This window comes from Tachyglossus aculeatus, chromosome 1 (assembly GCF_015852505.1).
Source record: "Tachyglossus aculeatus isolate mTacAcu1 chromosome 1, mTacAcu1.pri, whole genome shotgun sequence".
NCBI lineage: Eukaryota > Metazoa > Chordata > Mammalia > Monotremata > Tachyglossidae > Tachyglossus > Tachyglossus aculeatus.
In genome coordinates, this window is record NC_052066.1 from 67,393,180 (window position 1) to 67,464,310 (window position 71,131).

A 71,131-nucleotide genomic window follows, 5' to 3' on the forward strand; every position below is an offset into this window, starting at 1 on the left:
ATCTCTCTACTAAGAACACACTCGCCAGGTTCCCTAAGCACCTCCTCCCCGGCTAAACCTAGCTGACTTTCCTCTGGGCTGATCTTCCTCTACTTCTTGGCTTCCCTTACCGCTGTTGATCGTTCCCTCCTCCTGGAAAATAAGTCTCTCTGGCCTTTGTTTTACCCCCCTGGTTTTATTCCTACCATTTCTTCTCCGTCTTCTTTGCTGACTCTACATCCTCCCCTCCACTTTGAATGGCGGGTGCCCCAGAACATTCTGCTCTGTGCCTTCTGCTCTCCTTACTACCCTCATTCTCTCGAGGAGATTAGCCACTCACTGGAGAAGCAGCGTGGCTCAGTGGAAAGAGGCTGGGCTTGGGAGTCAGAGGTCGTGGGTTCTAATCCCGGCTCTGCCACTTGTCGGCTGTGTGACTTAGGGCAAGTCACTTCACTTCTCTGAGCCTCAGTTCCCTCCTCTGAAAAATGGAGATGAAGACTGTGAACCCCATGTGGGGCAACCTGATCACCTTGTATCTACCCCAGTGCTTAGAACAGTGCTCGGCACATAGTGCTTAATAAATACCATTACTATTATTATTATTATTATTATTACCTGGCTTCAGCCATCATCGCTTTACAGATGACTCCCACATCTACCTCACAGCTCTGACCTCTCACTTCGTTTATGATCTCATAGCTCTTCCTTCCTACCTCCAAGACATATCAAGACTGTGAGCCCGCTGTTGGGTAGGGACCGTCTCTATATGTCGCCAACTTGTACTTCCCAAGCGCTTAGTACAGTACCCTGCACAGAGTAAGCGCTCAATAAATATGATTGAATGAATGAATGAATATCTCCACATGGATGACCAACACTTGAAAATTGTCTTCTCTCCTAAACTTTCTCTTCCTCCTAACAAGCAGTTAGTGAGAAGCCACATGGCCTGGAGGAAAGACCCCAGGCCTGGAAGTCAGAAGGTCATGGGTTCTAATCCTGGCTCTGCCACTTGCCTGCTGTGTGACCTTGGGCAAGTCACTTCACTGCTCTGTGCCTGTTACCTCATCTGTAAAATGGGAATTAAGAGTGTGAGCCTCAAGTGGGACATGGTTGGTGTCCAACCCAATTAGCTCGTACTTACCCCAGCATTTAGTATAGTGCCTGCACATAGTAAGTGCTTAACAAAAAATGTTAAAAAAAAATCAAGCAACTGTTCATTAGTATTTGTTGAACACCTATTCTAGACTTTTCTAGACTGTGAGCCCGTTGTTGGGTAGGGACCATCTCTGTTGCCGATTTGTACTTCCCAAGCACTTAGTACTGTGCTCTGCACACAGTAAGCGCTCAATAAATACGATTGAATGAATGAATGAATAAATGAATTGCATGCCGAGCACTATTCTAAATACATAGGTTGTGAGTGAGTAGCCTCCTCCCTTCACACCACTGAGGGACAGGGTCCAGGTGTAACTGCCACCTATGTATTCTCCCCCAGTGCTTAGTACAGTGGTCAGCACACAGTAAGCACTAAATAAATAATAATTATGGTACTAGTTAAGCGCTTACTATGTGCCAAGCACTGTTCTAAACTCTGGGGTAGATACAGGGTAATCAGGTTGTCCCACGTGGGGCTCACACTTTTAATCCCCATTTTGCAGAAGAGGTAACTCAGGCCCAGAGAAGTTAAGTGACTTGCCCAAGGTCACACAGCAGACAAGTGGCGGAGGCAGGATTAGAACCCACGTCCTCTGACTCCCGAGCCCGTGGTCTTTCCACTAAGCCACGCTGCTTCTCAATTACTGCTACTACTAAAATAGTTGGAGTAAGCTTATTGCAGGCAAGGAACACGTTCACCAACATTGTTATATTGTACTCTCCCAAGCGCTTAGTATAATGCTGTGCACACAGTAAGTGCCCAGTAAATGTCATTGATTGATTGACTGATAATATTATCCACACCCTCCAGAAACTTACAAAGAGGACAGCTAAAAAAGAAATGAGAGAGGAGGAATGATTGAATGAAAAGATGGATGCATGAAGGAGTATGTGTTTAAACAGCAGAGAATGTAGTTCAATAGATTCAGGAGTGCTACGGGTGGGGTGATTGAGAGTGCATTAATGTGGAGGTGGTAATTGGAGGCCATGACTTTCCCAATTTTCTCATCACGTTGTAAAAGCCAGTGACAGTCTCTCTGTTCCAGAAGCTTGCAACCTTGGTGTCATCTTGGACTCTTCTCCCTTTTACCTCCCACGAGTCGTTTGTCTTGAAATCTTGCCAGTTCTTCCTCTATAATATTTCAAGGATCTACCCACTTCTCTCCACCCCAAAAAACAACACCCTAGTTCCAAATTTCACCTCCCTGCTGGATTACTGCAACGGCCTGCATGTTGGCTTACCTGTCTCAAACTTCTCTCATTCATTCATTCGATCGTATTTATTGAGCGCTTACTGTGTGCAGAGCACTGTACTAAGCGCTTGGAAACTACAAGTTGGGAACATGTCCTACTCTGTCCTTCGCTCTCCTTGACCCCTCCACTCTGGCTTCCACCCCCTTCACTCCCTGGAAACTGCCCTCTCAAAGGCCACCAAAGATTTCCTCCTTGCCAAATCCGACAGCCTCTACTCCATCCTAATCCTCCTCGACCTCTCAGCTGCCTTTGACACTGTGGACCACCCCCTTGTCCTAGAAACATTCCTGGCATTGTCCTCGTGGTTCTCCTCCTGTCTCTCTATCTGCTCCTTCTCAGGCTTTTGTGGGCTCCTCATTTGCCCCCCACCCTCTAACTGTGAGAGTCCCTCAAAGCTCACTTCTGGGCCCTTCGTATTTTTCATCTTCACTCTCTTGGAGAACTCATTAACTCCCTTGGCTTGAACTATAATAATGTTGGTATTTGTTAAGTGCTTACTATGTGCCAACACTGTTCTAAGAGCTGGGGGGGATACAAAGTAATCAAGGTTGTCCCACTTGGGGCTCATAGTCTTAATCCCCATTTTACAGATTCGTTCAATCATATTGCAGATGAGGGAACTGAGGCACAGAGAAGTTAAGTGACTTCCCATCTCTATGTGGATGAGCCCCAAATCCACCTCTCCAGCCCTGACCTCTCTCTTTCATTACATTCTCACATTTCCTCTTGCCTTCGGGTCAGCTCTACTTTGTTGCCTGTTTACTTGTTTTGCTATCTGTGAGCCCATTGTGGGCAGGGATTGTCTCTCTTTGTTGCTGAATTGTACTTTTCAAGAACTTAGCACAGTGCTCTGCACACAGTAAGCGCTCAATAAATACAATTGACTGAATAAATGAATGAATGAATGAATGAATGTCCCACAGATACCTCAAAGTTAACACGTCCAAAATGGAACTACTTATCTTCCAAAACCCAAGTCCTGTCCTCCCGTGACTTTCCAATCACTGTAGACAGCACTACCATTCTTCCTATTTCACAAGCCCGAAACCATGGCATTATCCTCTGCTCATCTCTTTAGATTCAACCCACGTATTCAATCCTGTGAGTTCTACTTTCACCACATCATTAAAATCTGCTCTGGAGCCAAACTGCTACTATGCTGATCCAAGTTTAGGATAAATCCTACCCCGCCTTGACTACTGCATAAGTCTCCTTGCTGACCTCCTTGCCTCCTCTGTCTCCCCGCTCCAGTCCATGCTTCACTCTACTGCCCGGGTCTTTTTTCTGAAAAACTGTGAGCCCGCTGTTGGGTAGGGACCGTCTCTATATGTTGCCAACTTGTACTTCCCAAGCGCTTAGTACAGTGCTCTGCACACAGTAAGCGCTCAATAAATACGATTGAATGAATGAATGAATGAATGAAATTCAGTCCATGTCTCCCCACTCCTCAAGATCAATAATAATAATAATTACGGTACTTGTTAAGCGCTACGTGCCAGGCACTGTACTGAGCACAGGAATAGACACAAGCAAATCAGGTTGGACACAGTCCCTGTCCCAGTCTCAATCCCCATTTTACAGATGAGGTAACTGAGGCCCAGAGGAGTGAAGTGACTTGCCCAAGGTCACACAGCAGACAAGTGGGGGAGCCGGGATTAGAACCCATGACCTCCTGACCCCCAGGCCCATGCTTTTTCCACCACAATGCATGCTGGTTACCTCCAGTGGTTGCCCATCGGCCTCCACATCAAAGAGAAACTCATTATCACTGGCTTTAAATCACTCAAACGGCATGCTCCCTCATCTTTCCACACTAATTTCCAACTACAATCCAACACTCTCACTTAACTAGTGCCTGATGGCCTTGCGTCTACCCTGGCGCTTAGAACAGTGCTTGGCAAGTAATAATAATAATATTATTATTGCATTATTCTCAGGAGACTGAGCCCCCTCCTCTCTCTCCTCCTCCTCCCCCTCCCCATCCCCCCGCCTTACCTCCTTCCCCTCCCCATAGCACCTGTATATATGTTTGTACAGATTTATTACTCTATGTATTTATTTTATTTATTTTATTTGTACATATTTATTCTATTTATTTTATTTTGTTAATGTGTTTTGTTTTGTTCTCACCTGTATATATGCATGTATGTATGTTTGTACATATTTATTACTCTATTTATTTATTTATTTTACTTGTACATATCTATTCTATTTATTTTATTTTGTTAATATGTTTTGTTTTGTTCTCTGTCTTCCCCTTCTAATCTGTGAGCCCACTGTTGGGTAGGGACCGTCTCTATATGTTGCCAACTTGTACTTCCCAAGCACTTAGTACAGTGTTTTGCACACAGTAAGCGCTCAATAAATACGATTGATTGATTGATTGATTCTCTGTCTCCCCCTTCTAGACTGTGAGCCCACTGTTGGGTAGGGACCATCGCTATATGTTGCCAACTTGTACTTCCCAAGCGCTTAGTACAGTGTTCTGCACACAGTAAGTGCTCAATAAATACGATTGAATGAATGAATGAATGAATGAATTGTAACTCCATCAGCAGGTCATGGGTTCTAATCCCGGCAAGTCACTTCACTTCTCTATGCCTCAGTTACCTCATCTGCAAAATGGGGATTAAGACTGTAAGTCCCATGTGGGACAACCTAACTACCTTGTATCTACCCCAGCGCTTAGAACGGTGCCTGGCACATAGTAAGCGCTTAACAAATACCATAATTTTAATTATCTTGTCTACATTGCTGCTGACCTTCATTCATTCATTCAAATGTATTTATTGAGTGCTTACTGTGTGCAGAGCACTGTACTAAGCGCTTGACCTTTTACTCAAGTCCTGCAACTCCCCCCCCTTTTCATATTCATCAGACCATCATTCTCTCCACCTTCAAAGTCATATTAAAACCCCATCTCCTCCTACCTAAGCCCTCATTTCCCCTACTCTCTTACACTTGGGTCTGTAACCTTTATTCAACCACCCTCAGCCCACAGCACTTGTGTCTCTATCTCTAATTGATTTTAATAATAATAAATAATAATAAATAATGATGGTATTTATTAAGCGCTTACTATGTGCAAAGCACTGTTCTAAGCGCTGGGGGGATACAATGTGATCAAGTTGTCCCACATGGGGCTCACAGTCTTAATCCCCATTTTTACAGATGAGGTAACTGAGGCTCAGAGAAGTTAAGTGACTTGCCCAAGGTCACACAGCAGACTTGTGGGGGATCCGGGATTCGAACCCATGACCTCTGACTCCAAAGCCTGAGCTCTTTCCACTGAGCCACCTGCTTCTCATTTTAATGTCTGTCTCCCCTTATCATCATCATCATCAATCGTATTTATTGAGCGCTTACTATGTGCAGAGCACTGTACTAAGCGCTTGGGAACTACAAATTGGCAACATATAGAGACAGTCCCTACCCAACAGTGGGCTCACAGTCTAAAAGGGGGAGACAGAGAACAAAACCAAACATACTAACAAAATAAAATAAATAGAATAGATATGTACAAATAAAATAAATAAATAAATAAATAGAGTAATAAATATGTTCAAACATATATACATATATACAGGTGCTGTGGGGAAGGGAAGGAGGTAAGATGGGGGGATGGAGAGGGGGACGAGGGGGAGAGGAAGGAAGGGGCTCAGTGTGGGAAGGCCTCCTGGAGGAGGTGAGCTCTCAGCAGGGCCTTGAAGGGAGGAAGAGAGCTAGCTTGGCGGATGGGCAGAGGTAGGGCATTCCAGGCCCGGGGAAGGACGTGGGCCGGGGGTCGATGGCGGGACAGGCGAGAACGAGGTACGGTGAGGAGGTTAGCAGCGGAGGAGAGGAGGGTGCGGGCTGGGCTGGAGAAGGACAGAAGGGAGGGGAGGTAGGAGGGGGCGAGGTGATGGACAGCCTTGAAGCCCAGGGAAAGGAGTTTCTGCCTGATGCGCAGATTGATCGGTAGCCACTGGAGATTTTTGAGGAGGGGAGTGATATGCCCAGAGCGTTTCTGGACAAAGATAATCCGGGCAGCAGCATGAAGTATGGATTGAAGTGGAGAGAGACACGAGGATGGGAGATCAGAGAGAAGGCTGATGCAGTAGTCCAGACAGGATAGGATGAGAGCTTGAATGAGCAGGGTAGCGGTTGGGATGGAGAGGAAAGGGCGGATCTTGGCAATGCTGTGGAGCTGAAACCGGCAGGTTTTGGTGACGGCTTGGATGTGAGGGGTGAATGAGAGAGCGGAGTCGAGGATGACACCAAGTTTGCGGGCTTGTGAGACGGGAAGGATGGTAGTGCCGTCAACAGAGATGGGAAAGTCAGGGAGAGGGCAAAGTTTGGGAGGGAAGACAAGGAGTTTAGTCTTCGACATGTTGAACTTTAGGTGGCGGGCAGACATCCAAATGGAGTTGTCCCGAAGGCAGGAGGAGATGTGAGCCTGGAGAGAGGGGGAGAGAGCAGGGGCAGAGATGTAGATCTGGGTGTTATCAGCGTAGAGATGATAGTTGAAGCCGTGGGAGCGAATGAGGTCACCAAGGGAGTGCGTGTAGATCGAGAACAGAAGGGGACCAAACACTGAGCCTTGGGGAACTCCCACAGTAAGAGGATGGGAGGGGGAGGAGGAGCCTGCAAAAGAGACTGAGAATGAACGACCGGAGAGGTAAGAGGAGAACCAGGAGAGGACGGAGTCTGTGAAGCCAAGGTCAGATAGCGTGTTGAGAAGAAGGGGGTGGTCCACAGTGTCAAAGGCAGCTGAGAGGTCGAGGAGGATTAGGACAGAGAAGTAAAGTGACTTGCCCAAAGTCACACAGCCATCAAGTGGCAGAGCTGGGACTAGAACCCACGACCTCTGACTGCCAAGCCCGGGCTCTTTCCACTGAGCCACACTGTAAGCACTTAACAAATTAGAGAAGCAGCGTAGCTCAGTGGAAAGAGCCCGGGCTTTGGAGTCAGAGGCCATGGGTTCTAATCCCAGTTCTGCCACTTGTCATCTGTGTGACTTTGGGCAAGTTACTTAACTTCTCTGTGCCTCAGTTGCCTCATGTGTAAAAACGGGGATTAAAGACTGTGAGCCCCACGTGGGACAACCTGATTACCTTGGATCTCCCCCAGTGCTTAGAACAGTGCTTGGAACATAGTAAGTGCTTAACAAATATAATCATTATTATTCACAAATACAATTATTATTATTATTATTATTATTATCATTATTATTATTATTATTATTATCATTATTATTATTATCCACCCCAGTCCTTAAAATAGTGTGTGGCACCTAGTAAGCCCTTGGCAAATACAATTTTTTTCTAGTCTTTAGTACAATGGTTTGCACAGAATAAATGCTTAATAGACTCACCCTCCGCTCTCTCGTCTAAGACCCACCCCTTCCTCAACTCAATCCCCCTCTTTGTGTCTCCTCAGCGATACCAAGTTCATCCGTTCCGAGTTTCTAATCTTCAGAGTTGAAGCATCAACCCATGTAATGCCCTTATACCCCCTAGACCCCCTAGATAAGTAATAGACCCAGTACGGACAGAAAAGGAAGTCACCTCACAGGGAAGAAACCAGTTGTTAGGAAACGGAGACCAAGGCGAGTAGAGAGGGGAAACTACCGCAGTGCCTGTCCTGATGCCAGGAACCCGGTAAGTGCTCAAGAACTTTGCATGCCACAATCAGGACTAATTTCATCATCATCATCATCAATCATATTTATTGAGCGCTTACTGTGTGCAGAGCACTGTACTAAGTGCTTGGGAAGTACAAGTTGACAACATATAGAGACAGTCCCAACCCAACAGTGGGCTCACAGTCTAAAAGAATTTAGACTGTCCGTGAATTTCGGATAGTCAGAGAGGAAATGAGTTGACTTAAGGCACCAGGCGGTAAGGGGTACCAGACAGCTCCTCTCTGATGACTGCACCCTCGTCCTCTTCAAATATGGCCACACCACTGCTTTAAAGATGAAGACAGGATTAGAAGCTACCTGTTAGTGGGGCATAAGTCAGGGTATCAGTGCCAAGCTGCCCAGGCTACTTTGGCATGGGTGAAGGTGGTATAATAATAATAATAATAGTATTTGTTAAGCACTTACTATGTGCAAAGCACTGGGGAGGTTACAAGGTGATCAGGTTGTCCCACGGGGGGCTCACGGTTTTAAGCCCCATTTTACAGATGAGGTAACTGAGGCCCAGAGAAGTGACTTGCCCAAAGTCACACTGCTGACAGTTGGCAGAGCCGGGATTTGAACCCACGACCTCTGACTCCAAAGCCCGGGCTCTTTCCACTGAGCCACGCTGCTTCTCTGTGGCTGGGTTCGGGGTGGCAATGACTTACCTCTGCAAAATGTAACATATGATGTCATTGTACGTTGTGTGAACATGCAGCGTAACATGATGGTATCATGCAGAATATGGAGGGACAGCTGTTTTGGTCCTGCCTCAGAGTGGAAGAATCATCATCAACGTATTTATTGAGTGCTTACTGTGTGCAGAGCACTGTACTAAGCGCTTAAAAATTTTATCTCAGCATTCTTAGGTGATCTATTCTAGACCCTCCTAGGTATTTACAATTTTTTTTTTAAAACTCTCATACCAGAGAAGGGATTAGAACCCAGACTCCAGCCTTTCAAGGCTGTTACTTTCCCTCTGAGCCACCACAGGCCTCAATAATAATAATGGTATGTATTAAGCGCTTACTATGTGCAAAGCACTGTTCTAAGTGCTGGGGAGGTTACAAGGTGATCAGGTTGTCCCACGGGGGGCTCACAGTCTTCATCCTCATTTTACAGATGAGGTAACTGAGGCCCAGAGAAGTGAAGTGGCTTGCCCAAAGTCACACAGCTGACAATTGGCGGAGCCAGGACTTGAACCCATGACCTCTGACTCCAAAGCCCGAGCTCTTTCCACTGAGCCACGCTTTTGGACTCTGACCATAATTGTTGGGATAGAAGCGCTCCCATCGTCCGACTTTTCCATCTCACCTTGGCACTGCTGTAGCTCTCTAGGTGGAGGAGAGGGCACAGAACAAAGCCGAGACTTGCCCGGTGTCCATCCGTTCTCAGAGGAAGCTATGCCCAAGGGGTGCCCTTTCTAGCACCTAGATAACCCTCTCTGGACTCTCCACCTCACTCTCAAATTTCTGAAGCATCTCTTTCGGAAGCCCAGTTGGCATGGCCGACACCCAAGCTCTAGTCCTTTATGTCCAGGATGAACCATGGTGGTCCCAGAGCTCGGAGAGTCCCCAGGAACAAGAGTCGGATAGCTCCGCAGTGCCAGGGGCAGCAGAAGATAGCAACGAGCAGAAAAATAATAAATAATAATGACGGTATTTGTTAAGCGCTTACTAGGTGCAAAGCACTGTTCTAAGCGCTGGGGGGATAGAGGGTGATCAGGTTGTCCCACCTGGGGCTCACAGTCTTAATCCCCACTTTACAGATGAGGGAACTGAGGCCCAGAGAAGTGAAGTGACTTGCCCAAAGTCACACAGCAGACATGTGGATTTGAACCCATGAGTACAATATATTATGCGTTCAAATATACACTGTGGGTTCAAACCCACAATATATATGGGTTCAAATCCCGGCTCTGCCAATAGCCAGCTGTGTGACTTTGGGCAAGTCACTTAACTTCTCTGGGCCTCAGTTCCTTCATCTGTAAAATGGGGATTAAGACTGTGAGCCCCCCGTGGGACAACCTGATCGCCTTGTAACCTCCCCAGCGCTTAGAACAGTGCTTTGCACATAGTAAGTGCTTAATAAATGCTATTATAAAAATATATTAAATGGATTTTTGGAACAGGGAGATGGAATAGGGGCTTGCTCTTAACTGTTCTTTCTCAGCATTCAGTCTGGGCCCAGACAGGCTTGGCCAAAGAACATTAGATGGGGGGGATTCCTCGCTCATCTTGGGTCAGACCCCCACGATTTTAACATTTTTTTTAACAGTATTTGTTAAGCACTCACTGTGTGCCAGGCACTGAACTAAGCACCGGGATAGATACAAGTTAATCAGGTTGGACACAATCCATGTCCCACATGGGGCTCACGGTCTTAATCCTATTTTAAAGATGACGGAACGGAGGCACAGAGAAGTGAAGCGACTTGCCCAAGGTTGTATGGCAGACAAGTGGTGGAGCTGGGATTAGAACCCAGGGCCTTCCGAGTCCCAGGCCCTTGCTCTATCCAGTCAGTCAGTCAGTGGTATTTATTGAGCGGTTTACTATGTGCAGAGTACTATACTAAGCGCTTGGAAAAGTACAAATATAACAGATAACAGACATAATCCCTGCCCACAAGGAGCTAGCCTCTAGACCACACTGCTACAGTACAGCTCCCCAGATCCCTGCTCCTCTGTCTACTGGGAAGAATTCCCCAAAGCAACGTGGCTCAGTAAGAAAGAGCTCGGGCTTTGGAGTCAGAGGTCTGTGGTATTTGTTAAGCGCTTTCTATGTGCCAACTACTATACTAAGCCCTAGGGTAGCTACAAGATAATCGGATCTGCTACAATCCCTGTCCCACATCGGGTTTACAGACTAAGGGGGTGGGAGAACAGGTATTTAATCCCCATTATCAGATGCATAAATTGAGCCCCAGAGAAGGGGAATGACTTGCCCGAGTTCACGCAGAGGCAAGGGGTGGAACCAAGAATAATGATAATAATAATAATTGTGGTGTTTGTTAAGCGCTTACTATGTGCCAGGCACTGTACTGAGCGCTGAGGTGGATACGAGCAAATTGAGTTGGACACAGTCCCTATCCCAAAGGGGCCTCACAGTCTCACAGATGAGGTAGCTGAGACCCAGAGAAGTAAAGTGGAAGCGGTGTGGCTCAGTGGAAAGACCATGGGCTTGGAAGTCGGAGGTCATGGGTTCTACTCCCAGCTCCGCCACTTGTCAGCTGTGTGACTCTGGGCAAGTCGCTCAACTTCTCTGTGCCTCAGTTACCCCATCTGTAAAACTGGGATTAAGACTGTGAGCCCCATGTGGGACAACCTGATTACCTTGTAATAATAATAATAATAATAATAATAATAATGTTGGTATTTGTTAAGCACTTACTGTGTGCCAAGCACTGTTCTAAGAGCTGGTGTAGATACAAGGTTATCAGATTGTCCCACGTGGGGCTCACAGTCTTCATCCCCATTTACAGATGAGGTAACTGAGGCGCAGAGAAGTTAAGTGACCTGCCCAAGATCACACAGCAGACAGGTGGGGGAGCCGGAATTCGAACCCATGACCTCTGACTCCCAAGCCCGGGCTCTTTCCACTAAGCCACGCTGTATCTACCTCAGCGCTTAGAATACTGCTGGGCAAATACCATCACAAGCACAAGAATAGTGCTTGGCAAATGCCATCTGCATCACAGTAAGCGCTTAACAAATACCATCATTACTAAAGTGACTTGCTCAGGGTCACACAGCGGGCGAGAAGCAGAGTGGCTCAATGGAAAGAGCCCGGGCTTTGGAGTGAGAGGTCATGGGTTCGAATTCCGGCTCCCCCACCTGTCTGCTGTGTGTCCTTGGGCTAGTCACTTAACTTCTCGGAGCCCCAATTACCTCATCTGTAAAATGGGGATGAAGACTGTGAGCCCCACTTGGGACAAACTGATCACCTTGTATCCCCCCCCAGCACTTAGAACAGTGCTTTGCACCTAGTAAGCGCTTAACAAATACCATTATTAAGGGGCAGAGCCAGGATTAGAACCCATGACCTTCTGATTGCCAGGTCCTCTCAGGCCCTCGCTCTTTCCAATAGCCACGCTGCCTCCCAGGAGGGCAGCGGGGTCCACCCCCGCCCCAGACATGACCGTACCAAAGTGATCCAGCACAAATCCCATCTGCAGCATCCATTAGCTCTCCTAAAGGCATCAGGATCTGGTTTTCACATCCGGCCGGGTGCCTGAGTTTTTCCATGAGAGCGGGGAAAACAAGTCGGTCTGAGGGGAGCCTGTCGTCAAGGCGGCCCGCACCACAACACTTGCTGCCCCGGCAGGCCGGCTTGGCTCACCTGTCCGAACCGCCGCCGTGGCTGGAGAAGCCGAGCAGGGGATGTGCTGCCAGGAGAACTCGAGCGGCTGAGTCACACGGACGCTCGGACCTAAGCTGAGGGCCGGGGGTTTAGTGGATGAGGCCGGAGAAGTCCAGGCGAAATTGCAATGGACGAGGACAGAGACACTCAAACCGGCAGCAGACACTCAGAGGAAGCTGCAATGGCCGAAGAGCGGTGAAGCAGCTGGAAAACAGACAGGCCTCTACCTTAATTGCTCCCCCTCAGTGAGCCTCCGAGGGCGGATCAACCAAGCGGGGGCTGTGAGTCTTTTAGACTGTGAGCCCACTGTTGGGTAGGGACTGTCTCTATATGTTGCCAATTTGTACTTCCCAAGCGCTTAGTACAGTGCTCTGCACATAGTAAGCGCTCAATAAATACGATTGATGATGATGATGTGAGGTTCCAATTCCTCTCTGCCTCCCCCTTCCCCTCAACCCTTCCTCTTCCTCCCTCCACATCCTCATTCTTCCTCCAGCCTCCTCTCCTCCCACCCCTTTCCCCTCACCCCTTATTTCTTTAATGGTGTTTGTTAATAATAACTGTGGTGTTTGTTACGTGTTTACTACGTGTCAGGCGCTGTGCTAAGCGCTGGGATGGATACGGGCAAATCGGGTTGGACACAGCCCCTGTCCGAGTCTCAGTCCCCAGTTTCCAGATGAGGTAACCGAGGCATAGGCAAGTGAAGTGACTTGCCTAAGGTCGCACAGCAGACAAGTGGCAGAGCAAGGATTAAGCGCTTAGTACAGTGCTCTGCACATAGTAAGCGCTTAATAAATACGATTGATGATGATTAGAACCCAAGACCTTCTGAGTCCCAGCCCCATTCTCTATCCACCTACACCAGAGCTGTCTCCCCTCCTCTAGACTGTGAGCCTGTTGTGGGCAGGATTTTCTCTCTTTAGTGCTGTATTGAGAAGCAGCGTGGCTCAGTGGACAGAGCAAGGGCTTTGGAGTCAGAGGTCATGGGTTCAAATCCCGGCTCTGCCAATTGTCAGCTGTGTGACTTTGGGCAAGTCACTTAACCTCTCTGGGCCTCAGTGACCTCATCTGGAAAATGGGGATTAAGACTGCGAGCCCCCCGTGGGACAACCTGATCACCCTGTAACCTCCCCAGTGCTTAGAACAGTGCTTTGCACATAGTAAGTGTTTAGTAAATGCCATCATTATTATTATTATTATACTTTTCAAGTGCTTAGTTCAGGGCTCGGCACACAGTAAGTGCTCAATAAATATGATTGAATGAATTAATATATGTCAAGCACTGTTCTAAGTGCTTAGGTTAGATCTGACAGAACTGGACCCACATGGGGCTCAGAGCCCAAGCAGGAGGGAGAACAGGGATTGAATCCCCATTTTGCCGTTGAGGAAACTGAAGCACAGAGAAATGACTAGTCCAAGTTCATACAGCAGACAAGTCATGGAGGCAGAATTAGAATCCAGATCCTCGGGCACTTTGGCCTATGTTCTTCCCACTAGGCCACGCTGCTTCCCTTGTCTCACTGCTCAGCTTTTTTCTCCCAACCATCTCCTCACCTTCATCCCCGTCCCGCTCCAGCCCCATCGCACGACCGCTGGGGAGGATGGCTTCGACAATTGGCGGGAGGGAGGCGGGTGGGTGGGGGAGAGAACCCGCCCAGCAGCCGTGGCTCAGTGGAAAGAGAACAGGCTTGGGAGTCAGAGGTCATGGGTTCTAATTCTGTCTCTGCCCCTTGTTGGCTGTGTGACTTTGGGCAAGTCACATCCCTTCTCTGGGCCTCAGTTACCCCATCTGTCAAATGGGGATTAAGACCTTCTAGACTGTGAGCCCGTTGGCTCAGTGGAAAGAGAACAGGCTTGGGAGTCAGAGGTCATGGGTTCTAATTCTGTCCCTGCCCCTTGTTGGCTGTGTGACTTTGGGCAAGTCACATCCCTTCTCTGGGCCTCAGTTACCCCATCTGTCAAATGGGGATTAAGACCTTCTAGACTGTGAGCCCGTTGTTGGGTAGGGACCGTCTCTATCTGTTGCCGACTTGTACTTCCCAACCACTTAGTACAGTGCTGTGGACACAGTAAGTGCTGAATGAATGACTGTGAGCCCCACCTTATATCCCCCCAGTGCTTAGAACAGTGCTTTACACATAGTAAGCGCTTAACAAACACCATCATCATTATCATTATTCATTCATTCATTCAATCGTATTTATTGAGCGCTTACTGTGTGCAGAGCACTGTACTAAGCGCTTGGGAAGTACAAGTTGGCATCTGCTGATTAGCCCACAAGAGGGGTTTCGCCGGGAGACAAGTCTTTGCCCCCTCCTTGGCCGGGCCCTGGCCCTATCTTGGCCTGCCCGGCCTGGGCCTTCCGCTGCCCGCGGGGAATGCGGAGGGAGGGTGGGTCACGCGTGGGAGAGAAATGGGAGTGTGGGAGGGATGAAGTGACCAGATTTTTGGAGCGGGGTGGGACCAAAGAGGCCTGTGGGACCGGCACAGACAGAGAGCAGAACGTGGGCATAAACCCACTGGACTCTACACACAGTAAGCGCTCAATAAATACGATTGAATGAATGAATGAATAATAATGATGGTATTTGTTAAGCGCTTACTAGGTGCAAAGCACTGTTCTAAGCGCTGGGGAGGTTACAAGGTGATCAGGTTGTCCCATGGGGGGCTCACAGTTTTAGTCCCCGTTTTACAGATGAGGTAACTGAGGCCCAGAGAAGTGAAGTGACCTGCCCAAAGTCACACAGCCGACAGTTGGCGGAGTTAGGATTTGAACCCATGACCTCGGACTCCAAAGCCCGGGCTCTTTCCACTGAACCATGCTGCACACATATATAGACGCATGTGCGACCACACAAATATCCACCCATCAGAACCTAGACACATTCATTCATTCATTCAATCGTAATAATAATAATAATAATAATAATAATAATGGCATTTATTAAGCGCTTACTAGGTGCAAAGCACTGTTCTAAGCACTGGGGAGGTTACAAGGTGATCAGGTTGTCCCATGGGGGGCTCACAGTTTTAGTCCCCATTTTACAGATGAGGGAACTGAGGCCCAGAGAAGTGAAGTGACTTGCCCAAAGTCACACAGCCGACAATTGGCGGAGTCGGGATTTGAGCCCATGACCTCTGAGTCCTAAGCCCGGGCTCTTTCCACTGAACCACGCTGCACACACATATAGACGCTTGCGCAACCACACAAATATCCACCCATCAGAACCTAGACAGATTAATTCATTCATTCAATCGTAATAATAATAATAATAATAATAATAATAATGGCATTTATTAAGCGCTTACTAGGTGCAAAGCACTGTTCCAAGCACTGAGGAGTTTACAAGGTGATCAGGTTGTCCCACGGGGGGCTCACACTTTTAATCCCCATTTTACAGATGAGGGAACTGAGGCCCAGAGAAGTGAAGTGGCTTGCCCAAAGTCACACAGCCAACAGTTGGTGGAGTCGGGATTTGAGCCCATAACCTCGGACTCCAAAGCGCGGGCTCTTTCCACTGAAGCACGCTGCACACACATATAGATGCATGCGTGACTGCACAAATATCCACCCACCAGAACCTAGACACATTCATTCATTCAATCGTAATAATAATAATAATAATAATAATGGCATTTATTAAGCGCTTACTATGTGCAAAGCACTGTTCTAAGCTCTGGAGGGGTGACAAGGTGATCAGGTTGTCCCACGGGGGGCTCACAGTCTTACTCCCCATTTTACAGATGAGGTAACTGAGGCACAGAGAAGTTGAGTGACTTGCCCAAAGTCACACAGCTGACAATTGGCAGAGCCGGGATTTGAACCCATGACCTCTGACTCCAAAACCCGTGCTCTTTCCACTGAGCCACACTGCTTCTCCTATTTACTGAGCACTTACTGTGTGCAGAGCACTGTACTAAGCGTTTGGGAAGTACAAGTCGGCAACATATAGAGACGGTCCCTACCCAACAACGGGCTCACAGTCTAGGAGGGGGAGACGCAACAAAACAAAACATATGGACAAGTGACAAGTCATCAGAATAAGTAGAGATAAAGCCAGATGCGCATCATTAACAAAATAGAATAGTGAATATGTAAAAGTAAAATAGAGTAATAAATCTGTGCAAACATATATACAGATGCTGTGGGAAGGGGAAGGAGGTAGGGCAGGGGGGATGGGATAACAAAATACTAATATTTTGTTAGTATGTTTGGTTTTTAGACTGTGAGCCCACTGTTGGGTAGGGACCGTCTCTATATGTTGCCAGCTTGTACTTCCCAAGTGCTTAGTACAGTGCTGTGCACACAGTAAGCACTCAATAAATATGATTGATTGATTGATTGATTGATTGATGAGAGGAAAAAGGGGGCTCAGTCTGGGAAGGCCTCCTGGAGGAGGGGAGCGCTCACACACTACATACTACAAAAGGATTTTGCAACTAATTTACTTGTAGCCACTGGCATTTTGTTCATTACTTGTTACAGTTACTCAGCGCTTAGAACAGTGCTTTGAACATAGTAAGCGCTTAACAAATACCATTATTATTATTATTATCATTATTATTATTATTATTTTGTGTCTTAGGGTGCTATTCTTTTGCCCACAGGCTGTGGACACTGTACCTTCTACTGTGGCAATCAATAAAATTTTCTCTGCTCTTTGGCCCCAACACACACTCCAGAACCTAGACATACCATTCGTACTGCCCCAACACACACACACGCACACATACACACCCAGAATACAGACGCATCACTCATACTGCCCCAACACACACACCCAGACACACCCCAGAACCTAGACACATAGATTTATCACTCTGTTTATTTTACTCGTACATATTTACTATTCTATTTATTTTGTTAACAATGTGCATTTAGCTTTATTTCTATTTATTCAGGCGACTTGACACCTGTCCACATGTTTTGTTTTGTTGTCTGTCGCCCCCTTCTAGACTGTGAGAACGCTGTTGGGTAGGGACCGTCTCTAGATGTTGCCAACTTGGACTTCTCAAGTGCTTAGTACAGTGCTCTGCGCACAGTAAGTGCTCAATAAATATGATTGATTGATTGATTGATTGAATGAATGAATGAATAATAATAATAATGATGGCATTTATTTTGTTTTGTTGTCTGTCTCCCCCTTCTAGACTGTGAGCCCACTGTTGGGTAGGGATCATCTCTCTACGTTGCCAACTTGTACTTCCCAAGTGCTTAGTCCAGTGCTCTGCACACAGTAAGCGCTCAATAAATATGATTGAATGAATGAGTGAATGAATCATTCATACTGCCCATAAATACACACACACCAGAACCTAGGCATACCATTAATATTTCCCCAACACACACTCACACATATACACACACATACACACACACACCCAGAACCTAGAAACATAGTTCATACTGCCCAAAAACACACACACACACACCCCTACGCATCCCAGAACCTAGACACATCATTCATACTGCCCATACACACACACACATCAGAACCTAGACATACCATTCATACTTCCCCAACACACACACACACACACACACACACACACACACACACAACCTAGACACATCATTTGTACTGCCCCGAAACACATCCACACATCCACACATCCACACACTGGAACCTAGATACATCTTTCATACTGTCCCTTCACACACACATGCACACACACACCCCACAATCCAGACACACCATTCATACTGCCCCAACACACACACACATGAGAACCTAGACCCACCATTCACACTGCCCCAACACACACACACACCCATACGCATCCCAGAACCTAGACACATCATTCATACTGCCCATACACACACATCAGACCCTAGACATACCATTCATACTTCCCCAACACACACACACACATACACACACACCCCAGAACCTAGACACATCATTCGTACTGCCCCGAAACACATCCACACATCCACACACTGGAACCTAGATACATCTTTCATACTGTCCCTTCACACACACACGCACACACACACCCCACAATCCAGACACACCATTCATACTGCCCCAACACACACACACACAAGAACCTAGACCCACCATTCATACTGCCCCAACACACACACACACACCCATACGCATCCCAGAACCTAGACACATCATTCATACTGCCCATACACACACACACACCAGAACCTAGACATACCATTCATATTTCCCCAACACACACACACACAAACACACCAGAACCTAGACACATCATTCGTACTGCCCCGAAACACATCCACACATCCACACACAGGAACCTAGATACATCTTTCATAGGGAAGCAGCATGGCTCAGTGGAAAGAGCCCGGGCTTTGGAGTCAGGGGTCATGGGTTCGAGTGCCGGTTCTGCCATTTGTCAGCTGTGTGACGTTGGGTAAGTCACTTCACTTCTCTGGGCCTCCATTCCCCCATCTGTAAAATGGGGATGAAGACTGTGAGCCCCCTGTGGGACAACTTGATATCCTTGTAACCTCCCCAGCGCTTAGAATAGTGCTTTGCACATAGTAAGCGCTTAATAAAATGCCATTATTATTATTATAATACTGTCCCTTCACACACACATGCACACACACACACCCCACAATCCAGACACATCATTCATACTGCCCCACCACACACACACAGGAGAACCTAGACACACCATTCATACTGCCCCACCACACACATACACACACACACCCAGAACCTAGAAACACCATTCAAACAGCCCCAACACATGCACAAAAACACACACACATGCGCACCCACGTGCGCGCGCGCGCGCACACACACACACACACACACACACACACACACACTGGAACCAAGATACACCATTCATACTGCAGTGTGGCTCAATGGAAAGAGCACAGGCTTGGGAGTCAGAGGTCATGGGTTCAAATCCCGGCTCTGCCAATTGTCAGCTGTGTGACTTTGGGCAAGTCACTTGACTTCTCTGTGCCTCAGTTACCTCATCTGTAAAATAGGGATTAAGACTGTGAGCCACACGTGGGACAACCTGATTACCTTGTCCTCCCCAGCGCTTAGAACAGTGCTGTGCACATAGTAAGCGCTTAACAAATACCATCATTATTATTATTATTATTATTACATACACACTAACACACACACCTGAACTTAGACACATCATTCATATGGCCCCACCATACACCCACACAAACACATATGCACACACACACACACACACATACACACACACTATCCAGGCCCTCCCCCACAATCCTGCCCAGCCCAGAGCCCTGGGGCTGGACAAGCCTGCCGACCTCCCCAGGGTGGGTGGGGTCAAGGACTCCAAAAGGGCTGCCTGTTACTCTGCTCAGCTTGGCTTTTTTAAATAATAATAATAATAATAATAATAATAATAATAATAATAATAATGTTGGTATTTCTTAAGTGCTTACTATGTGCCAAGCACTGTTCTTAGCACTGGGGTAGACACAGGGTAATCAGGTTTTCCCACATGGGGCTCACAGTTTTAATCCCCATTTTCCAGCTGAGGTAACTGAGGCCCAGAGAAGTGAAGTGACTTGCCCAAAGTCACCCAGCAGATAAGCGGCAGAGCTGGGATTAGAACCCATGACCTCTGACTCTCAATCAATCAATCGTATTTATTGAGTGCTTCCTGTGTGCAGAGCACTGTGCTAAGCGCTTGGGAAGTACAAGTTGGCAACATATAGAGACAGTCCCCACCCAACAGTGGGCTCACAGTCTAGAAGGGGGAGACAGAGAACAAAACCAAACATACTAACAAAATAAAATCAATTGCAAAATAAAATAAATAGACAAAATAAAAGCCCGGGCTCTTTCCACTGAGCCACACTGCTTCAGTAATGGTAATTGTTAAGTGCTTACTCTGTACCAGGCACTGTACTCTGCTGTTGTTTCTCTGCTTGCACTTAACACTTAGCAGTCTTTTAGACTGTGAGCCCACTGTTGGGTAGGGACTGTCTCTATAGGTTGCCAACTTGTACTTCCCAAGCGCTTAGTACAGTGCTCTGCACACAGTAAGCACTCAATAAATACGATTGATTGATTGATTGATTGCTTGAGCCTGAGCAGCCCTGGGTTCTCACTCTCCCTGCCACCCCCTGCCCCTCTCAGCCCAAAGTGAGACATTTGGCAGTCCTAATTCATTCATTCAATCATATTTATTGAGCGCTTACTGTGTGCAGAGCACTGTACTAAGCTCTTGGGAAGGACAAGTCGGCAACATACAGAGACAGTTCCTACCCAACAACGGGCTCAGGGTCTAGAAGGGGGAGACAGACAACAAAACAAAACATGTGAACAGGTGTCAAGTCATCAGAATAAATAGAATTAAAGCTAAATGCACATCCTTTCTTCCACCTAACTTTCCCATCACTTGCGACCCGACCAACCTCTTCCCCGTCTCCGAAGTCTGCAGGCTTGGTGCTATTCTTGATTCTTTCCTCCGCTTCAGGCCCTGTTTTTAGTCTATCACCAAACCGTGTGGATGATATATCTACAAACTAAATCTACAAATCTATCTATTAGTCTATCACCAAATCTACAGACTTTCTGGGAAACGGCCTGGCCTAGTGGATAAAGCCCGGGCCTGGGCGTCAGAATAATAATAATAATGATAATAATAATAATAATAATAATAATAATGGCATTTGTTAAGCGCTTACTATGTGCAAAGCACTGTTCTAAGCACTGTGGGGGGCGGTAATCCCAGCTCCGCCACGTGTCTGCTGTGTGACCTTGGGCAAGTCACTTCACTTCTCTGGGCCTCAGTTACGTCACCTGTAAAATCATCATCAATCGTATTTATTGAGCGCTTACTGTATGCAGAGCACTGTACTAAGCGCTTGGGAAGTACAAGTTGGCAACATATAGAGACAGTCCCTGCCCAACAGCAGGCTCACAGTCTAAAAGAACCCAGCACTGAAATGGGGATTGAGACAGTGAGCTCCAAGTGGGACATGGACTATGTCCAACCTGATTCCTCCCAAGCGCTTAGTCCAGTGCTCTGCACACAGTAAGCGCTCAATACATACGACTGAATGAATAGACGAAGGGGAAGCAGTGTGGCCTGATGGAAAGAGCTCGGGCCTGGGTGTCAGAGGATCTGGGTTCTAATAATAATTGCGGTATTTGTTAAGCACTTCCTGTGTGCCAGGCACTGTACTAATCGCCGGGGTGGATACAAGTAAATCAGGTTGGACACAGTCCCTGTCCTACGTGGGGTTCACAGTCTCAATCTCCATTTTACAGATGAGGTAACTGAGGCCCAGAGAAATGAAGTGACTTTCCCAAAGTCACTCAGCAGACAAGCGGTGGAGCCAGGATTAGAACCCATTCATTCATTCGTTCATTCAATCGTATTTATTGAGCACTTACTGCGTGTAGAGCGCTGTCTTTTAGACTGTGAGCCCACTGTTGGGTAGGGACTGTCTCTATATGTTGCCAACTTGTCCTTCCCAAGTGCTTAGTACAGTGCTCTGCACACAGTAAGCGCTCAATAAATACGATTGATTGATTGATTGATTGTTCTAAGCTCTTGGGAAAGTACAATACAGCAATAGAGAGACAATCCCTGCCCACAGGGAGCTCATAGCCTAGAGGGTGTTTCTAGGTGGTTCTTGTTTTTTTATTACCACAGTACCTTGTCGGGCTGGTTAGCTCAGTTGGTTAGAGTGTGGTGCTAATAACGCCAAGGTTGTGGGTTCGACCCCCATGCGGGTCACTCCTCTTAGAGAAGCAGCATGGCTCAGTGGAAAGAGCCCGGGCTTTGGAGTCAGAGGACATGGGTTCAAATCCTGGCTCTGCCAGTTGTCAGCTCTGTGACTTTGGGCAAGTCAGTTAACTTCTCTGGGCCTCAGTTACCTCACCTGTAAAATGGGGCTTGACTGTGAGCCCCCTGTGGGACAACCTGATCACTTTGTAGCCTCCCCAGCACTTAGAACAGTGTGTTGCACATAGTAAGCGCTTAATACATGCCATTATTATTATTATTATTATTATTACCTTACATTATTTAGGTATTTACTCCTCATAACAAAAGAGATGATGGTATTTGTTAAGTGGTTACTATGATTCAAGCACTGTGCTAAGCATTGGGGTAGCTACAAGGTAATCAGGTTGGACACAGTCCCTGTCCGCCTTGGGGCGCACAGTCTTAAAACTCATTTTTCTGATGAAGTAACTGAGGTACAGAGAAATAAAGTGACTTGCCCAAGGTCACACAGCAGACAAGTGGTGGAACCAGGATTAGAACCCAGGTCCTTCCCTATCCACTAGGCCATGCTGCTTTCCTACCCTAGAAGTATCTAGGTAACTGGTATATATCTAGGTATATATATATATATATATATGTATATGTATATATATATATATATATATATATATATCTAGGTATATCTGGTTTATATCTAGGTATCTAGAGAAGCAGCGTGGCTCAGTGGAAAGAGCCCGGGCTTTGGAGTCAGGGGTCATGGGTTCAAATCCCGGCTCCACCAATTGTCAGCTGTGTGACTTTGGGCAAGTCACTTCACTTCTCTGGACCTCAGTTCCCTCATCTGTAAAATAGGGATTAAGTCTGTGAGCCCCCCGTGGGACAACCTGATCTCCTTGTAACCTCCCCAGTGCTTAGAACAGCACTTTGCACATAGTAAGTGCTTAATAAATGCCATTATTATTATTATTAAGTATCTATCCTAGAGCTTAGTACAGTGATTTTCTTATGGTATTTGTTAAGTGCTTACTACGTGCCAGGCACTGTACAAACACTGGGGTAGGTACAAGCTGGAGTATATGCAAAATAACCAGGTTGTTTTGAGAAGCTGCATGGCTCAGTGGAAAGAGCCCGGGCTTTGGAATCAGAGTTCATGGGTTCAAATCCTGACTCTGCCAGTTGTCAGCTGTGTGACTTTGGGCAAGTCACTTCACTTCTCTTTGCCTCAGTTCCCTCATCTGTAAAATGGGAATTAAGACTGTGAGTCCCCCTTGGGACAACCTGATCACCTTGTAACCTCCATTGTGCTTATAACAGTGCTTTGCATATAGTAAACGCTTCATAAATGCCATCATTATTAGGTCGGACCAAGTCCCTGTCATTCATTCATTCAATTATATTTATTGAGCGCTTACTGTGTGCAGAGCACTGTACTAAGCGCTTAGTACAACTGTCCAACATGGGGCTCACATTTTTAATCTCCATTTTACAGATGAGGAAACAGAGAAGTGAAATGACTTGTGCATGGTCATACAGCAGACAAGCGACAGGGCCGGGATTAGAACCCAGGTCCTTCTGAATCCCAGGCCCGTGCTCAATCCACTAGGCCATGTTGCTTCTCTGCACATTCATTCATTCATTCAATCGTATTTATTGAGTGTTTACTGTGTGCAGAGCACTGGACTAAGCGCTTGGGAAGTACAAGTTGCACATAGTACGCACTTAACAAATACCACAGTTATTGACCCCGTTTCCATTCCAGCAGATCTTCATGGCTACACATGACCTTTTATTCGGGCTTCACCACATACCTGCTGTATGACCTTGGGCAAGTCACTTAACTTCTCTGTGCCTCAGTTCCCTCATCTGCAAAATGGGGATTCAAGCCCTGTTCTCCCTCCTACTTAGTCTGAGCCCCGTGTGAGACCTGGTTGTCTTGCATCTACTGCAGCACTTAGTACAGTGCTTGACACATAGTAGATGCAACCATAAAATGGGAATGAAGAGCCCTAGGTGGAACATCCCCATCCCCCCTGCCTTACCTCCTTCCCCTCCCCACAGCACCTGTATATATGTACATATGTTTGTACGTATTTATTACTCTATTTTACTTGTACATATTTATTCTATTAATTTTATTTTGTTAACATATTTTGTTTTGTTCTCTGTCTCCCCGTTCTAGACTGTGAGCCCATTGTTGGGGAGGGACCATCTCTATATGGATCATTCCCAAGTCTAGGCAGCATGGCCTAGTGGCTGGAGCACAAGCCTGGAAGTCAGAAGGTCATGGGTTCTAATCCTTGCTCTGCTGCTTGTCTGGTGTGTGACTTTGGCCAAGTCACTTCACTTCTCTATGCCTCAGTTCTGTCATCTGTAAAAGGGCGGATAATAATAATAATAATAATTCCCTGTGCCTCAGTTCCTTCATCTGTAGGATGGGGATTGGGACTGTGAGCCCTATGTGGGACAGGGACTGTGTCCAACCCGATTGTCTTGTACCTACTCCAGTGCTTAGAACAGTGCCTGGTACAAAGAAAGCACATAGCAAACACTATCGTTATTATTATTATCTCCAGCCCTGGCCACTCTGCTCTGCAGTCTCTGATTTTCTCCTGCCTTCAGAACACCTGTACTTGGATGTCCCCCTGACACCTCAAACTATACATGTCCAAAACAGAACTCATCATCCCACCCAAACCCTGTCCTCCCTCTGACCTTCTTATCACTGTAGACAACACCGCCACCCTCCCCAAATTGCAAGCCTGTAACCTTGGCATTACCCTCGACTTCGATCTGTTAACGATTTCAAGGACATCATTTGACTTGCCTCAACTCACATATTCAGTGTGTCACAAATCCTGTCAATCCTTCACAGCATCTCTAGAATCCACCCTTTTCTTTGTTCTCCGTCTCTTTCGTGGGCTCCTCCTCTGCCTTCCATTCTTTAACTGTGGGAGTCTCTCAAGGCTCAGTTCTGGGTCCCCTTCTATTCTCCATTTACACCCACTCCCTTGAAAACTCATTCACTCCCATTGGCTTCAACTACCACTTCTATGTGGTTTATTCCCAAATCTAAATCTCCAGCCCTGATCTCTCTCCCTCTCTGCAGTCTCGCATTTCCTCCTGCCTTCAAGACATCTCTACGTGGATGTCCCACTAACATTTCAAACATGTTCAAGACAGAACTCTAGACTGTGAGCCCGCTGTTGGGTAGGGACTGTCTCTATATGTTGCCAACTTGTAATTCCCAAGCGCTTAGTACAGTGCTCTGCACACAGTAAGCGCTCAATAAATACAATTGAATGAATGACCGTCTCTGTATGTTGCCAACTTGTTCTTCCCAAGCGCTTAGTACAGTGCTCTGCAAACAGTAAGCGCTCAATAAATACGATTGAATGAATGAATGAACAGACACTGTGTCTGACCTGATTATCTTGTAATAATAATAATAATAATGGCATTTATTAAGCGCTTACTATGTGCAATGCACTGTTCTAAGCGCTGGGGAGGTTACAAGGTGATCAGGTTGTCCCATGTGGGGCTCACAATATTAATCCCCATTTTACAGATGAGGGAACTGAGGCACAGAGAAGTGAAGTGACTTGCCCAAAGTCACACAGCTGACAAACGGCAGAGCTGGGATTTGAACCCATGACCTCTGACTCCAAAGCCCGGGCTCTTTCCACTGAGCCATGCTGCTTCTACCCCAGTGCTTAGCATAGTGCCTGGCACATCAATCAATCAATCAATTGCATTTATTGAGCGCTTACTGTGTGCAGAGCACTGTACTAAGCACTTGGGAAGTACAAGTTGGTAACATATAGAGACAGTCCCTACCCAACAGTGGGCTCACAATCTAAAAGGGGGAGACAGAGTAAGCACTTCACAAATACCAGTCAGTCAATTGGTCAAATGCTTAACAAATATCACTAATAATAATCCTCCCCTAAGGGACAGAGCTCCTAGTTCCTATCCTCTTTCCACTTTCCTGTGCCAAGGGTGTGACAAGCTTGATACTTGCTGCAGGTGACCTCCTCTTAGGTTCCAGAAGACCTCACTCTAAGTGAGGTGAAATGAGGGGAGACTCAGGGTCTCGTCACCGTCGGTAGCCCCCATCCCAACTCCCACCTCCCTGGAAGCTGTTCACTCATTCATTCATTCAATCGTATTTATTGAGCGCTTACTGTGTGCAGAGCACTGGACTAAGCGCTTGGGAAGTGCAACGTATAGAGACGGTCCCTACCCAACAGCGGGCTCACAATCTAGAAGGGGGATATAGACAACAAAACAAAACATACTAACAGAATAAAATTAATAGAATATGTAAATATGTACAAATAAAATAAATAGAGTAATAAATCTGTACAAACATATATACAGGTGCTGTGGGGAGGGGAAGGAGGTAGGGTTGGGGGGATGGGAAGGGGGAGAGGAAGGAGGGGGCTCAGTCTGGGAAGGCCTGTTGTGACAGACAGAAGGACAAGGACAGTCCCTGTGGACGCGTGCACATCGCTTCTCCTGTCAGCACCCTCCCTCCTCTGCCTCCCCTGGGCACCGTCTAAGCAGTTGCAACAACGAAAAACAGATGGAGGGAAAGCAGGAGAGGAAGTTTGCAATAGACATTTATGTGGCCAGGCACATCCCGTCTCCTTGTGCCCACCAAAAATGAGTACTTAAAGATCTGTCCAGAACCTACCCACTCTATTAACATGAGCCCACTGTTGGGTAGGGACCATCTCTATATGTTGCCAACTTGTACTTCCCAAGTGCTTAGTACAGTGCTCTGCACACAAGTAAGCACTCAATAAATATGATTGACTGATTCATTCATTCAATCATATTTTCTGAGCGCTTACTCTGTGCAAAACACTGATCTATGCACCTGGGAGAGTACAATATAATCAATCAATCAATCAATCATATTTATTGAGTGCTTACTGTGTGCAGAGCACTGGACTAAGTGCTTGGGAAGTACAAGTTGGCAACATATAGAGACAGTCCCTACCCAACAGTGGGCTCACAGTCTAAAAGATATAATATAGCAACATTAGCTTCAGTTGTGTTTGTTCTGATGACTTGACACCTGTCCACATGTTTTGTTTTGTTGTCTGTGTCCCCCTTCTAGACTGTGAGCCCGCTGTTAGGTAGGGACCGTCTCTATATGTTGCCAACTTGTACTTCCCAAGCGCTTAGTACAGTGCTCTGCACACAGTAAGCGCTCAATAAATACGATTGAATGAATGAATGAATGAATGCCCACAAGGAGCTCATAGTCTAGAGGGGGAACAAACATTAATATAAATAAATAAATACCAGATATATACAGATATATGCTGTGGGGATGGGAGGGAGAATGAATGAAAGGAGCAAGTAAGGGTGACGCAGAAGGGAGTGGGAGAAGAGGAGAGGTGTGCTTAATCAGGGAAGGCTTCTTGGAGGATATGTGTCTTCAATAAGGCTGCGAAGTGGGGGAGAGCAATTATCTGTCTGATAGGAGGAGGAAGGGCATTCCAGGCTACAGATATGATATGGACGAGAGGTCGGCGTCGAGATAGACAAGATCAAGGTACAGTGAGAGGTTAGCATTAGAGGAACGAAGTATGCTGGCTGGGTTTGTAGAAGGAGAGTGGTGAGGTGAGGTAGGAGAGGGCAAGATGACTGAGTGCTTTAAAGCCAATAGTGAGGAGTTTTTGTTTGATATGGAGGTGGATGGGCAACCACTGGAGTTTCTTGAGGAGTGGGGAAATGTTTCTGAAGGAAAATGATTCGGGTGGCAGAATGGAGTATGGACTGGATTGGGGAGAGTCAGGAGACAGGGACAAGGAGGCTGATACAATGATCAAGGCAGGATAGGATAAGTGGTGGTGTTAATATGGTAGCAGTTTGAATGGAGAGGAAGGGGTGGATTTTAGCAATGTTCTGAAGGTAGAACGGGCAGGATTTAGTGATGTCTTGAATATGTGGGTTCTGCTGAGGCGCTGGGCTTGAAGGCCTAGCTAATAATGTTGAGAGACACTGAAACTGTTACCTTACCAGAATTCATCACTTTTGCAAATCAGCTCTTTCCCTTCATCCCACTTATTCCCCTGCCTCCTAATCTTATAGTTTTAATACTAATTCAATGTCGTTCACCCAAAAAGTGCTAAGTTAATTGCCCTACCCCGAGCCTGAAATGAAGCGAGATGATCATTTTCTCTTGCCCTGTCTCTCTTAGTATAGTGCTTGGCACATAATAAGTGCTTAATAAATATTATTATTATTATTATTATTATCCTAGATGGCCATGGTCCTCACTATTCAACACACCAACTGGCCCCATATCTTTGAGAAAATGTAAATCCTTTATTAAAGTGAATGTTTGTTCTAAGTTGACAGGATGTCTACACCACTCTTCTCATGTTCGTATGTTTGAGGGCAAAGACTGTCTGCTGGTTTAACTTTATGCAGTGCCTCACTCCGTGGAGACCCTGGGGCCATCCCCAACTATGCTGGAGCTGGGGATGGGAATGGATAGAACTGGCGGTGGAGAACTGAGATGCTTCTCACCCCAGCACATCAATCGATCAATCAATCAATGGTATTTATTGAGTGCTGACTGTGAACACAGCCTCAGATTTTTACTGCACGGAAGAAGACAGGGGTAAACCACTTCTGTATCTTTACCAAGAAAACTCTATGGATACCTATACCAGAATGACTTCATGATCGAAGATGGACATCCTGAAGAGGGTGTGTCCATGGAGCCGCTATGGGTCGGAAATGACTCGATGACATTTGAAGAAGACTGTAGGCAGAGAGCACTGCGCTTTGCTCCTCTAACGCTAAACTTCTCATCTCATCTATCTCACCGCCGACCTCCTGTCCATGTCCTGCCCCTGGCCTGTAATGCCCTCGCTCTTCATATCCAACAGGCAATTACTCTCCCCTCCTTCCAAGCCTCATTGAAGCCACATTTTCTCCAAGAGGCCTTCCCTCTTCTCCTTTTCTTCCACTCCCTTCTGTGTCATCCTGACTTGCTCCCTTTATTCATCTCCCCCTTCCAAACCCAGAGCACGTATGTACATATCTGTAATTTTATTTATTTATATTAATGTCTGCCACTCCCTCTACACTGTCACCTCATTGTGGGCAGGGAATGTGTCTATTATATTATTGTATTGTACTCTCCCAAGAGCTTAGTACAGTGCTCTGTGCACAGTAAGCACTCAATAAATATGACTGACTGACTAGGTGCTTGGGAGAGCAGACTACAGCCCCGCCTTACCTCCTTCCCCTCCCCACACCACCTGTATATATGTATTTATTACTCTATTTATTTATTTATTTATTTGTACATATTTATTCTATTTATTTTATTTTGTTAATATGTTTTATCTTGTTGTCTGTCCCCCCTTCTAGACTGTGAGCCCACTGTTGGGTAGGGACCATCTCTATATGTTGCCAACTTGCACTTCCCAAGCGCTTAGTACAGTGCTCTGCACACAGTAAGCACTCAATAAATATGATTGAATGAATTTGATAGACAGGATCCCTGCACATGAGGAGCTTGCAGTCTAGAAGGGGAGACAGATATTTAAAGAAATTACAGAGAGAAGAAACAGTATAGTATAATAATAAGAAGAAGAAGAATTGCAGTATTTATTAAGTACTTACTATGTGCCAGGGACTGTACTGAGTGCTGGGGTGAACACAAGCAAATCAGGTTGGGCACAGTCCCTGTCCCACCTGGGGCTCACAGTCTTAATCCATTTTACAGTTGAGGTAATTGAGGCACAGAGAAGCCAAGTGATTTACCCAAGGTCATACAGGAGACAAGTGGCAGAGCTGGGTTTAGAACCCAGGTCCTTCTAACTCCCAAGCCCGTGCTCTATCCAATATGAATATAAATGCTGTGGGGCTGAATTGGGTATCAAAGTGCTGAAGGGGCCCACAGCCCTCAGAGTCAACGGTTAGCAGAGAGCAGATAAGGGAAATAAGGACTTAGTTGGGGAAGGCCTTAGTTAGGGAAGGATAAGTACTCCTTATCTTCCCTCCCAAACCCTGCCCTCTCCCTGACTTTCCCATTACTGTTGACGGCACTACCATCCTTCCTGTCTCAAAAGCCCGCAACCTTGGTGTCATCCTCGACTCCGCTCTCTCTCCTTCACCCCTCACATCCAATCCGTCACCAAAACCTGCCGATCTCACCTCCGCAACATCACCAAGATCCGCCCTTTCCTCTCCATCCAAACCGCTACCCTGCTCGTTCAACCTCTCATCCTATCCCGACTGGATTACTGCATCAGCCTCCTCTCTGATCTCCCATCCTCCTGTTTCTCCCCACTTCATTCTATACTTCACGCTGCTGCCCGGATCGTCTTTGTGCAGAAATGCTCTGGGCATGTTACTCCCCTCCTCAAAAATCTCCAGTGGCTGCCAATCAACTTACGTATCAGGCAAAAACTCCTCATTCTCGGCTTCAAGGCTGTCCATCCCCTCACCCCCTCCTACCTGACCTCCCTTCTTTCCTTCTACAGCCCAGCCCACATCCTCCGTTCCTGTGCCAATAACCTCCTCTCCGTGCCTCGTTCTCGCCTGTCCTGACATCGACCTCCGGCCCACATCCTCCCCCTGGCCTGGAATGCCCTCCCTCCGCACACCCGCCAAGCTAGCTCTCTTCCTCCCTTCAAAGCCCTACTGAGAGCTCACCTCCTCCAGGAGGCCTTCCCAGACTGAGCCCCCTCCTTCTTCTCCCCCTCTTCCCCCTCCCCCTCACCCGCCTTGCCTCCTTCCCCTCCCCACAGCACCTGTATGTATGTATATATGTTTGTACATATTTATTATTCTATTTACTTATTTATTTTACTTGTACATGTGTCTTCTATTTATTTTATTTTGTTAATATTTTTTGTTTTGTTGTCTGTCTCCCCCTTCTAGACTGTGAGCCCGCTGTTGGGTAGGGACCGTCTCTATATGTTGTTAACTTGTACTTCCCAAGCGCTTACTAGAGTGCTCTGCACACAGTAAGTGCTCAATAAATACGATTGAATGAATGAATGAATGAATGAAGGCCTCACTCACCTCACTGCAGACATTGGAGAAGATCGAAGTTGGAAACGTCTGTGCTTCTATTTTCATAACCAGGTCAACTCTAAGCAGGGGTCCGGCCTGTGCGGAAAGTCAATTTTGACTTTCAAACCAGAGTGAGGGCAGCGGGGCCAAGCCATTGACAGGTGCCCGGCCACTTCAATAGGACCAGGGTCTGCGTGTGGGACGGGGGATGGATAAGGCCTCTCAAAACACAGTGGCGGAGAGACCCAAGCTCACACAGCAGCCTGGAATGATCGAGGGAACCCTGCCGGGCTGGGCCTAACCAGACCATATCCTGATGGCCGAAAGAGCGGGAGGGCAGGAGAGCAGGCTGGTCCTCCCCAGGATGACCCCAGAGAGGAGCCTGCCCTCTGCCCAGAGCCATGCCAGCTCACTGCGGGAGCTGAAGGAACCATGGCTAGCCCACAGCTATGCCATGGCCTCTGTGGGGGCTGATAATAATAATAATAATGGCATTTATTAAGCGCTTACTATGTGCAAAGCACTGTTCTAAGCGCTGGGGAGGCTACAAGGTGATCAGGTTGTCCCCTTGCTCAGATTAAGTCTGCTCCTTGTTCCTGACCCTTAGCGGTGGTAGAGCCCAGGCCCTCTCCCTGCCACCCTCACCACCCTGGACCCATAAGAAAAGAAAAAAAAATAAATAAAAAGCATCCGCTTTCAAATCATTCAAGCCAGAACGGGCATACAGCTTCTTTTACCCATGTCCTTTCCACTTCCCTTTTTTTTTTAAATGGTATTTGTTAAGCACCAGGGTAGATATAAGGTTATAGGGTTGGACACAGCCCCTGTCCCACATAGGGCTTACATTCTTAATCCCTATTTTACAGATGAGGGAACTGAGGTACAGAGAAGAGAGGTAAGTTGCCCAAAGTCACACAGCAGACAAGTGGCGGAGCTGGGATTAGAACCCAAATCTTTCTGACTCCGAGGCCCATGCTCTTTCTACTAAGCCCCGCTGTTTCTCACCCGTTCCTGGTTCCAGCCCAAATCCTATCCATGCAGAGCAAGCAATGGGAATTGAACTAACCAACATGTTAGGGAAAATTTGCCCTTCCTGGTCTGACCCCCAGCACTTACGTATGTAACAATAATTTATTTTAATATCCATCTCCTGATGCGCATCTAGCTTTACTTCTATTTATTCTGATGACTTGACACCTGCCCACGTGTTCTGTTTTGTTCTCTGTCTCCCCCTTCTAGACCGTGAGCCCGTTGTTGGGTCGGGACCGTCTCACTATGTTGCCAACTTGTACTTCCCAAGTGCTTAGTACAGTGCTCTGCACACAGTAAGCGCTCAATAAATACGATTGAATGAATGAATGAATGAATCCACTGGGGTCTTAGATGGCTCCAGTCGTTTGCGTACTGAGATCACAACAACTAACTTGTATGGACTCTCCCAAGCATGATAACAATAATAATAATTATGGTACTCACTAGGCGCTTACTACGTATGAAGCATTGTTCTAAGCCCTGGGGTAGATATAACCTGTATATATGCATATATGTTTGTACATATTTATTACTCTATTTATTTATTTATTTTACTTGTACATATTTATTCTATTTATTTTATTTTCTTAATATGTTTTGTTTCGTTGTCTGTCTCCCTCTTCTAGACTGTGAGCCCGCTGTTGGGTAGGGACCATCTCTATATGTTGCCAACTTGTACTTCCCAAGCACTTAGTACACTGCTCTGCACACAATAAGCACTCAACAAATACGACTGAATGAATGAATGAATTTAGGTAATGCTCAAGGTATGTGCTCAGTAAATATGAGAAGCAGTGTGGCTCAGTGGAAAGAGCATGGGCTTTGGAGTCAGAGGTCATGGGTTCAAATCCTGACTCTGCCAATTGTCAGCTGTGTGACTTTGGGCAAGTCACTTCTTTGGGCCTCAGTTCCCTCATCTGTAAAATGGGGATTAAGACTGTGAGCCCCCCGTGGGACAACCTGATCACCTTGTAACCTCCCCAGCGCTTAGAACAGTGCTTTGCACATAGTAAGTGCTTACTAAATGCCATTATTATTAAATTCATTCATTCATTCAATTGTATTTATTGAGTGCTTACTGTGTGCAGAGCACTGTACTAAGTGCTTGGGAGGTACAAGTCGGCATATGATTAATTGATCTCATAGACACTTGACAACTCTTTGAGGGCTCAAGCTACTCCAGTTGATGTGAACCACATCGCAGCCTGAAAACCCAAAGTCCCAGCATTCGGACAGCCCCGGCTGCTGAGGGGGCCATGGCCCTCCATTCTCATGGCAGATGCTGACAGAAACTGAAGGTTGCCCATCCCATTCATTCCTGGATGTCTTGTCCAAGGCTCTCTCCCTCCTCCTCGCCGATCTCCCACTCCAACCCCATCGGCACAGTCTAAGAGCACGGGCTTGGGAGTCAGAGGACGTGGGTTCTGATCCCGCCTCCGCCGCCTGTCTGCTCTGCTCTGTGCTCTGCACAGAGTTAAGTGCTTAACAAGTACCGTAATTATTGTTATTATTATTATTATTATTATCTTGAGAGAAGTTCAGCCCCTTCCTTCCTCTCCCCCTCGTCCCCCTCTCCATCCCCCCATCTTACCTCCTTCCCTTCCCCATAGCACCTGTATATATGTATATATGTTTGTACATATTTATTACTCTATTTATTTATTTATTTATTTTACTTGTGCATATCTATTCTATTTATTTTATTTTGTTAGTATGTTTGGTTTTGTTCTCTGTCTCCCCCTTTTAGACTGTGAGCCCACTGTTGGGTAGAGACTGTCTCTATATGTTGCCAACTTGTACTTCCCAAGCACTTAGTCCAGTGCTCTGCACACAGTAAGTGCTCAATAAATACGATTGATTGATTGATTGATTGATTGATTAATGCCAACCTACTCTCTGTTCCTCAGCCCCATCTATCTCACCACCGAGCCCTTGTCAATGTTCTCCCTCGGCCCGGAATCTCCTCCTTCATATCTGGCAGTCCACCACACTCCCCACTTTCAAAACCCTCCTAAAATCACACCTCCTCCAAGAGGCCTTCCCAGACTAAGCCTTCATTTCTCCTATCACCCTACCCATCTGTATCCACTAAGAGCCCGGGCTTGGGAGCCAGAGGTCATGGGTTCTAATCCCGGCTCAGCCACTTGTCAGCTGTGGGATTTGGGGCAAGTCACTTCACTTCTCTGGGCCTCAGTTCCCTCATCTGTAAAATGGGGATTAAGACTGTGAGCTCCATGTGGGACAACCTGATCACCTTGTATCCCCCCCAGCACTTAGAACAGTGCTTCGCACATAGTAAGTGCTTAACAAATACCATCATTACTATTATTATTATTATTATGGAACCCTCGAACACTTTGATCCTCACCTTAGTCCCACAGTGTTTGTGTGCATTTCTTTATACTCTACCATTTCCCCTATATGTAATTTATTTTAATGTCTGTCTCCCTCTGCAGACTGTCAGCTCCTTGATGGCAGGGATCATGTCTACCAACTCTACCGCACTGTTCTTTACCAAGTGCTTAATACAGTGCTCTGCACACAGTAAGCGCTCAATCCATCAATCACAGGTATTTACTGAGCGTTTACTACTGCGTGACTTACGGGCCTGAGAGCCAGAAGGACCTGGGTTTTAATCCCCAGCTCTGCCACCTATCTGCTGTGTGACCTTTGGCAAATCACTTCACTTCTCGGTGCCTCAGTTACCTTATCTTTAAACTAGGAATTAAGACCAGCACTTAGAACACTGCTCAGTGCTTAGAACAGTGCTTTGCACATAGTAAGCACTTAACAAATACCAAAAAAAAAACCTATGAGCCCACGTGGGACAGGGACTGTGTCCAACCTGATTTGCTTGTATCCACTCCTGTGCTTAGTACAGCGCCTGGCACGTAGTAAGTGCTTAATAAATACCACAGTATAATTATTATTATTGTCATACTACCTTCTTGGGGGAGTACACTACAACAGAGTTGGCAGACACATTCCCTTCCCACAACAGGTTCACGGTAAAAAGGGATAAATACATTGATTGATTAATTGATTGAGCTTTCTTCCCCATATACTATCCCTTGAAGACGATTCCCTAGACCCTCCTCTCTCACTCTCCAGACTCTTATGTTGTGAATCAAGATTACTAGACAGAGAAAGCTGGAAAGTTGCCACCTCTGATGTTGCATACAAGGCCTCTCCCCAACCCCAGTTATCCAACCACCCCAACTGAGAACCAGTGTGATCTGATTAACTTGTAGCTACCCCAGTGCTTAGAACAGTGCTTAATAAGTACCATGATTATTATTAGTAGATAGAGCCCAGGCCTGGAGGCCCGGAGGACCTGGAGTCTAATCCCAGCTCTGCCGCTTGTCTGCTGTGCTTCAGCTTCTTCGTGTGTAAAAGGGGGCTTAAGCCCTAATCCTTCCTACTTATACTATGAGCCCCATGTGGACAGGGACTATGTCCAACCTGATAATCTTGAATCTATGCCAGCATTTAATACAGGGCTTGGCCCATAGTAAGTGGGTTTAACAAATACCACCACTATTAACTAGGATCTCTCCACTCTCTTCCTCCCTCCCAGAGGCCACATCAGACAGACAGACCGACAGAAAGAGATTGGTTTTTAATAAATACAGAAATCTCCAATAATGACTCTGCTCAACATGGGGACCATAGGGAGACAGGGAGATGGTCCCTTGATGTTGAGTGACGATAAATTAAAAATCCCAACAAGCCAGTGTCACTATGTACAGGGGCCAAGGAGCAAGAGAGGGAGGGAGAAGATGGGATCTCCAGGGGATTGGTGGGGTTGGGAGCCTGAGGGCTGAAGGTCTGGGGGAAAGGGAAAGGGAGAGGCTACCCAGGTGCTGTTTTCACTTGGGGCTAGAGTGCGAGGGTACCCCTTTGCCGCACTTCCCCCCACCCCAAGGGTCTGAGGTCCCAGAGAGCCCGGCAGGGTAGGGCATTATGCAGACAGTGGTTATCCCATTGGTGAAAACGAGTGCCCGGCTCCCTCCCAGCAGCCCAGCTGCCGGCCTCCTGTGGCCATCCTGTCTCCAGGTTGCTTCCTAGGAGTTCCCAACTGCTTTCTCCGGCTCCGACTCTGGTGCCATTCCTAGTGCTGGGGCTGCAGGACACACAGGAGGGGGTGAGTGGAGGGCAGCAAAAGGGAAGAGCGAGGGGCCCGGGGCCAAGCAGGCCCGATCTCCAATCCCATGACCCCGGTCCTTCTGGGCTTTCCCTGAACTCCCCAACCCACCGTACTCACTCTGTGGGGGACATCGGGAGCAGCACGTCTTCTCCTTCGCCGAGCCACAGGAGGAGGAGGAGGAGGAGGAGGAGGACAGGCAGTCATCCCTCTGACAGTGCGGCACTCCAGCCTGAGGCAGCAGGGGCAGGAAGCTCAGGTCAAACAGAAAGTCCAGGGGTACCACGTCTCTACTGATCCCCCACACCCCTGAGAACCCCATCCACCTCGATCCCTCCTTCCCATCTTGTCCAGGCCTTCCCTTCCCCGCAACCTCCCGGCCTTTCTGTAGCCCACCCCGTGAATACTGGATTGGCCCCTTCCTCCGACATCTTTCCCCACCTTCCTGCCCCCTCTGTCTCCCTTACCCTCAGCCAACCCCACCACTCACCCCGCACCAGCAGGTGACACAGCTCATCTCCCCAAAAGGTGGCACAGACGGGTGCCAGCGCTGGCTTTCCGGAAACCACTGCCCCCCAAAGCGGCAGCCCCGTGGCCCATCTGCCTGCATGGGGTCCCCCAGCTGGGCCTGGGGCCCTGACCCCTCTATACAGAGGGACAGATGGGGGAGGAAAAGATGAAGGGAGGGAGGGAGGGAAGGGTCAGAGTTAGGAAGCCATCCGTCCCCCATACTCAGATCCCAGGCTGGTCAAAGATCTTGCCCCGCCCAGGGAGGGGACGGTCAAAGAGTCAGAGCACTGCTCACCCTCGCCTCAAGACCCTGCTCCCTTCTCCCCATAGGTCTTCTGGCTGTGCCCACCCCCCTTACCTGGGCACTGTTTGCAGCAGTCAGTGGGGTTGGCACGAATGGGCTGAGAGCAGGTCAGACGGGGACATTGCACCTTCTCGCAATGAACCTCCCCCGTGGCTCCCTGCAGGAGAGCCGAGACCAAGAAAGGGGGTCAGAGAGGCACCAATCCCCAGCCCAGGCCTCCCTGTCTGGGCTAGACCCGCAGACCTAGCCGCCACCCCACCCAAACAGCTTCCTCCACCCCCTCCCACCACAGGCCTCCTCTTTGGCTGCTCTTCCCTCTGAACCGCCCCACCTTCTTAGCTAGCTGGTCTTCTCCTCTTCCTCCACTGGAGGAAACGTCCTGGAACTCAGCCCAGGAATAGGGCAGGTGAAAGAGCGGTGGCAGATCTTGTTAAAAAGGGTGGGATTCACGGACCAAAAAGAGGCAGGGATGGGGACAGGTCAGAGCCCTGAGATTTGGTGCCAGGGACATGATGGGGAGGGTGGGGCATGAGAGGGCTGGCGTTCAGGACCCCTGAGGTGGGGCTGAGTACCTTACAAGTGCAGATAGCACACTTAATGAGGCCGAAAGGTGGCACCACGGGGTGCCAACGGGTGCCCGCGGCTCGCCAGCTCCGGTCGCCATCAAAGTAGCAGCCTTGGAGGGGACACAGCGGAAGAGAAGGAGAGAACAGCTGGAGGTCAGGATCATTGAGCCTGCCTCTCGGGAGCTGGACAGACCAGGCCCCAGAGGGCCTACTGACCAAACCCTGGGCTGGGACAACAGTGACTCCAACCCCTCCCCAAAGAACAGTACTCCCCTACCCCTATTTCCCCAATTCCCACTCACTCCAGCTGACTCCCTCCCTTGATGCCCCTCCACCCCCCTCCACTCCCCCAACCTCACCTTCTCCAGGGTCCCGGCTCTGTTCCAACCCCTCCCTGACTTGGAGGTCCAGTGTCTCTGCAGAACGGATGAGTTGGTGAAAGAAGCAGAGGAATGAAGAATACCACCCCTTCTCCCAGGCCTCTCTCCCATCTTCCCTTCTCTCCCTCATCCTCCCCCCGTCATCTCTCCCCCCTCCCCTATTTCCTGGCCTCCCTGGAGATTTACCAGGGCAGACGGGGCAGCACTGGTCTGGGGGCTGCACGGGGCGTGGGCAGTTGAGCAGGGGGCACACAACGGGATCACAGATCACCGTGCGTTTCTATCGGGGACAGGGTGAAGGAAAAAAGAGAGGAGGCGTCAATCAGGCCTAATGCCCCGTCTGAGCCCCCTCTCAACCCCATCAGCCTCCCGGGCCCCACCCCAGCTCCTTCTATCTGGCCCCCATCTCCCAATACCTGGCAAGTGCAGAGAGAGCAGATGGGGTCATAGTTGGGGGCCCAACGGGCACCATGTGGATGCTGCTGTCCCTCAAAGAAGCAGTGGCTGGGGTCCCGGAGGCGCCCCCCTCCATTAGGCCTGGACGCCAGAGAGGCCGAGGACTCGGGCGTTGCCATGGGGACCGCGGGCCCAGCAGTCTTGGGTCCCTCTGCCACGGGAACTTGGAAGGGCCTCACCATGCCAGACACTGCGGCTGTCAGCCTCAGGCCACCGCCCTCACAGTGGTTGGGGATGTGCACCTGAGCAGGAAGAGGAAGGTGTTCCAGGGGAGCGGTCCAATAGGCTTCCCTCCCGCTAACCCCCTCTGGGACGTCATTCTTCCCACGAGGCTCCGTAACTCTCCCGGGACCCCTCCTTGCTCCTTTCTCCCAGGGCCCGTGATCCCCGGCCTGTCCCTTCTCCCATGACCCCGATATCCCACGAGCCTACCTGTCCCCGCAGCTCCCCGCGTGGGCTGCCCTTGGTGCTGACCAAGAGGAAGGCCGTCCCTCGGGACAGGTGTCGCAGCAACTCCGGCTCCAGGTCCTTGACCACTCCCTGGGCCTGCAGGAGGACAGTGCCCGCTCCCCCTAAATGTCTGCTCCCTCCCCTGCCCACCGTGATTTCAGAGAGCTGGGGCTGTCTGCCGTCTCCCCCATCACCACTCGCAGGAGGACCGTGCCCACTCCCCGAGAATACCCACTCCCCCCATGGGGCTTCCGAGAGCTGATCCTGCCAGCCCTCTCCACGTTTCCCTCAACCTTCCATGCAAATGCCACAATCAATCAATCAATCAATCAATCAATCGCATTTATTGAGCGCTTACTATGTGCAGAGCACTGTACTAAGCAAGCCTACTCGTCTCCCAAATGTTTTACCCCCACCTCCCTCTATCCTTCTAGTCACTTTGGGTCAATCGATCAACCCTTCAATGCTGTCTACTGAGCGCCAACTCTGTGAAGAGCACTCTACTAAGTGCTTGGGAGCGTACAGCCGAGTGACTTGACACAGTTCCTACCCTCAAGGTGGTGACAATCTAACTGGGGAGACAGACAGTGCTTTGCACACAGTATGGGCTCATTAAATACAGTGCTCAGCACTTAGAACAGTGCTTTGCACATAGTAAGCGCTTAATAAATGCCATCATTATTATTATTAAATACAACTGAACGAATGAACATTAAAATAAATGATCTTGCTCCTAACAGCTTTGTCATCTATTTCATCAGTGGTATTTATGTACGTGAAAGCAGAGAAACAGCGTGGCTCAGGGGACAGAGCACGGGCTTTGGAGTCAAAGGTCATAGGTTCAAATCCCGGCTCTGCCAATTGTCAGCCGTTTGACTTCGGGCAAGTCATTTGACTTCTCTGTGCCTCAGTTCCCTCATCTGTAAAACGGGGCTTAAGACTGTGAGCCCCCTGTGGAACAACCTGATCACCTTGTATCCCCCCAGTGCTTAGAGCAGTGCTTTGCACATAGTAAGAGCTTAACAAATACCATTATTATTATTATTATATTTTAAAATAATGTATTATAAAGTATTTATTCATATTAATGTCTGTCCCCCCGCACCGACTGTAAGCTCGTTATAGGCAGGGAACGTGTACTCTCCCAAGCACTTAGTACAGTTCTCTGCACATTGAAAGCACTCAATAAATATCACTGATGGTTCGATTGATAAAATTTAACCTATTGGGTGTGATCTCCGAAAATTCTCCCCCAACTCCTCCAATCCCTCCCTATTCCTGCCCCTTCTTTAACTCTCCCATCTTTCCCAGCAGTATCTCAAAAGGAGATTTCTCGCCTCCACTCAAAATCCACCCCCTCCAGCTGTGCCTGCGACCCCATCCCTTTGTATCTTATTAAAACACTTGCCCCCTCCCACTCTCCCTCCCGACCACCATCTTCAACTGCTCATTCCCCAATAACTCCTTCCCCACTTCTTTCAAACATATTTCAAACACAGAGAAGCAGCGTGGCTCAGTGGAAAGAGCACGGGCTTGGGAGTCAGAAGTCATGGGTTCTAATCCAGGTTCTGCCGCATGTCTGGCTGTGTGACCTTGGGCAAGTCACTTAACTTCTCTGAGCCTCAGTTACCTCATCTGTAAAATGGGGCTTAAGACCATGAGCCCCACGAGAGACAACCTGATCACCTTGTATCCCCCCCAGGGCTTAGAACAGTGCTTTGCACATAGTAAGCACTTAACAAATGCCATCATCATCATCATCATTATTATTATTATTATTATATGCATGTATCCCCTAAACAAAAAAAAAATGATCCTTTGACCCCATGCCACCTTCCAGTTATTGCCCCATCTCCCTCCAACCATTTCTTTCTATTTTCCTCAGGCAAATTCTTTATGCCCTCTGCGTCTACTGTCTCTGCTCCAGTTCTCTTCTTGTTGGCCTTCAAATCTAGCTTCTGCCTCTTCTATTCCACAGAAACTGCCCTCTCAAAGGTCACCAATGACCTCCTTCTTGCTAAATCCACTGGCCTCTACTCCATCCTAATTGTCCTCAGCCTCCCAGCTGCCTTTAACATTGTGGATCACCCTCTTCTCCAAGAAACATTATCTAACTTTGTTATCACTGACTGTCCTCTCCTGGCTGCCCATTCTCCGTCTCTTTCGTGGGCTCCTCCTCTGCCTCCCACCCTCTAATTGTCAGAGTCTCTCAAGATTCAGTTCTGGATCCCTTTCTATTCTCCTTCTTTAACCACTTCCACTACAGGCAAATGACTATAAGAATGTGATAACATAGATACAGTGGGAAACAGGGTGGGATGAAAGCCTAAGTGGACATAAGTGAGAGAAGCAGCGTGGCTCAGTGGAAAGAGCACAGGCTTTGAAGTCAGGGGACATGGGTTCAAATCCCAGCTCTGCCAACTGTCAGCTGTGTGACTCTGGGCAAGTCACTTCACTTCTCTGGGCCTCAGTTCCCTCATCTGGACAATGGGGATGAAGACTGTGAGCCCCCCGTGGGACAACCTGATCACCTTGTAACCTCCCCAGCGCTTAGAACAGTGCTTTGCACGTAGGAAGCGCTTAATAAATGCCATCATTATTATTATTATTATTATTAAGTGATGCAGGTGAAAGGCAAAATTGAGTGGGGAGATGAGAGATTAGTCAAGGAAGGCTTCCTGGAGGAGATGGGATTTCTGCATGGCTTTGCCTGGGGAGCAAAATAAATGAAATCAACAACTTTGACTCTTGCCTGCCTTAGGGAGTGGGAAAATGCTTATTTGCAAGACCAACCTGCTCCACCTTACAGATCAGCTCATTTTACCCACTTCCCTCCACCTGATTCCCTTCACTCAGATCTTGCTCACCTGTTCACTCCGACTCTACTCTCGGCTTTCCCAGCTCCTGCCCCCAGCTCAGACCGCTCCCCATGCCTTGAACTCACTCTCCCTTCAAGACCACCATTCTTCCCATCTTCAAAATTATTATTATTATGGTATTTGTTAAGTGCTTACTATGTGCAAAGCACTGTTCTAAGCGCTGGGGAGGTTACAAGGTGATCAGGTTGTTCCACGGGGGGCTCACAGTCTTAATCCCCATTTTACAGATGAGGGAACTGAGGGCCAGAGAAGTGAAGTGACTTGCCCAAAGTCACACAGCAGACAATTGGCAGAGCCGGGATTTGAACCCATGACCTCCGACTCCAAAGCCCTTACTCTTTCCACTGAGCCACGCTGCTTCAAAACTCTCCTGAAATTCGACGTCCTCCAGAAAGCCTTCTCTCATTAACTCCCACCACTGCAAATGGTCTCAATCCCGACAGCCTCCTAAATCGATCCTTCAATCAATCAATCAATGGTATTTATTGAGTGCTTACTATATAGACAGCACTAGTGACATGTATTTTCACCTACCATCAGCATTTTCACATGTGCACATGGAAACACTATTTTATAAATGGGCGGTATATATGCAAAGGCTATTTATTGATTCGTGTGTTTTTTCCTACTAGTAGGAAGTTTCTTCCTGCTGTCACTTCCTCTTGCTAGTGTTCGTTGTATCCTAGTTCTCCCTTATGCTTCCTCTATTTGTAAATAATTTGTGTCTTCTTGCCTCCCATTGGATTACAAGTTCCTTGAGGGTCTGGACTGGACCGTGTCTTCCATTTCCGGTGAACTCTCCCAGATACTTAGTGACCGCAGTGAATGCTCAATAAATGCCACTGATTAAAGACCACCTCCCCCTAATAATAATAATAATAATAATAATAATGATAGCATTTATTAAGCGCTTACTATGCACCAAGCACTATTCTAAGTGCTGGGGAGGTTACAAGGTGATCAGGTTGTCCCATGGTGGGGGCTCACAGTCTTCATCCCCATTTTACAGATGAGGCCCAGAGAAGTTAAGCGACTTGCCCAAGGTCACCCAGCTGACAACTGGCAGAGCCTGGATTTGAACCCATGACCTCTGACTCCAAAGCCCGGGCTCTTTCCACTGAGCCGCGCTGCTTCTCTAAAGAAGCTGCTTCCCCCTACCCTCATAAAGTCCTCACCTCTCTCCCTGCCCCCAAATTCCCCTCACCTCAGGACCGTAGAATCCCTTGAGAAGTCGCCGAGGCCCGGAGAGTCCAGGGGAGCCGGTGAGGTGGGCAGTCACGGTGCCCTGCTCAGAACCACTGAGCCCAGCTAGCAAGACCTCATAGTGCAGGTGGCAGTGCCCATCCAGGTAGAGCCAGGCGTGCCCTGCTGCCCCACTGCGCACTGGAGGCAGCACCAGGGCTCCCGCCAAGGGCACCGGCAACACTGGGTGGGCAGAGAGGAGAAAGCATGAGGAGAAATGCACAGAACCTCCTTGTCACCCTCACCCCTCACTACCCGGTCCCACGGCCCAAGCTGGGAGAGAACCCAGCCCCAGGAACCCTGGGCAAGCAGCGTCCTCGAGGCAGATCGCCTCAAGCCCAGCAAGCACAGCTCATTCTCCCGGTGGAGGCGCAGGAAGAAGGCCAGGGACAGGAGAAGGAAGCCCAGAGGCCCCAGACGAGGTGGAGGCCGAACGAAAGGACACCCACCATCCCGGCGAGCACTGTGCCCAGTGTAGGGCAAAGTGGTGACGTGCCCACGGAGTTCTCCCTCGGGGAAGTCCTTGGTCCCCACACTCAGGAACAGCTCATTCTGAAGCAGCATGTGGGCACCGCGGGCACCTAACCCTGGACAGATACCCTTAGCCTGGGAGAGGGCAGACAGAAGGGCGATGAAGAGGCGGCAAAGAGGGCTGGTAAACAAGAGAAGCAGCATGGCATAGTGGACAGAGCATGGGCCTGAGAGTCGGAAGGCCGTGGGTTCTAATTCTGGCTCAACCACTTGCCTGTTCTCTGACCTTGGCCAAGTCACTTCACTTCTCTGGGCCTCAGTTCCCTCGTCTGTAAAATGGGAATTGAGACCGTGAGCCCCACGTGGGACAGGGACTGTGTCCAACTTGGTTTGCTTGTATCCACCCCAGAGTTTAGTACAGTGCCTGGCACATAGTAAGCGCGCAACAAATACCATCGTTATTATTATTAAGAGTGTGGCCGGGGTCCAGCCCGCTGTATCCAGCTCTCCCCACTGTCTGAGACGAATCTTGGGACATTTCAGTTTTGGATCCTCTGTGCTAGGCCCCAAAACCTCTGGGAAATGGGGTGAAAAGCGAAGGGCTCCCTTCAAAGCCCTACTGAGAGCTCACCTCCTCCAAGAGGCCTTCCCAGACTGTGTCCCCTTTTTCCCCTCCTCCTCTCCATCCCCCCGCCCTACCTCCTTCCCCTCCCCACAGCACCTGTATATACGTTTGTATAGATTTATTACTCGTACATATTTACTATTCTATTTATTTTGTTAATGATGTGCAGTTAGCTTTAATTCTATTTGTTCTGACAACTCAACACCTGTCCACATGTTTTGTTTTGTTGCCTGTCTCCCAATTCTACACTGTGAGCCCGTTTTTGGGTAGGGACTGTCTCTATATGTTGCCAACTTGCACTTCCCAAGCTCTTAGTACAGTGCTCTGCACACAGTAAGCGCTCAATAAATATGATTGAATGAGTGAATGAATGAAAGAAGGGGGACATGGGTGTACTGGCCTCCCAATAACGGCCCCTGACCCTCTCCCCATCCCTGCACCAACCCTTTCCCAGTTGCCCTCCGGACCGCCTCCCTACGCCCCCTCACCACACTGGCCCCGCCGCGGGAAGTCCCTGTTATCCGGCACAGGACGCTGCGCTGGTTCTTTCGGCGAGGCTTAGTTTCCAGGGTCACAGCCACCACCTCACTGCTCGTGCCCACCACCTGAACCTAAGGGGAGGAAGGGAGGCGAGGTGGTGGCGGTGGAAGGGAAGTCTGGTATTTTATCATTTGGGGGGCCAGGCACAGGGCCCTGCCACGTCCCTCTCTCCCCGCCCTCCGAAAAGACCCGAGGAATCAGCCTCTAGCAGGCAGAGGCCAACCAATCCTCAGCCCCCTTTGTTGCCCAGCCTCCAGCCTCCCTCATCCCATTCTTTCCGTTCCTGGCTTCCCACCACCATCCCCAGCCACCCCAAGGTCGGCTCCCCCACCCTCCCGTTGGGCCCCCAGGCCGGATCCCCACCTGGTAGAGCAGGGAACCATTCCCCAGCAGGCTGAGGCTGGCAGACCCGGCAGCTCCGGTCTGTGTCGGTGTCAGGGCATCGGCACCACAGAGAACACTTTGCAGCACTGGCAGGGAGACAAGAACAGGGGTGGTGGACGTGGGAGGGGACAGAAAATGCCAAGACCTTGCCCCCAGTGACCGCGCATCTAGGGGCCCCATCTCCAAAGACCCCACCCTCTGAGAATCATGCCCTTCACCAACAACTTCACCCCCCAGGGTTCCTGTGCCAACCAAGGGGGTTGGTTCTTCCCTCGATCCCACCTCCTACCCACAGAGGACTCAGCGTCCTCCTGTTCCTCGACCACCTGCCCTCTTTCCATCCTTCCCTCCCTCCCTCCCTCCTCCTTCAGGGCCTCCATCAACCTAACTGGGATTGATGCCCTCAGGGCCCTAGCCAGGGCCGGCCACTCACTGTCACAACTCTGCCTGGCCATAATGAGCCCACTGATCCGGTGCCCTGGGCCACCCTCCCTCTCCAAGGCGATCTGCAGCTTCCCTTGTGCCAGCAACTGCATCTCTTGGGGTGTCAGGCCGGGCAGCACCTCAGCAAAGCCAGGTTCCTGGGGACACAGGAAGGGAGTGGCAGGGCTGTGCCCCAGAGAAAGGCAGAGAGAGGAGAGGGACTGGCACCCACCTGGGCAGAAATATTGGCACGGAGCTCTCGGAGCAGCTGGCCCTCATGCAGGATCTGCAGCTTCAAGGGAATCTGGACAGGCCCTGCCGCCGAACAGGTGGGCATCAGCACCTCCCGGGGCACCCCAAAAGACACTCTCACAACCCCTCCCTTGCCCTCAGCCCACGGAGTCTGCATCTCTGCCCTTACTTACCCGCATCCTCACGGTCCAGCAAACCCCGGGATAGCAACAGGAAATGCAGGGAGTCCTCTGTGTCACTCAGGGTGAGCAGGGCAATGCCCCCCGTGCCAGGCCGGGGTGGCCCCTCCAATGTCAAGATGGCACTAAAGGTCTCTGGAGCCGGAGGAAGGAGAGGCGATGGGACTCCGCAGGTAGGCACAAGGGCTGTCTCTTGGTGAGAGGACACCCGCCTCTTCCCCTGCCACCCTGCCCTGTGGCCTTACCTGCAGCCAGCCCCCGGTGACGGTGGAGGGGCCCTCGGATCTCACCCTCCGGGTGGTTGGGAGTCACCAGTGCCACATGCAGCTGCTCTGCCCGCAGGAGTCGAAGGGATGGGCGGGGAAGGGCCCGCCACACGCCACACACCTGTGACACCGGGGCAGACCGTAGGACGCCGTCACCGAGGCCCAGACCAACAGGCACGAGTCACTTGGGCCAAATGACGACCGTCCTTCACGGAGATATGGACGGAGAGATATGGTGCCTGTTTGTCGTTCATTCATTCATTCAATCGTATTTATTGTATTGTTGTATTGTACTCTCCCAAGCGCTTAGTGCAGGGCTCTGTACCCGGTAAGGGCTCAGTAAATACGACTGAATGAATGAGTATGGTCAGCTAGGCCCAGCTGGAATAACAGACAGTCCCGTTCCAATCCCCCGGCTCCCAGAGAAAGGGTCCAGGGTCAGGGGGTTGCTGCTATATCCTTCTGGGATGGGAGGGCAGTGGGGTGAGGGGTGGGGGCTCTGGCAGCGTGGTCTAGTGGCTAGCGCATAAGTCTGGGAGTCAGAAGGATCTGGGTTCTAATCCTGACTTCGCCCCTTGTCTGCTGCTGTGTGGCCTTGGGCAAGCCACTTAACTTCCTATGCCTCAGTGACCTCATCTGTCAAATGGGGAATAAGACTGTGAGCTCCATGTGGGACTGGGACTGCGTCCAACCCAATAAACCTGTATCTATCCCAGCGTTTAATGCAGTGTCTGGCACATAGTAGGTGCTCTAACAAATACCACAAAAAAAGGGGTGGCTACTATACCCTTCTGGGTTGGGAGGGCAGCGGGTGGAGGGGGTAGGGGGTTCTCACCATTCCATCCAGGGCTGGGGGAGCTGGATGTTCAAAGAGGATATTGCCACTGGGGTCAGTGAAGCGGACTCGGGTGGGTCGGTCCAGCCTGGGAGGAAGGGAGAGGCATGGAGTTGGCCTCCCGGGGCCCCAGAAGCCCAGCTCCACCATGGCCAACTTCCCCAGCCTCCGGTAGCCTTAGGCCCCCCGCCCCGGCCCAGCAGTCTCACTTCCCTACTGCGGTTCCTTCCTCTCCCTGGGCATCTTTACCCGACCTGGCCCCGGGGTTCCCTGCCCCAGCTCACCGGCGGTAGGTCAGGGAGAAGCGAAGACCGGTGCGGAGAAGCGAAACACGGACTCGGGCCACACCTCCGGATTCGGGGCCAGTCAGCAGGGCCACAAAGTCTGCCGGGGAGAGGCAGAGGCCACCAAGAGACAATTATCTACCCATTGTCATTTAGCGAGCGCGTGTCAGTGGAGGTGGTCACCACAAACCCTCTCCCCCACTTCTCCCATTGCGCATCACCTCAGTCCCTCCAACTGTCCCCTGGCATCCTCCTGCCCCTGGGGCCATGCCCCAGGCATCCCTCTGCCCCTACCCGTATGCCCGTCCTCCCGACCTCGCTCCTCGGGCCCAAGGTCTCCGCGGGCGCTGTAGCTCTGATGCTCCGGGTCCCGGGGATATTCGAAGGCCAAGGCCGCGGTTCTTTCCGGAGTGGTCAGTTCTGGAAGGCGATGGGGTGCGAGTGGGGAGGTGACACTCCTAAGCTTTCCCTCAGGGCTCCAGGAATTCTAATGCTGATGCCTGTTTGCTTGTTTCGATATCTGTCTCCCCCACCTAGACTGTGAGCCCGTGGTGGGCAGGGATTGTCTCTCTTTATTGCTGCGTTGTACTTCCCAAGAGCTTCGAGTAGTGCTCTGTCCACAGTAAGAGCTCAATAAATACCATTGAATGAATGACTCTTCTGGGAAGGGAATAATAATAATAATAATTATGATATTTGTTAAGCACTTACTAGGTGCCGGCCACTGTACTAAGGGCTGGGGTGGATACAAGCAAATTGAGTTGGACCCAGTCCCTGTCCCATGTGGGGCTCACAGTCTCAATCCCCATTTTACCGATGAGGTAACTGAAGCACAGAGAAGTGAAGTGACTTGTACAAGGCCACACAGCAGACAAGTGGCAGAGCCGGGATTAGAACCCATGACCTTCTGATTCCCGGGCCACTACGCCAGGCTGCTTCTCCACGGGAAGGTAGAAGAGGAACCGGCAGAGGCCAGCTCCATAGTTAGTACCTTCTGGGAGGTAAAACCTGAATCCTCTCCCTGGCGAGGGAGTCCTAGGTGAGGGGCAGCGCAATGGGGGCTTACCCTGGGGGCAGGAGTGGCAGCAGTGCCCGGGCAGCAGACGGGGCTGACCGCAGGCCGGGACCGGACACTCGGGTTTGATGTTCTTGCAGCTGACCCGGCCCGGGCCTTTCCCCCCGGTGACCCCGCGGTGGCTACGACAAAAGAAGCATCAGAGAAAGAAGCATCAGAGAAGAAGGGGGGGTTCCCTCTGGGCACAATCGCGGGGGAAGGGGGCAAAGGAGGGTCTGCTCAGAGGAACAGCCTGGGACTGGGTGTTGGCTGTCCTGAGGAGGGGCTAAGGGGACCCACGGGATCCAGGAGCCCGAGGTGGCAATGGAAGAGCAGGAGGCCCAGTTTTGCTAAATGACCAAGTGGACCTGTCCCCCCAAGAACCCGCCCAACTACAATAATAAAAAATAATGATAATAACAGTGGTATTTGTTAAGCGCTTACTGTGCGCCAAGCACTGTTCTAAGCGCTGGGGGATACAAGGTGATCAGGTTGTCCCACGTGGGGCTCACAGTCTTCATCCCCATTTTTACAGACGAGGCAACTGAGGCCCAGAGAAGTGAAGTGCGTTGCCCAAGGTCACACAGCAGACAAGTGGCAGAGCCGGGATTAGAACCTACGTCCTTTAACTCCCAAGCCAATGCTCTTTCCACTAAGCCACGCTGTTTCTCTAATTTCACGCGGCGGCCTCAGGCGGGGGACCCCGAGGTCCTGCCTCCCAATCCTTCCCACCACTCACCAGTTCACAGGCACACAGCACGCAGCGCATCACCCCGAAGGGCTCCCCCAGATCCGGGTGCCACGTCTCCTCCAGGGCATAGACTTTCCCCCCGAAGGAACAACCTGTGGGGACCGCGCTCAGACAGCAGCAGCTGCCCCCGCCCCCCAGCCAGCTCTGCCCCCTCCCCAGCAGCTAACAACGCACCTGCAGGTAGCTGTGCCCCCTCCCCAGAAGCTAACAGCCCCCCAGCCAACTGCTCCCCCTCCCCAGAAGCTAACAGCCCCCAGCCAACTGCTCCCCCTCCCCAGAAGCTAACAGCCCCCTCCCCAGCAGCTAACCACCCTCCCAGCCAGCTGTGCCCCCTCCCCAGAAGCTAACAGTCCCCCAGCCAACTGCTCCCCCTCCCCAGAAGCAAACAGCCCCCCAGCCAACTGCTCCCCCTCCCCAGAAGCTAGCAGCCACCTCCCCAGCAGCTAACCACCCCCAGCCAGCTGTGCCCCCTCCCCAGAAGCTAACAGCCCCCCAGCCAGCTTTGCCCCCTTCCCAGAAGCTAACAGCCCCACAGCCAACTTCTTCCCCTCCCCAGAAGCTAGCAGCCCCCTCCCCAGCAGCTACCGGCCCCCAGTCAGCTGTGCCCCCTCCCCAGAAGCTAACAGCCCCCCAGCCAACTTCTCCCCCTCCCCAGAAGCTAACAGCCCCCCAGCCAACTTCTCCCCCTCCCCAGAAGCTAGCAGGCCCCTCCCCAGCAGCTAACCACCCCCAGCCAGCTGTTTTCCCTCCCCAGAAGCTAACAGTCCCCCAGCCAACTGCTCCCCCTCCCCAGAAGCTAAAACAGCCCCCTCCCCAGCAGCTAGCCGCCCCCCAGCCAGCTGTGCCCCCTCCCCAGAAGCTAACAGCCTTCCCTCCCCAGCAGCTAACTTCCCCTCAGCCAGCTGCTCCCTCTCCCCAGAAGCTAACAGCCCCCTCCCCAGCAGCTAACCGACCCCCAGCTAGCTGCACCCCCTCCCCAGCAGCTAACCGCCCCCCAGCCAGCTGCACCCCCTCCCCAGCAGCTAACCGACCCCCAGCCAACTGCTCCCCCTCCCCAGAAGCAAACAGCCCCCTCTCCAGCAGCTAACAGCCCCCCAGCCAGGTACAGCCCGTTCCCCAAAGCTAGCAGCCCCCTCCCCAGGAGCTAACGGCCCCCCAGCCAGCTGCGCCCCCTCCCCAGAAGCTAACAGTCCCGTCCCCTGGAGCTAAAAGCTTCTCCTGCCAGCTGTGCCCCCTCCCCAGCAGCTAGACCCTCCTACCAGCTGGACTACCTGGAAAAGTCCCTCCTCTTGGCCGCTCTACCCCAGCGCTAGCCAAGAACGCCCCCCCCCCCCCCCACTCCCCACGATCTTCTTTCCATTCGTTCATTCCATCGCATTTATGGAGCGCTTACTGTGTGCAGAGCACCGGACTAAGCGCTTGGGAAGTACAAGTCGGCAATAAAGAGAGACAATTCCTGCCCACCGGGGGCTCCCAGTCTTGTGGAGGAGCGCTGCCCGCTCCGACCGCCTTCCAGGCCGCCTGGACCGTCCCTGCTCGCCGGGCAGAATAAGACTAATAATGCTAATAATTTTGGTATTTGTTGAGCGCTTACTATGTGCCAAGCACTGTTCTAAGCGCAAGGTGGGGCTTCCAGTCTTCAGCCCCCTTTTCCAGATGAGGGGACTGAGGCCCAGAGAAGTGAAGCGGCTGCGCTCCGTGCCCTCCGGCGCCCCCCGCCCCCCGTGCCCAGCCCGGTGCCCACCTGCCGACCCCCGGGCGGGCAGCGGGTCCTTCTCGGGCCGGATGGGCAGCTGGGGGGGGGTCGTGGCCGGCGGCGGCGGCGGGGCGCGGGCAGAGCACCAGGAGGCCGAGGAGGCCGAGGAGGCCGAGGAGGCCGGGGAGCAGCAGCGCCGAAGGAGGGGGCCCCGGCCTCGGCATCCTCCGGCCCGGGGGCGCGGGGGCCGACACGGACGGACAGGGGATGGGGGGCGCGGGGGCCGGGAGGGAGGGAGGGTGGGTGGGTGCGGGGTGCGGGGCGCGGGGACCGGGAGGGAGGGAGGATGGGTGGGGGACGCGGGGACAGGGAGAGAGGATGGGTGGGGGGCGCGGGGACCGGGAGAGAGGATGGGTGGGGGGCGCGGGGACAGGGAGAGGATGGGTGAGGGGCGCGGGGGCAGAGAGGGTGGGTGGGGGCGCGGGGGCAGGGAGAGAGGGTGGGTGGGGGGCGCAGGGGCAGAGAGGGAGGATGGGTGGGGGGCGCAGGGATAGGGAGAAAGGATGGGTGGGGGGCGCAGGGATGGGGAGAAAGGATGGGTGGGGGGCGCAGGGGCAGAGAGAGATGATGGGTGGGGGACGAGGGGACAGGGAGAGAGGGTGGGTGGGGGGCGCAGGGGCAGAGAGAGAGGATGGGTGGGGGCGCAGGGGCAGAGAGGGAGGGTGGGTGGGGGGCGCAGGGGCAGAGAGAGAGGATGGGTGGGGGGCGCAGGGACCGGGAGAGAGGGTGGGTTGGGGGCGCAGGGGGCAGGGAGGGAGGATGGGTGGGGGCGCAGGGGCAAAGAGGATGGGTGGGGGTCGCGGGGACAGGGAGAAGGGATGGGTGGGGGCGCAGGGGCAGAGAGGAAGGATGGGTGGGGGGCGCAGGGACCGGGAGAGAGGATGGGTGGGGGGCGCAGGGGCAGAGAGGATGGGTGGGGGGCGCAGGGGCAGGGAGAGAGGATGGGTGGGGGGCGCAGGAGCAGAGAGGGAGGATGGGTGGGGGGCGCAGGGATAGGGAGAAAGGATGGGTGGGGGGCGCAGGAGCAGAGAGGGAGGATGGGTGGGGGGCGCAGGGATAGGGAGAAAGGATGTGTGGGGGGCGCAGGAGCAGAGAGGGAGGATGGGTGGGGGGCGCAGGGATAGGGAGAAAGGATGGGTGGGGGGCGCAGGGCAGCGAGGGAGGCTGGCTGGGGGTCTCCGGGTCCGAAAGGGAGAGTGGGTGGGGGTCCAGGGGCAGCGAGAGAGGACGGAAGGGGGTCTCAGGGTCCGGGAGGGGTCTCAGGGTCCGGGCGGGGGTCCCAGGGTCCGGGGGTTGGCGGGAGCTTGGCGCCGGGGGTCCGGGGGTCCGGGGATCCGGGGGTCCGGAGGTCCGGGGGTCCGGGGGTCCGAGGGCGCGGCCGGCTGGCGAGCGGGGTCCGAGGGCTTCGGGGGTCCGGCTTTATGCGGCCCCTGGCCCCGCGCCCGGCCCGGGGGCCTTCCTCCTCAGCGCGCGGGGCGAGGGGCGAGGGGCGAGGGGCGAGGGGCCCGGCCCAGCCCGGGGGCGCGGGGGGGTCCTGCCCAGCACACTCCGCCCAGGCCCGGGGAGGGGCCGAAGAGGGGGCAGTCCGGGGGGGAGGGGCCGGAGGGGAGGGACCGCCAAGGCCGGGAGCGGGCGGGGGGGGGGGGTCAGGGGGGCCCCCCACTGCGCGCCCCCCGCATCTCAGCCCCAAGGAAAGGGGGGGGGGCTTCCACTTCTGAACGCCCCCGCCCCTGCCCGGGGGATGCCAAGCTGGGCCAGAGCGGCCTGGAGTGGCAGGCTTCGCGCCCGGGCTCTGGGGAAGTGTCCCAGACCAGGAACGGGCCTCCTGGAGACACCTGTCACCCGCCCGTCTCCCCGTCTCCATCTCCCCGCCTCAGCCATCCCTGTGCCCTTTCCCTACCCTAGCTGGTACCCTACCCTGGCGGGGCGGCAGAACTCTTTCCGTTCCCCACGACCGATGGAAAAATCTCGCAGGGACCTCCAAGTAACCAGTGCGTCCCATTGACGCCCCCGCCCCGTTTCCCCCAGTCTCCCCCCAACACAACCAGGCCGGGCCTCTGCCCTGCCTCTGCCATCCTCTGGCCTCACCAGCTTCTCCCTCCAATGGTGCCATCCAACCCGAAGACCCGTCTGCCCCTTCCTCACCCCCTCATTCTAGTTCCCGGGGCCCAGCAGGCCTGCTCTCACCCTCTCCATCTCATCCTCTCTCCTCCTCATCTCCCCACCCCACAGCACTTATGTCTATGTCTATATGTCTAGATATTTATGTCTCCCCTCCCCACAGCCCTAATGTCTATATGTCTATATATGTGTCATTTCATTAATTTATATTCATGTCTACTTGTATTAATAATAATAATAATGGCATTTGCTAAGCACTTACTATGTGCAAAGCACTGTTCTAAGCGCTGGGGGGGATACAAAGTGATCAGGTTGTCCCACGTGGGGCTCGCAGTCTTAATCCCCATTTTACAGATGAGTTAACTGAGGCTTAGAGAAGTGAAGTGACTTGCCCAAAGTCACACAGCTGACAATTGGCGGAGCCGGGATTTGAACCCATGACCTCTGACTCCAAAGCCTGTGCTCTTTCCATTGAGTCACACTGCTTCCCACGCTGTACTGATATCTGTCTCCCCCACCCCAGACTGTGAGCTCGTTATGGGCAGTGATTGTCTCTCCTTATTAATCAATCAATCAATCAATCGCATTTATTGAGCGCTTACTGTGTGCAGAGGACTGTACTAAGCGCTTGGGAAGTACAAGATGGCAACATATAGAGACAGTCCCTACCCAACAGTGGGCTCACAGTCTAAAAGGGGGAGACAGAGAACAAAACCAAACATACTAACAAAATAAAATAAATAGAATAGATATGTACAAGTAAAATAAATGAATAGAGTAATATTACTGTATTGTACATTCCCAAGCGCTTAGTACAGTGCTCTGCACACCGTAAGCGCTCAATAAATATGATTGAATGAGTGAATGGATGAATGAATCCCTCAGGACTGGTCTGACTCACTGTCCATATCCCCCTGACCGTCCCAGATCCCACCTTCCACATCTCAACTGCCTAGAAGGGGAGCGGCAGGAGGGGGAGATTCCGGGATCTGGGCCATATTCTCAACTGGACAGTAGCCAGGACCCAAATCGGGTCATTCTGAGGAGAAGTAAAGAGAGGGCCGGGCAGCAATAGCAAGGAAGAACTCAGGGAGACAGTGTGGCCTAATGGAAAGAGCCCTGGACTGGAAGACGTAGATTCTGGTCCCGGCTCCGCTATTTTCCATCTGTGTGACCCCGGGGGTTGAGTCTGCCCAGCTTCTTCATCTGTGAAATGGTGATGGAATACCTGTTCTCCCTCCCTCTGAGTCTGTGAGCCCCGTGTGGGACAGAGACTGTGTCCAATCTGATCATCTTGTCTCTACCTCAGGGCTTGGCCCATAGCAAGCTCTTAATAAATACCATCGTCTTTGTTATTAGGGATTAGGGACGGGTAGAAAGGTCAGGTTAGTATGGAGGAAGAAGAGATCTGGGACAAGGCGCAATGTCTCTGGAAGTTGGAGGGTTGGGGGAAAGAGAAAAAGAGCAACAGAGGAGTTATGCGTGAAGGAAGCTCAGCAGCTGTCTTTCCAGATTCAGGGCCACGTGAAACTAGTTAATTCCTTGTGTGACATGTGGGATGGTTGGGTGGAGGACATTGAAAAAGCGGGGACAAGAGAGGGAGGAGGGCTGAGAAGAATCAATCCACAAGAGGTATTTGAATGTTTACTGTGGGCAAAGTACTGTACTAAGCGCTTGGGAGAGCACAATACAACTGAGTTGGAAGACAGGTTCCCTGCCCGCAATGAGCTAACAGTCTGGAGGGGGAGACAGACATTAGTATAAATAAATTATGAATACATACATCCCTACGGTGGGATGAATACCAAGTGCCCAAAGGGTACAGATTCAAGTACATAGCCAACCCCAGAAGATGGAGTCAGGGAAAGAGAGCTTAACCGGGGAAGGTCTCTTGGAGGACAAAGTGACCTTTAACAATGATCTGAAAGTGGGGAGAGTGGTGGCCTGGCAATATTTGGAGAAGGGTGGGAAAAAGAGGAAAGTCAGAGGAGAAAGGACTTGGCTTTGAGTTTCCCCAGACCAGGTCAAACCTGGGTCGGCCTAGGCCAGCCACACCCAAGGAGCCTAGTATGAGTTTATCCAACTCCGGCCCTCATCCTTTCCCCTACAGTCACCTCTGGGCTTCCCTCAGTGATGCCCCCTGACCAGAAACTCCCAACAGCAGCACCTTCTCCTTGGGAGAGGGTGTGAGGGAGGATCGGCAGGGGAAGAATTGGCAAGGGCCGGGCAGAGGGAGCGTCCTACTGAAGCGGGAGGTGATCAGGCCTAAAGGCTCTGAGACCCGGGCCAGTTCCCATATTCCCTCAACTTCCTGGGACAGGCCGTCCCTGGAATCTCGTTACCCCCTCTGCCCTACCATCTCCCTCCTGAGAAAAGAGTTACCTCGTTTCCTTCTCTGAACAGACCCCAAAGTCCTCCATATCCGCCAGCTCCAAAATTCACGGCCCTCCACCTCCCGGCTCCTGCGGGCTCCCTGGACCTTCCCAACCCTCCCTGGAAGGTGCGATGTTTCCCTCTCCTGGGCCAGGTCTGACCGTTTCCCCCGGGAGAGGCCCCCGCCGGGGCGTGTGGGCGGTGTGGGTCACTGGCTCAGGGTGCAGGCTAGGGGCTTCGGGCCGAGCGTGGGCGGGAAGAGATCAGCGTCACATCCGGGGCCCCGGTCAGTGTCTGAGTGGCCCCTCGCTCCCCAATTGGGCAGGACTGACCACGGCAGGCGTGAGTCCCTACTGCCGTGGAGGGCCTGCGTCCCAGGGCCACAAATCCCACTGCCAGCCTGTCCCCCCGGCCCCCGCCCCACGACTGTCCCGTCCCCTCGGCCCCCACCGGGATCGACGCCGCCGCACCCGGTGAGTGGGGAGGAATTGGGGGGAAAGGGGAGGTTTGGGGCCTCAGGACCCGGGGGGAGGGGCGGCCGGCCAGTATCCCACAGGCACTGACCTTTGTCGGGAAGATTACAGCCTCTTCCTGGAATGGGAGAAGCAGGACAGAGCAGGGGGAGGTGGGTGGGGGGTGGGGATGGTAGGGAAAGCCCTGCCCTAGGAAAAGGAAACACTGCCAAGGAAGGCCCAGGCCAAAGGGACGCGGCCCAGGGAGCGGTGGACGGACGTCCCTGCCCGTATGGAGGTGGACGCAACCAGCGCGGAGGGAAGAGGAGAGGTGCGAACGTGTGAGCCGGCCAGCGCAAGAAGGGCTTGAGAGACCCAGTCCCAGAACTGGTGGCGGGCGGGCAGGGGCTGGAAGAAGCCCCAGACCGTCGTCCTGCCCAAGCCCAGCTCCGTCTTCGCTCTAGAGTCCGGGTCCGGGGGGCTGAAGGTGGGTTGCTGAGGATGGGGTCGAGGGGAGGATCCTAGCCAGGAGGGGGGCCCCGGGCCTGTTGACAGACCTACAGGAAATCCCAATATTGAATCAGGTGCAGACCCCTTTGCGAAACTTGTGTGAAGAGGAGAGCGCCGGGTGGGGGGTCTTGGGAGGGGGGTTGGGAGGGGCCTCCGGGGTGAGGGGAGGCAAGAACCAGGCTTCGGGTGACAAGTCCTACTGAGGCAAGAGCAGGGACCAGAGGACGGCCCAGTTTCACCCAACAGACCCCCTGATCCTTGGGAGCCAGGAGGTACTCAGAGAAGGTGATGGGCAGAGTGGCAGCACCTCCGCCACCCCAAGGCCCACCTCAGCTTCAGCGGTGGAGGTGAATCAAGGACAACAACTTATGTTGCCAGCTTGCACTTCCCAAGCGCTTAGTACAGTGCTCTGCACACAGTAAGCGCTCAATAAATACGATTGATTGATTGATTGAATGAATGAATGAACAAGCATGGCAAACGGAGAGGGGCTTCGGTTTGAATAATCAGAGGAAGGAAGTTGTCCCCCCACCCCGACCTTTCCTTCCTCACCCTCCTCACCTTCTCCCCCTTTGCCCCAAAATGCTGTAGCTCCCTGCTCCCCCAAATATGGGTCCTATAAAAGTCTTCTGTTGCCTGACACTCTTCTCTAAGCTTCCCCAGCTTCTTAGGGTGGCTCAAGAAGCCCCACGCCCCCACCTTTCATCCACCTCTCAACTCCACCATCCTCTCAGCTGCCAATTCCGCAGTCGTTCTTTAGTCCAACTCCCCACCTTGTTCTGCTCCTACATAATAATAATAATAATAATAATAATAATAATAATAATAATGGTATTTGTTAAGCACTTCCTATGCAACAAGCACTGTTCTAAGCGCTGGGGTAGATACAAGGTAATCAGATTGGACTCCAGTCCCTGTCCTACATGAGGCACATGAGAAGCAGTATGGCTCAGTGGAAACAGCCCGGGTTTTGGAGTTGGAGGTCATGGGTTCAACTTCCGGCTCCGCCAATTGTCAGCTGTGTGACTTTGGGCAAGTCACTTCACTTCCCTGGGCCCCAGTTCCCTCATCTGTAAAATGGGGACTAAAACTGTGAGCCCCCCATGGGACAACCTGATCACCTTGTATCCCCCCAGCGCTTAGAACAGTGCTTTGCTCATAGCAAGCGCTTAACAAATGCTAACATTATTATTATTATTATTATTATTATTATTATTATTATTATTATGAGGCTCACACTCTTAATCCCCATTTTACGGATGAGGTAACTGAGGCACAGAAAACTGAATAATAATAATAATAATAATAATGGCATTTATTAAGCGCTTACCATGTGCAAAGCACTGTTCTAAGCACTGGAGAGGTTACAATAATAATAATAATAATGGCATTTATTAAGCACTTACTATGTGCAAAGCACTGTTCTAAGCGCTGCGGAGGTTCCAAGGTGATCAGGTTGTCCCACGGAGGGGGCCTACAGTCTTCATCCCCATTTTACAGATGAGGTAACAGAGGCCCAGGGAAGTGAAGTGACTTGCCCAAAGTCACACAGCTGACAAGCGGTGGAGCTGGGATTTGAACCCATGACCTCTGACTCCAAAGCCCGGGTTCTTTCCACTGAGCCCCGCTGCTTCTAATAATGATGGCATTTGTTAAGCGCTTACTATGTGCCAAACACTGTTCTAAGCGCTGGGGGGATAGCAGGGGATCACGTTGTCCCATGTGGGGCTCACAGTCCCATTTGACAGGTGAGGTAACTGAGGCTCAGAGAAGTGAAGTGACTTACCCAAGGTCACACAGCAAACAAGTCCAATCTTAGCCCCTTGCCCATGTTCCTCTCCCGCCTCTCAGACCCTCCCTTCAGCCCCCCTGCTAGTCTCCAACCAAACAACCAAGTTTGCTCAGGAGCTCAAGAGTTTGTAGAGCATAAATGAGCCATTTCCTGTTCCTGTGTGAGCACAGTATAACACTGCCCTCTACCCACATCCTCCGCGGGATTGGGGGGGAAAAGCCAGGGGAGGGATGGGACCCCACACATACACACTGGGAAGTCATAAGCCATTTTTATTCCCTGGTCTCAGTAGCTGAAATAATAATAATGGCATCTATTAAGCGCTTACTACGTACAAAGTAGTCATATTTTTTTTATTTTTTTATAATGGCACTTATTAAGCGCTTACTATGTGCAAAGCACTGTTCTAAGCGCTGGGGAGGTTACAAGTTGATCAGGTTGTCCCACGGGGGGCTCACAGTCTTAATCCCCATTTTACAGGTGAGATAACTGAGGCCCAGAGAAGTGAAGTGACTTGCCCAAAGTCACTCAGCTGACAATTGGTGGAGCCGGGATTCGAACACTTGACCTCTGACTCCAAAGCCCAGGCTCTTTCCACTGAGCCACGCTGCTTCTCTAGTTATAGTAGCAATAGGGTAGTAGTAGTAATAGTAGTAACGAGTATTTTGGCCTTCAGCCCATCCTCAGCCCCATAGCACTTACGTACACATCTATAAATTATTTATATTGCCTATATAATAATAATAATAATAATGGCATTTATTAAGTGCTTACTATGTGCAAAGCACTGTTCTAAGCGCTGGGGAATTTACAAGGTGATCAGGTTGTCCCACGTGGGGCTCACAGTCTTCATCCCCATTTTACAGATGAGGTCAATGAGGCCCAGAGAAGTGAAGTGACTTGCCCAAAGTCACACAGCTGACAAGTGGTGAAGCCGGGATTTGAACCCATGACTTCTGATTCCAAAGCCAGGACTCTGTCTACTGAGCCATGCTGCTTCTCGTTGTCCGGAATAGAGACAATTCCTGACAATTCTCTATATACATATCTATAAATTATTTATTCGCATTAATGTCCATCTCCCCCCCTTAGACTGTAAGCTCATTGTGGGCAGGAATGTGTCTAACCAACGCTGCGGTATTGTAAGCGCTTAGTACAGTGCTCTGCATTCGGTAAGCACTCAATAACTATTACTGATTGATATTTACTAAGTGCTTACTGTGTGCAGAGCACTGCACTAAGCACTGGGAAAAATACACATGTGGGAATTGGGCACAGTCCCTAGGGGACCTCACGATCTAAAGTTGTTCCCCCATATTACTAAACTCGGTTGCTTCTCCCTTCATGTTATTTATTATAGCATCTGTCTCCCCTACTAGACTGTAAGCTCCTGGAGGGCAGGGATCATATCTGCTACCTCATTCATTCAATTCAATCATATTTATTGAGCGCTTACTGGGTGCAGAGCACTGTACTAAGCTCTTGGAAAGTACAATTCAGCGACAAATAATAAAAATGGTATTTATTAAGCGCTTACTATGTGCAAAGCACTGTTCTAAGCGCTGGGGAGGTTACAAGGTGATTGGGTTGTCCCACGGGGGGCTCACAGTCTTCATCCCCATTTTACAGATGAGGTCACTGAGGCCCAGAGAAGTGAAGTGACTTGCCCAAAGTCACACAGCTGACAAGTGGCGGAGCTGGGATTTGAACCCATGACCTCTGACTACAAAGCCCATGCCTTTTCCACTGAGCCACGCTGCTTCTTGTTGTCGGGAATAGAGACGATTCCTGACCACAACGGGCTCACAGTCTAGAAGGGGGGAGACAGACATCAAAACAAGTAAACAAGCATCAATAGCACCAATATAAATACAATTATAGATATATGCACATCATTAAAATAAATTAATAGGATTATAAATATGTACATTATAAGCACAAGTGCTGGGGGGGAGGGGGTTAGAGCAAAGGGAGCGAGTTGGGGCGATGGGGAGGGGGAGAAGAGGAAAATGGGAGCTTCGTCTGGGAAGTCCTCCTGGAAGAGGTGAGCTCTCAGTAATAATAATAATAATAATAATAATAAAGGCATTTATTTAATTTATTTATTTATTTATTTTTATGGCATTTGTTAAGTGCTTACTATGTGCAAAGCACTGTTCTAAGCGCTGGGGAGGATACAAGGTGATCAGGTTGTCCCACTTGGGGCACACAGTCTTCATCCCCATTTTACAGACGAGGGAACTGAGGCCCAGAGAAGTGAAGTGACTTGCCCAAAGTCCCACAGCTGACAATTGGCGGAGCCAGGATTTGAGCCCATGATCTCTGACTCCAAAGCCCAGGCTTTTTCCAATGAGCCACGCTGCTTCTCTATTTATTAAGCGCTTACTATGTGTGAAGCACTGTTCTAAGTGCTCGGGAGGTTACAAGGTGATCAGGTTGTCCCACGGGGGGGCTCACGGCTTTCATCCCCATTTTACATATGAGAGAACTGAGGCCCTAAGAAGTTAAGTAACTTGCCCAAAGTCACACAGCTGACAATTGGCGGAGCTGGGATTTGAACCCATGACCTCTGACTCCAAAGCCCGGGCTCTTTCCATTGAGCCACGCTGCTTCTCAGTAGGGCTTTGAACGTGGAATTTTAGAATTTTAAATTCTAAAATTTGAATTTTAGAATTTAATTTTGAATTTTGAATTTTAGAATTTAATTTTGAATTTTGAATTTTAGACTGTGAGCCCACTGTTGGGTAGGGACTGTCTCTATGTGTTGCCAATTTGTACTTCCCAAGCGCTTAGTACAGTGCTCTGCACATAGTAAGCGCTCAATAAATACGATTGATTGATTGATTGACTGGTGGGGGGGGAGTGTGATTGCTGGATTTGAGGAGGGAAGGCATTCCAGACCAGGGGTAGGACGTGGACCACGGGTCGACGGCGGGGCAGGCGAGAACGAGGCACAGTGAGTGTACCGTACTTTTCCAAGCACTTAGTACGGTGCTCTGCACAACGTAGGCTCTGAATAAATACGACTGATTGATTGATTGATTGATTAGCTGTACCTCCTGCCACCCTCAGGGCGAGCCCAGTGAATTTACCTCAGGCCCACCTCACTGTGCCGCAGAGGTGCCCGAGTCCAAACCGCCTCCATGGCCTCGGGCCGGGTGCCGGGGAGAGGGCCCCATCCAGGGAGCCGCTCTGGCCAAATCCCCTGCCCGGCATGGAGCTGACTGGTGAGTTGGACACAGACACACCCTCTGGGGGCCAGCGGAGAAGGGCGAGGGGTGGAGGCGGAGGAGGAGGAGGACATGGGGGGACCGGGAGAAGGAAGAGATGTTTTAATGAGGGATACTGTCCTGGGGTGCTGGGGCGGTGGGCCGGGGGGAGCAGATTTAGGGGGGACGGGGATAGTGCCAGTTCAAGAATCCCGAAGCCCCCTTCAAAGCTGAGGTCCAGAGTCATTGATGCTGGGGTTCAGGCCAGAGTTCAAAATGGGAGTTTCCTCTTCTGCATCCCCAAAGATCTCTCTTCCCTCTTTCACTTCCCTCACCCCAGGCCTGCTCCTCGTGGCCTTCCTTCTCCTGCCCGTGAGATTGGCTTTCACCAGCCCCGCTCCAGCCTGTGACCCCCGACTTCTGAACAAGCTCCTCCGGGACGTCCGGGCCCTACAATCCCGGCTGGTGAGAGAACACGCCCTGGGAACGGGCCCCTTCTCCTTCCTCTGATCAGCCGGCAGATGAGAGGTTCCACATCCCTTGGCCTTCCCTCCACACACCTGCTGCTTGAGAGTGGTGGCATCTGTCCTCTTCCAGTCTCACCATTCCACAACTTCACACGACGGGCTTGGGAGTCAGGAGGACCTCGGTTCTAACCCCAGCTCTGCCACTCCTGCGCTACGTGACTTTAAGAGGGACACCTCATTCATTCATTCATTCGTATTTATTGAGCGCTTACTGTGTGCAGAGCACTTGGAAAGTACAATACAGCAATAGAGACAATCCCTGCCCACAATGGACTCATGGTCTAGAGGCGGGGAGACAGACATCAAGACTTCACTTCTCTGTGCGCCTCAGTCCCCTCATCTGTAAAATGGGGATTAAGATTGTTAACCCCATGCGGGACAAGGACTGTGTCCAACCTGATTAGCTTGTACCTACCCCAACGCTAAGTACGACGTCCTACACATAGTAAACGCTTAACAAGTACCGCAATTATCATCATCATCAATCGTATTTATTGAGCGCTTACAATGTGCAGAGCACTGTACTAAGCGCTTGGGAAGTACAAATTGGCAACATATAGAGACAGTCCCTACTCAACAGTGGGCTCACAGTCTAAATTATTATTATTCTCTTCTCCCACAGAGCCAGTGCCCAGACCTCAGCCCGCTTCCCCTGCCCATCCTGCTTCCTGCTGTGGACTTCAGCCTCCGGGAATGGAAAGCCAAGACAGTGAGATACGCCACCCTCCTCGACGGGACCTCAGTTTACCCCTCCCGCCCCCCACTTACCCCTGTTCTGACCAGCCCCAACCCGCTCCCTAGTCTTCCCTCACCTCCCATCGCTCCTCTCACGCTAGACTCCCCTGCCCTGTCACAGTCGTCACTTCCCCTCTCCCTTCCCCTCCTCCAGATATGTCTCTTCAGGGCTTCTTCCCTGACATCCCTTGTTTCCCAGGAGCAGATCAAGGGACAGGAGGTCCTGGGGGCATTAGCCCTCCTGATGGAGGGAGTTGGGGCGGCCCAGGGACAACTGGAGACCACCTGCCTCTCCCCCTTACTTGGGCAGCTTTCCGGACAAGCCCGCCTCCTCTTCGGGGCCCTGCAGGGTCTCCTTGGAGCCCAGGTGAGAAATTTGGCCAACAAGTACTTCTTCCCAGTGGCCCCCATGGAAACGACCTCAACCTCCCCTGGGGAGGCGGGAGCAGGAAGGAAGGGATTGAAGGGATTGTGATGGAAAGGGAGGGAGGTGTCAGGTGGGCAAGGGTGGAGGTCATCCCTCCCTCCTAGGTGCCAGCTCTGGATTCAGGCCACCTGTCCTCCTTGGGTTTACGATGGGGGGCGGGGAGGGGGAGACGAGGGAAGCCCGGGAAAGTGCATATTCCTTCTTGCACTTAGAGGGGCTGTGTTTGCATTCGAGCCAGGACTCTGGCCTCAGGCCCATCCTCTACCCCCAGCCTCTCCCCCAGGACCGGGTGACGGCTCACAGGGAGCCCGATGCCATCTTCCAGAACTTCTGGCAGCTCTTGGTGGGAAAGGTGCGTTTCCTGCTGCACGGACCCACTCTCTGTGCCAGGCGGGGCCAGCCGGTCCCCAGCCCCGCAAACGGACTCCTCAGACCCTTGGCCGGGAGATCTGGCATTGGACCGCCGGCCAGAACCCCCGGACCTCGGGCCACGACACCGGGCCTTGCGGACCAAGCCTCCGGGCTCCCGGGCCGGGTCTCCGCACTCTTGAATGTGACCTCCAGGCCTGTGGCATCAGCCTCCGGACTCCTCCTGAACATGACTCTCAGGCCCCCGCACAGAGCCCCGGGACCCCCACCTGGGAGTCCCACACTTCTGGACAACGCCACTGGATTCTCAGGCAGAACTCCTGGATCCTTGCCCAGTCTCCCCAGCAACACAGATGGTTTTCCCAGACTCTCATACCAAGCCTCCGGGCCCCCCACTCCTCTTACTGGACTTCCAACTCCCTCTCCAAACCCTACCGTCCCTGTGCCCAGCTCCTCCACCCCCCTGGCATCTCCCTCAGCCACCACTCCCAGCTCCTTCTAACCCAACTATTGGTCTCCGTCTCAGGGTAAGCCTCGTGGAGGCGGGGGAGAAGAGGAGGGGAGGGCAAGGCTTGCATCGCAGCTCTCCCTCCCCCCCAGGAACTGAAGTCCTGCCAATCCGCACCGATCCCCCCGGGGCATCATACTGTACATCAGAGCTACAGGTCCCAAGTGAAGCGACAGGGCAGAGGGACAATGAAACATTTTCCATTCTACTCTAATTCCCAGAAGCTATTTTTCTAAAAAAAAAAAAAAAGAAAATCAGTTTGATGGCAGGTGTCAGAAGTCGCTTGTCCGGAAACCAGAGTCCCTCCTAACCTCCAACCGTCTCCTGGCTGATCCTCTGTGGACTGTGTCTCCCCAGAAACAACCTGGGTCTAGCCAAAACAGGGGAAGGGCTTGCTCGTGGATGGCACCAGAAAGGAAAAGTCCCCTGCCATAGCTATCCTCGGCAGCTCAAGCCACTTCCCTCAGGTTTCAAGCCACTCCCAGTCCCAACACGGTCCCAGTGCTCCAGGCCAGCGGCCATCCCCCTTCAGCCACCCTCCCGCAGTAATTTTCTCTCCTCCTCCCTCCTGGAAAGGCTGGGTTCTCCCTAAATCTCCTAAGGTTTCCTTCCCACCTCACTTCACACCTAGCATTGTTTACTGTGTGACCTTGGGCAAGTCACTTAGCTTCTCTGTGCTTCGGTTCCCTCATCTGTAAAAGGGGGATTAAGACTGTGAGCCCCATGTGGGACAACTTGATGACCTTATATCTACACTAGTGATTAGAACAGTGTTTGGCACATAGTAAGTGCTTAACAAATACTACTATTATTAGCTATGTCAGGGGTTTAGACAAGAGCGGTGTCTGGAGGAGCAAAGGAAGGGAGAGCTCCCAAGGCTACCAGTGAGGAGCCAAAGAGGAAATAATAATTATGGTGCTTGTTAAGTGCTTACTATGTGCCGAACACTGTTCTAAGCACTGGGGCAGATACAAGTAAATTGGGTTGGACACGGTCCCTGTCCCATGTGAAGCTCAGTCTTAATCCCCACTTTGCAGATGAGGTAACTGAGGCCCAGAGAAGTGTAATGACTGGCCCAAGGTCACACAGCAGACAAGTGGTAGAGCCGGGATTATAACTCAGGTCCCCCTGACTCCAAAGCCCGTGCTCTACCCACTAAACAGCGTGAGAAACAGCGTGGCTCAGTGGAAAGAGCCCGGGCTTTGGAGTCGAAGGTCATGGGTTCAAATCCCAGCTCCGCCACTTGTCAGCTGTGTGACTTTGGGCAAGTCACTTCTCTGGGCCTCAGTTACCTCATCTGTAAAATGGGGATTAAGACTGAGCCCCCCATGGGACAACCTGATCACCTTGTAACCTCCCCAGCGCTTAGAACAGTGCTTTGCACATAGTAAGCGCTTAGTAAATGCCATCATTATTATTAAACCCCGCTGCTTCTAAACGATTCCCCAGCCAAGGGAGGAGGAGAGGCTTCTCCAGGATGGCTAGCGGGGAGCCTCCCGCCTCAGCCAACTGTGTGGAGACTTGCTCCTGTCAAGAGCCAGCCATCCCAGAAGCCAGCAGATAGCCTGGGGTTCAGCTGAGGGTGGGGGCCCTTTCATAATAATAATAATGATGACATTTTGTTAAGCGCTTACTATGTGCCAAGCACTGTTCTAAGCGCTGGGGGGCTTAGAAGGTGATCAGGCTGTCCCACGTGGGGCTCACAGTCTTCACCCCCATTTTACAGATGAGGCAACTGAGGCACAGAAAAGTAACTTGCCCAAGGCCACGCAGCTGACAATTGGCAGAGCCGGGATTAGAACCCATGACCTCTGCCTCCCAAGCCCGGGCTCTTTCCACTGAGCCACGCTGCTTCTCTTTCATTCATTCAGCACGGCTCGGTGGAAAGGGCCCGGGCTTTGGAGTCAGAGGTCACGGGTTCGAATCCCGGCTCCATCACAGGTCTGCTGTCTGACCTTGGGCAAGTCATTTAACTTCTCTGAGCCTCAGTTCCCTCATCTGTAAAATGGGGATTAAGACCGTGAGCCCCAAGTGGGACAACTTGATCACATTGTGTGTCCCCCAGCGCTTAGAACAGTGCTCTGCACATAGTAAGCGCTTAACAAATGCCATTATTATTATTATTATTATTATTATTATTATTATTATTCATTCATTCAATCGTATTTATTGAGCGCTTACTGTGTGCAGAGCACTGGACTCTTACTTCCCTCCTGTGGAGGTTGCGGGAATCACAGGCTGCAGCTTGGCTGGCCTCCGCGGGGTGGGGACAATCATAATAATAATAATCGTGGTATTTAATAATAATAATAATAATAATAATGGCATTTATTAAGCGCTTACTATGTGCAAAGCACTGTCCTAAGCGCTGCATTTGTTAAGCGCTTACTATGTGCCAAGTACTGTTCTAAGCACCGGGGTGGATACAAGCTAATCAGGTTGGACACAGTCCCTGTCCCACACAGGGCTCACAGTCTTAACCCCCATTTGACAGATGAGGTAACAGGCCCAGAGAAGTTAATAATAATGATGTTATTTGTTAAGCCTTGTAACTTCCCCAGCGCTTAGAACAGTGCTTTGCACATAGTAAGTGCTTAACAAATACCATCACTATTATTATTATTATTAAGCACTTACTATGTGCAAAGCACTGTTCTAAGCGCTGGGGAGGTTACAAGGTGATCAGGTTGTCCCACGGGGGGCTCACAGTTTTCATCCCCATTTTGCAGATGAGGTAACTGAGGCCCAGAGAAGTGAAGTGACTCGCCCAGAGTCACACAGCTGACAGTTGGCGGAGCTGGGATTTGAACCCATGACCTTGGACTCCAAAGCCCGGGCTCTTTCCACTGAGCCACGCTGCTTCTCAAGTTAAGTGACTTACCCAAAGTCACACAGCAGACAAGTGGTGGAGCCGGGACTAGAATTCAGGTCCTTCTTCCCTGTCCCACACAGGGCTCACAGTCCTAATCCCCATTTGACAGATCATCAATCGTATTTATTGAGCGCTTACTGTGTGCAGAGCACTGTACTAAGCGCTTGGGAAGTACAAGTCGGCAACATATAGAGACAGTCCCTACCCACTCATCATCATCAATCGTATTTATTAAGCGCTTACTGTGTGCAGAGCACTGTACTAAGCGCTTGGGAAGTACAAGTCGGCAACATATAGAGACAGTCCCTACCCAACAGTGGGCTCACAGTCTAAAAGGGGGAGACAGACAAAAAAACCAAACATACTAACAAAATAAAATAAATAGAATAGATATGTACAAGTAAAATAAATAGAGTAATAAATATGTACAAACATATATACATATATACAGGTGCTGTGGGGAAGGGAAGGAGGTAAGATGGGGGGGGATGGAGGGGGGACGAGGGGGAGAGGAAGGAAGGTGAGGTAACAGGTGAGGTAACAGGGCCAGAGAAGTTAAGTGACTTACCCAAAGTCACACAGCAGACAAGTGGCGAAGCCGGGACTAGAATTCAGGTCCTTCTGACTCCAGGCCCGGGCTCTAACCACTGCTTCTCTTGTACAATAATAATAATAATGACGGCATTTGTTAAGCGCTTTCATTCATTGATTCAATCGTATTTATTGAGCGCTTACTGTGTGCAGAGCACTGTACTAAGCCCTCAAAGCACGGTTCTAAGCACTGGGGAGGATACAAGGTGATCACTTCTCTGTGCCTCAGTTCCCTCATCTGTAAAATGGGGATTCAGCCCATGAGCCCCGCCGTGGGACAACCTGATCACCTTGTAACCTCCCCAGTGCTTAGAACGGTGCTTTGCACATAGTAAGCGCTTAATAAATACCATCATTATTATTATTATCATCAGGTTGTCCCACGTGGGGTTCACAGTCTTCATCCCCATTTTACAGATGAGGGAACTGAGGCACAGAGAGGCTAAGTGACTTGCCCAAGGTCACACAGCTGACGATCGGTGGAGAGGCCGGCCTGTGCCCCCACCCCAGGAGCCCCCAAGTCCAGAATGGCCTCCGCGGGCCCTCAACCATTCTGCTCCCACAATCAAGAAGGTGGTGGGCTGACGGAAGAGGGGAGAGGCTACCTCGGCGTGGGACGCGCGGTGAAAGCTTGCTCTTTTACTACAATCGGCGACCTGTGCGGCTCAGCTGTACCAAGTCCAACCCACTTAATACTTGGGGTATTTGTTAAGCGCTATGTTCAGGCACTGTACTAAGCACTGGGCAGAAACAAGGGACTTTGGGCAAATCACTTCACTTCTCTGTGCCTCAGTTCCCTCATCTGTAAAATGGGGATGAAGACTGTGAGCCCCCCGTGGGACAATCTGATCGCCTTGTATCCTCCCCAGCGCTTAGAACGGTGCCTTGCACATAGTAAGCGCTTAATAAATGCCATCAAAAAAAAAAACAAAACAAGCTAATCAGGTTGGACACAGTCCCTGTCCCGCATGGGGCTCCCAGTCTCAATCCCCATTTTACAGATGAGGGAACAGAGGAACAGAGAAGTGAAGTGGCTCGCCCAAGGCCACACGGCAGACAAGTGGCAGAGCTGGAATTAGAACTCAGGACCTTTTGATTCCCAGGACTGTGCTCTATCCATTATGCCATGCTGGTTCTCGGCCCATTTCCAGTATCATCTTCGCCCATTCTCCTTTGTCGCTTCCCACCTCGGCATAGACAAAGGTAGCCCCCCAGGGCTGGAATCAATCAATCAATCAATCAATCGTATTTATTGAGCGCTTACTGTGCGCAGAGCACTGTACTAAGCGCTTGGGAAGTGCAAGTTGGCAACATATAGAGACAGTCCCTACCCAACAGTGGGCTCACAGTCTAGAAGGGGGAGACAGAGAACAAAACCAAACATATTAACAAAATAAAATAAATAGAATAGATATGTACAAGTAAAATAGAGTAATAAATATGTACAAACATATTTACATATATACAGGTGCTGTGGGGAAGGGAAGGCGGTAGCTGGGAAAGCAGGACGGGGGCGAGGGGGTCTCACTCCACCACTAACCCAAACACAAGGCGGGAACTCATCCTAACCAATTTATCGCTCTGGCTCAATAACGTGGAAGGCAAGACAATAATTCAAGGACTCTGGACGTTCCCGGGGAAGTCACAGGCTGGGCAGACCGAGAAACCCCCCAGCAGGGATGACCAGCGCAGAGATCTCCAGCTGCCCCTGAGGGGCATGATCAATCAATCAATCAATCGTATTTATTGAGCACTTAGTGTGTGCAGAGCACTGTACTAAGCGCTTGGGAAGTCCAAGTTGGCAACATATAGAGACAGTCCCTACCCAACAGTGGGCTCACAGACTAGAAGGGGGGAGACAGAGAACAAAACCAAACATATTAACAAAATAAAATAGAATAGATATGTACAAGTAAAATAGAGTAATAAATATGTCCAAACATATATACATATATACAGGTGCTGTGGGGAAGGGAAGGAGGTAAGATGGGGGGGATGGAGAGGGGGATGAGGGGGAGAGGAAGGAGGGGGCTCAGTCTGGGAAGGCCAGATCAGCAAAATAACAAGGCTCAGCGGTTAGAAAGTATCAGTAGAAATCTCGGGTAGAGAAAAACTGCTCACCAGAGAGAGCAGGGGTGCAGGAAATAGGGAGGGTTCCCGTCTCCTCCGACGTACTTTACTCCCATTAAAGATAGTCGAGACGATATAAACTGCTTTATTGTAGATGTGAGCCAGCCCCGAGGACACCCCGAGGACACTGCTGGGTAGGGACTGTCTCTATATGTTCCCAACTTGTACTTCCCAAGCGTTTAATACAGTGCTCTGCACACAGTAAGTGCTCAATACAGATGAAAATGAATGAATGAAGGACAGGATCCCCGGGTTCTTGGTCCCAAAGATACCAGTATTCATTCATTCAATCGCATTTATTGAGCGCTTACTGTGTGCAGAGCATTGTACTAAGTGCTTGGTACAGTCTTCTAGACTGTGTGCCCACTGTTGGGTAGGGACCGTCTCTATATATTGCCAACTTGTACTTCCCAAGCGCTTAGTCCAGGGCTCTGCACACAGTAAGCGCTCAATAAATACGATTGAATGAATGAATGAATGCTTGGGAAGTCCAAGTTGGCAACATATAGAGACGGTCCCTACCCAACAACGGGCTCCCAGTATAGAATGGGACCAGTACAAATGACAGTATAAATGACCAGTACAAATGACTTCTAGACTGTGACCAGTATAAATGACACGATGCGGGGTGAATCGGGCTTAGTCCAGTGCTCTGCACACTGTAAGCGCTCAGTAAATACGATTGAATGAATGAATGAATGCTTGAGAAGTACATGTTGGCAACATATAGAGGCGGTCCCTACCCAACAACGGGCTCCCAGTCTAGAATGTGACCAGTACAAATGACAGTATAAATGACCAGTATAAATGACTTCTAGACTGTGACCAGTATAAATGACACGATGCGGGGTGAAGCGGGGGAGTTCCCGGAATCCCGAAAATGGAGTTTGACCCGAACCACAAAGGAATTCAGAGAACATACTCTCACACAAGAAAAAAGATTTTTCCAGTTCCAGCTGGTTCATCATCCAAGCAACTCCCCATTCCTCACTGAGACCGGTTTCAAAAAGGACATCACCGTCGCCTCACAAGTGGTCCACAGGAGGATGCTACCCAGTTTTTGTTTTTTTTCCTCCCCCAATGGCATTTTGCTAAGCACTTACTATACGCCAGGCACTGTACTAAGCGCTAGGGTAGAGACAAGCTGATCAGGTTGGTCACAGTCCGCGTCCCACACGGGCTCCCAGTCTTAATCCCCATTTTACAGAAGAGGGAACTGAGGCCCAGAGAAGTCAAGTGACTTGCCCAAGGTCACACAGCAGACAAGTGGTCGAGTCAGATTTAGAACCCAAGTCCTCCGATTCCCAGGCTCATGCTCTTTCCACTAGGCCATGCTGCTTCTATGTGCCAGGCAATGTACTAAGCACTGGGGCAAATACAACCGTCGTTGCGTAGGGATTGTCTCCATTTGCCCTGGCGTATAGAGAAGCAGCGTGGCTCAGTGGAAAGAGCACGGGCTTGGGAGTCAGAGGTCACGGGTTCAAATCCCGGCCCCCCCGCTTGTCAGCTGTGTGACTTTGGGCAAGTCACTTCACTTCTCTGGGCCTCAGTTACCTCATCTGTAA

The 71,131-nt window shown here is 50.7% G+C and overlaps 2 protein-coding genes and 1 non-coding gene across 7 annotated transcripts; 2 read left to right on the forward strand and 1 right to left on the reverse strand.

The window, feature by feature from the left end:
- Positions 1–22,054: 22,054 nt before the first annotated feature.
- On the forward strand, positions 22,055–22,128 carry TRNAI-AAU. Its single transcript has one exon. It is a non-coding gene; the product is annotated as a tRNA-Ile (tRNA).
- Positions 22,129–35,803: 13,675 nt separating this feature from the next.
- On the reverse strand, positions 35,804–51,114 carry CHRD (chordin). The gene is given in 25 exon segments (XM_038745139.1): positions 35,804–36,322; positions 36,464–36,575; positions 36,834–36,988; positions 37,212–37,314; positions 37,730–37,833; positions 38,083–38,139; positions 38,290–38,383; positions 38,520–38,801; positions 38,992–39,105; positions 43,093–43,313; positions 43,580–43,736; positions 44,715–44,837; positions 45,130–45,236; positions 45,584–45,731; positions 45,806–45,888; positions 45,999–46,139; positions 46,250–46,391; positions 47,106–47,193; positions 47,390–47,489; positions 47,684–47,809; positions 48,456–48,567; positions 48,569–48,586; positions 49,183–49,286; positions 50,939–50,996; positions 50,998–51,114. Coding segments are annotated over 25 exon segments (2,925 nt in total). The 3' UTR covers positions 35,804–36,263.
- Positions 51,115–61,280: 10,166 nt separating this feature from the next.
- Positions 61,281–64,187, forward strand: THPO (thrombopoietin). Of its 5 annotated transcripts, none has more exons than XM_038748023.1 (5): positions 61,281–61,425; positions 61,748–61,872; positions 62,557–62,643; positions 62,869–63,036; positions 63,331–64,187. In XM_038748023.1, exons 1-5 carry the CDS (start codon positions 61,413–61,415, stop codon positions 63,994–63,996), a joined length of 1,059 nt encoding a protein of 352 aa, XP_038603951.1. In that variant the 5' UTR covers positions 61,281–61,412; the 3' UTR covers positions 63,997–64,187. The 5 variants fall into 5 exon arrangements, with proteins under 5 accessions (XP_038603951.1, XP_038603933.1, XP_038603916.1 ...); XM_038748005.1 differs by having other exon boundaries at positions 63,380–64,187; XM_038747996.1 differs by having other exon boundaries at positions 61,398–61,425; positions 63,368–64,187.
- The last annotated feature ends 6,944 nt before the right edge of the window (positions 64,188–71,131 follow it).

Excerpts from the sequence above, each read along its gene's own strand:
- THPO (XM_038747988.1), top strand. Across the intron at positions 61,873-62,556 it reads GGGCCCTACAATCCCGGCTG|AGCCAGTGCCCAGACCTCAG; the intron begins GTGAGAGAACAC and ends CTTCTCCCACAG. Across the intron at positions 63,037-63,330 it reads AGGGTCTCCTTGGAGCCCAG|CCAGGACTCTGGCCTCAGGC; the intron begins GTGAGAAATTTG and ends TTTGCATTCGAG.